The sequence below is a fragment of the Balaenoptera borealis genome (assembly GCF_965194805.1).
Source record: "Balaenoptera borealis genome assembly, chromosome: 20".
In the NCBI taxonomy this organism is placed as follows: domain Eukaryota; kingdom Metazoa; phylum Chordata; class Mammalia; order Artiodactyla; family Balaenopteridae; genus Balaenoptera; species Balaenoptera borealis.
Window position 1 is genome coordinate 21,352,249 of NC_138879.1, and position 70,700 is coordinate 21,422,948.

Consider the following 70,700-nt stretch of genomic DNA (forward strand, 5'->3'; position numbering starts at 1 on the left):
AGATCAGAGTCTTTCTGGGTCATGTAAAAGCAAATATATGCAGGAATTCCCTGGCTGTCCAGTGGTTAGGACTCTGCGCTTCCACTGCAAGGGGGCACGGGTTCGATCGCTGGTCTGGGAAACAAGATCCTGCAACCTGAGCAGCGCGGTCAAAAAAAAAAATAAAAGCAAATATATGACTAAGAAGAAAGAATATCTTTGCCCCACACAAACCTATGTGATAAAAGTTTATCCTCACTTCCCTCCTTCCTCTCCCTCAGCCACTTTGCAGCAAAAGAGGGTAAGATGTTGTTGTGTGGAACAAATGACTTTTTTTGAAAGGTGAAACCACAGGTTGGTGTTTATGGAGGACAGACCAGGGGCGCTGTTGAGAGGCAAAGGGGATGCTTATTAGGATTTGTGATCATTACTGAAGCAGGCAGGGAAGCTGGGGCCCTGAACTCTGTCTCTTTCTTCTGGGCCTTGAAAGCAAGAGCTGGCTTCCTAATTGCCCCATATGCTGGTTTTATTTGGTGGCTCAGCTGGGTGGAGTGAACCCTAGGAAGAGATGCATTCATTTTTAGTTACCTCACCAGATTGTTAATTTTCACTCCGGAGGCATCAATCACCGTGATGACTATAATCCCAGGACAGAGAGGCAGCTATTTCGGCACCGGGGCAGCAGCTATTGCTACCACCAAAGCTCCTTAGAGGCTCAGGGCCTGGAGAGCCCGGGGAGAAGTCCCTCATGGCTTGCTCCGCCGGACACTCTCAGATTTGGGATGGAGGGCATGCTGGGACGTCATCCTTCTTTTCTTGGGGGAAGAAATGGAGTTTCCGAAGAAGCAGTGTCTTTGGAGTTAGTGGCAAGTGTGCAGATTAACACAGACCTTTGGCCCGGAGCTAACTGGGCGGCTGTTTACATGCCTGACTTGCAAACAGAAGGCCAGCTCCTCTTTTCTCTGCTCTTTTCCTATCAACATACTTCTTGGTTTGCCTTGTTTTTTGCATCTCTCCTGAGGAAAGCCTCAAGTTACTAAAGAATGACCTCAAACAGAAACCAGAGGCTACAAAAATACCCTGCTCCCAGAGGTCGGGGCTAAGTATCACTAGAGAAAAAAAAAAGCTCAGTGTAACTTGTCACTTTGTCACCTAGACTTGTAATATTGACTTAAAATTTTTTCTTTTCTTTTTTTTTTTTAAAGTTTTAAATCCTGCCATATGCTGATCTCCTAAGTGGCTTCCTTGCCTTTTTTTTTCCTCTCTTCTCTCTTTTTAAAAAAAAATATTTATTTATTTATTTGGTTGCACCAGGTCTTAGTTGTAGCAGGCAGGTTCCTTAGTTGTGGCATGCATGTGGGATCTAGTTCCCTGACCAGGGATCGAACCCGGGCCCCCTGCATTGGTAGTGTGGAGTCTTAGCCACTGTGCCACCAGGGAAGTCCCCCCCAAAATTTCTTTTTAAAGAAAACCAACTTAAATGAAGTCTATGAAATATCCACTACATCCCGAAGCAGGGTCACTTAAAGATGATTAACTAATAAATAAATATGTGAAAATTTCTTACCTTTTCCACAGACGATGAGGAGGTAGAGGTGGGGGAATAAATTCTCTTAACAAGTTCACATCCTAAGGGTGTCTGGGTGTCTGATTTTTTTTTTTTCCCCTGACATTTTAAAGACAGCCCTTAAAGTGAGAGAGAAAAGATGAAACTTAACTGTGACAAAAAAGGAAAAGTCTGTTAAGAAGGAATTTTTTTGCCTAATAATATAAAACTTTGGAGAATTTAGAGCTCATAGCATCCATTATTAATGATGGCAGGTTGATGGCCTAAGAGGAGGGGAAATTTTAGGTCAGGGACATTTGGGGCGAAATTGAGGCTGTGCTTGAGCATCGTAAGATAAGGCAGACAAATAAAGGATTGCAACAGGAGGAATGGCCCTCTGAGATGGCCCTGGCCCCGTCTGCCCCCTTCCCTCCCCTGAGCTGACCTCAGAGGACCAGAAGCAACCGTGCTTTGTTTTTTGTCTTCCAATCACCTGCCCTTATGTTTAGGCAGCAGACAGACCAGACTAACAAACACAGCTCTGCCCCCAGTCACACATATGGTATTAAGAATATTCTAGTTCTTCCTTGATGGTTTTCTACTGCCTTTCTGACCCCTAATGATCCTTTCTAGAACCTACCACAGTACCTGTGCACAAAGTAGATGTTCAATACATGTTTGATGAATTGATTCAAAATTGGAGAAGAATTTGGGGAGAAAGAGTAAAAAATGAGGGGTGTTTCACTACTTCACTCTCTCTGGGGTCCCGTCCCTCTCAGCGAGAGCCTCGGATGAAAGGGCTCAAGCCGTTTCCACCAATGACTTTCGGTTGGTTCCCAGAGTCTCTGGTTGGGTCAGGGCCCCAGTGGAGCAGTGAAGTAGGTGCCATTTTTTTCTGAACTCTCCCTGCATTAATAACAATAACAGTTGAGTGGCAGTTACATGCTTAGAGGCAAATCATTCTGATTTCGCCTTCCAGAGCAGAGCTGTTTCCCCTGAGGTCCCAGCAGAAAAAGTCAGGGCTCTCTTGGTTGCAGCAACACCATTTTTAAAAATTAATTAAATTAAATTAATTAATTAATTAATTAATTTTTGGCTGCATTGGGTCTTTGTTGCTGCGCGCGGGCTTTCTCTAGTTGTGGCAAGCGGGGGCTACTCTTCGTTGCAGTGCACGGGCTTCTCATTGCAGTGGCTTCTCTCTCTCTCTCTTTTTTTAAAAAATAAATTTATTTATTAATTTTTCAATTTTTGGCTGTTTTGGGTCTTCGTTGCTGCGTGCGGGCTTTCTCTAGTTGCGGCGAGTGGGAGCTACTCTTCGTTGCGGTGCGCAGGCTTATTGCGGTGACTTCTCTTGTTGCAGAGCATGGGCTCTAGGCACACGGGCTTCAGTAGTTGTGGCACGCGGGCTCAGTAGTTGTCGCTCGCGGGCTCTAGAGCGCAGGCTCAGCCGTTGCGACGCACAAGCTTAGTAGCTCTGAGGCACGTGGGATCTTCCTGGATCAGGTATCAAACCCGTGTCCCCTGCATTGGCAGGCAGATTCTTAACCATTGTGCCACCAGGGAAGGCCTACCATTTTGTTTTGGTGACAGGAAGTCCTGTGGTTTTTCTCACCAACTTCCCTGAGGATGCCATCTTTCAGCTACACACATGTAGATTATTTCTGCTTTCCACCCATCCAATCTAGGGTTGCGAAGAGGTTCAAGACTTTCTTCTCTGCTACCTACTTTCCCCCAACCCCCAAGTTCTTACCCCAATGCCAGAATCTGGGACCAGTCTCTGGGACAAAACAGAAATAATGTGGGAAGTGGTTAGGGTTGAACACATGCATCAGTCTAGGAACAGGCATAAAAGCAAAGCCCTTGTTACTACAGGAGGGCGGTGGGAAATTATTTCTTGTCTATCATGGGTGGTGGTAGTGATTAAGCATAAGCTATTTGTTTCAGTCTTTTATTTTATTTATTTATTTATTTATTTTGGTCACACCACATGGCATGTGGGATCTTAGTTCCCCGACCAGGGATGGAACCTGTGCCCCCTGCAGTGGAAGCTTGGAGTCTTAACCACTGGACCACCAGGGAAGTCCCTCGATATTTTAAATATTGTTTTGTGAAAGTAGATTATTTAAGGGGAACTATCAACAGCTGTATTAAAGGGGCCACATGGAGGCTGTCCAAGGAAAGCAATATAATAATAACAGGCAATTAATTACATCTGGTATAATATTTAAAAATATATCCAAAGGACAATGAGAATGAATTCACTTTTTTTTTTTTTTTTTTTTTGGCTGTGCCGCTCCACTTGTGGGATCCTTGTTCTCTGACCAGGGATTGAACCCAGGCTCTCGGCAGTGAAAGTGCTGAGTCCTAACCGCTGCACCGCCAGGGAATTCCCAGAATGAATTCACTTTAAAAACTTATTTTAATTTTATTTTTTAAAAAAATTATTAGCACCTTTAATTATTTATTTATTTATTTATTTGTTTGGCTGTGTTGGGTCTTCGTTTCTGTACGAGGGCTTCCTCTAGTTGCGGCAAGCGGGGGCCACTCTTCATTGCGGTGCGCGGGCCTCTCACAATCGCGGTCTCTCGTTGCGGAGCACAGGCTCCAGACGCGCAGGCTCAGTAATTGTGGCTCACGGGCCTAGTTGCTCCGCGGCATGTGGGATCTTCCCAGACCAGGGCTCGAACCCGTGTTCCCTGCATTAGCAGGCAGATTCTCAACCACTGCGCCACCAGGGAAGCCCTAATTTTATTTTTTATTGAGGTATAGTTGATGTACATTATTATATGTTTCAGGTGTACAACATAGTGATTCACAATTTTTAGTGGTTATACTCCATTTATAGTTATTATAAAATATTGGCTATATTTCCTGTGCTCTAAATATATCCTTGTAAGAATGAACTCACTTTTTTTAAAAAAAATTTTTTATGGGAGTATAGTTGATTTACAATGTTGTGTTAGTTTCAGGTGTACAGCAAAGTGAATCAATTATACATATACATATATCTGCTCTTTTTTAGATTCTTTTCCCATATAGGCCATTAAAAAGTATTGAGTAGAGTTCCCTGTGCTATACAGTAGGTCCTTATTAGTTAACAATTTTATGGTAGTGTATATATGTCAATCCCAATCTCCCAATTTATCCCTCCCCGCCATGAACTCACTTTTTTAAATTTTATTTTATTTATTTATTTATTTATTTATTTATTTATTTATTTATTTTTGGCTGTGTTGGGTCTTCATTTCTGTGCGAGGGCTTTCTCTAGTTGCGGCAAGTGGGGGCCACTCTTCATCGCGGTGCGCGGGCCTCTCACTGTCGCGGCCTCTCTTGTTGTGGAGCACAGGCTCCAGATGCGTAGGCTCAGTAGTTGTGGCTCACGGGCCTAGTTGCTCCGCGGCATGTGGGATCTTCCCAGACCAGGGCTCGAACCCGTGTCCCCTGCATTTGCAGGCAGATTCTCAACCACTGTGCCACCAGGGAAGCCCCATGAACTCACTTTTGAACTGCATTTGGTCCAGTGTCTTTCATGGGGAGAGAGAGGAGCATTCCACGTGCATCTGTGTTTGGGTTGTCAATTTATCAGTATCTATGTATTTGTTGTTTTCCGATGGCTTCCAAAAAAAAAAAATCCCTTGGTATTACAGAATATATGTGTATTGCATAAAAAACTTTGACTTCTGAAAACGTGTACTTAATGGCATATGCAAATAAAATTTAGTCAGTTTTGCTGTTAATATTTACTATTGAGATGTGTGTTCAGTAATTCCCAAATAATTCAAAAAGTTCTTATAGTACTGCTACCACTACTACATGTTATGGTTCTATAGCCCTTTTTCCCACAGAGCTTTTTTTTGTTTGTTTGTTTTTGTTTTTTAAATTAATTAATTAATTATTTATTTTTATTTTTGGCTGCGTTGGGTCTTCGCCTCTGTGCGAGGGCTCTCCCCAGTTGCGGCAAGCCGGGGCCACTCCTCATCGCGGTGCGCGGGCCTCTCACTACCGTGGCCTCCTTTTGCTACGGAGCACAGGCTCCAGACGCGCAGGCCCAGCAGTCGCGGCCCACGGGCCCAGGTGCTCTGCGGCACGCGGGATCCTCCCAGACCAGGGCCCGAACCCGTGTCCCCCGCACCAGCAGGCAGACTCCCAACCACTGCGCCACCAGGGAAGCCCCCACAGAGCTTTTAAAACAAAACAAACTCCACATTTTTTTTCCCATCCAGTTAAATATTGGAGGAAAGCAGAACATTAATTTATATATATTTTGAAAGGCAAAGAAGCACAAAGAAAAGAATTCAATGGAATAAGCCCCAGGTATCGTAACTCCAAGCTGGCAAGTTGAGCTCACTGAATCAAGGGCAGGATTTTCCATCCCTTTCATGGGGGAAAGGAGGAAGAGAAAGGGGGAGTGGGAAGAATGCAGAGGGTACAGTACTAATTCCTTACGAACGTGGAAACATGGAGCTCTTGGAAGCCGTGAGAGCTACTGCTCTGGGGTTTTCTCCCTCTGCTATTCTTTAGTCCACGGTGAGATGTTGGAGGAACAGAGTTCAAAGGTGCAGCGGTGTAATGTAGCCTGAAGCCAGAAGCAAAAGGGTCTGATTTCATCCCTTTTGATGAGACAGCCACTCACTTGGGGGTGCCTCTGTTTCCTCATTCATCACGCAGAGCAGTGTGGTGTGGGAAAATCCTCACCTCTGTCACATAGGAAAAGGGGGCCTGAAGCAGAAGCTGGGAGACCTGAGCTTCTCAACTTTGGGTTCACAGCACAGCTGATATTTGGGGGAACAAGTTCTGAGAGGACTGAGGGTATTAGCATCCGGAAAATCGGGGGTTGAGAAGTGGTTTTCACAAGAGAGGAGCCAGGTGGCTCTCTGGGGTCTCAGACTGAGGAGATCTACACTTGACAGACTTTACGGTGACCATTGTCTCAGTTTTGGGATTATAGCAACTGCCATTTGTAGTGTGTTTACTACGAGTCAGGCTCCTTGTACAGTTATCTCATTTGATCATCACCTAAACCTAGTTAGAGCAACATTATCCCAGTTTACAGATGAGAAAACTAAGCCCCAAGAGATTAATTTGCCCAAGGTCACTCAGCTAGATAGTGGAAGTATCAGTTTCTTCGTCTGTAAAATGAGTTAATGACAGAACTAGACTCCATCGCCTGCTGTTTTGTTACAGAATCGCTTGAGATAGTCATGACCCAAGCGGAAGCAAAGCCCCAGGAATATAGGGATCTGCTGTAAAGAGAATCTTGCCTTTTCCATACTTGAATTCGGGTACCTTTTTCAAGGCTTCTAAGGCGCGGTTCGGCGGGGTGGAGGGGAGTTCTATGGGGGGAGGTCGCGACCCCCTTTCCCCAGATCCCCTTGCGCAGGCCCCGGTCGCCCTCTGCCGACATAGGGCGGAAGCTCGTGGAGAATGAACGTTTCCGAGCCTGAGAGCGGGCCAAGAAGCTCGTTGGCCTGTAGAGGGCGCCTCCCTGTGTGCAGAGTAACCCACTCAGCCGTCCCTTCCTTAAGCACTTCCTGTCTGATCTCTATGATCCATCCGATAACGCCAAGAGAAGCTCCTGGAGATATCAATTTACCGTAAACAAAAGAGAGGGGCGCGGACCCGGAAGAGGAAGCTGGAGCGGGGCGGGAGTAACTCGGAAGGCCGGCAGTGAGGGGGCCCGGCGGTACAGTAGCTCCGAAGGCGGGCAGTGAGGGGCCCGGGGCAAATCGTAGCCATGGCGGTGGCCGTGGCCACGGCGGGAGCCGTACACGGAACAGAGCTGGGCCCCGCGGAAGAACTAGCCAAACTCGAGTATCTGTCTTTAGTGTCGAAGGTTTGCACTGAGCTGGACAATCACTTGGGGATCAACGACAAGGATCTGGGTGAGTCCGCGGACGTCCCTGCGGCATCTGGGTTTGGGCTTGAGGGAAGCGGAGGAGAAAGGGGATTGATGGACCGAGTGTGTGGGTCCGTGTGAGTCTGTTTGTCAGAGACTTGGCCCAGGCAACCTGCGGCAGTGACCTCCTCTTGAGAGCCCTCCAGGCCGAGCTGTTAGAAACCATTTCCCAGAGCTGTCAGTGAAACCTGGAGCGGCCATCGCTTTGTTTTTTTTTTCAGCCACAGACAATTAAACAGCGTTAACAGCAACAACGTAGAGCCACATGATGATGATGATGATGATGATGATGATATTCATGGCAGACACTTATTGGGTTCTCACTACATGCCAGATATGATGCTCAGTGTTTTACTTACATTATCTTATCTGGTTTTCATACCACTCTGTGAGATAGTATATGTTTATAGATTAAGGAAACAAGGCTCCGAGTAATTAAGTAACACCCCTCAAGATCACATATCAAATGTGAGTGAGCCAGGTCTGGAATCCAGGTCTTTTGTAGTCTGTGGCTTTAACTGTGCTCTTGACCATTCATGCTTATACTATCTCTCAAGCACCAGTGTCTAGTGTCTGTCAAACATTAGACGTCTTGGGACAAACTGTATACAGGGAGAACCCAAACTGAGAAAATGGAAAAGACTGCGGTCTTACAGCTAAGGCCACAGGCAGGCGGAGTCCTTATGAAGGCAGAGGGATGGATGGGGTCGAGAGCATGAGTGGAGGGATTTTTTGACAGGTACAGGGATGCTTCATCCATTTTAACAGGAAGGAGGACAGAATATGGTTGTAGATGCAGATGGATTTAGGGATTGGTGTAGGGAGATGAGGGAGAGAGTTCCAATGTGACTGTTCTGTTTTCTAAATGAAGATGAAGTCATCAGTTGGAGGGATGGAAGGAAAGGGACACCTGCATGCCAAAGAGGGGTCAGGGAAGTTAGATGTGTGATCTTGGGTAAGATGTAGTTTCTGTGAAGCTGTGTTTCTCATCTGTGAAATAGGTATGGTACTGTGTTCTTCACAGGGTTAGTATATAGCACCTGTATATTTTAGTTCACTTTTCTCTTGCCTCCCATCAAGATGTGCCTATCCTGTGTCATTTTTCCTCAGTCTTCTCTTTTAGATAATAATGAGGTGATATTCTCGTCAGTTTGTTATCTCTCTGGGTAATATGTTCCTTCATTCAGCAAACCTTTGTTGAGTTAGGGGCTTAGGAATACAGTAGAGAACAAGGTAGATTCCCTTGGTCAGTGAGCTTACATTGTTTCTCTCTCTCTCTTTTGAACTACCTGTTCTAATGCCTTAGCCCCTTTTAGAGGAAACAAAAAGTTATTGAGACCAAAACTGCCTCGCCCCCACCTTCGAGGGCCACTTGCAAGTCCAAGTTGTCAGGTGCTATAGATCTGAGCTTCCAGCGACCCCCTCCTTGGGTTTGATTAATTTACTAGAGTGGCTCACAGAACTCAGAGAAACATTTTACTAACTGGTTTATTATATTCATTTATTTATTTATGGCTGAGTTGGGTCTTTTATTGCTGCGCGTGGACTTTCTCTAGTTGTGGCGAGCGGGGGCTACTCTTGGTTGTGGTGCGTGGGCTTCTCACTGCGGTGGCTTCTGTTGTTGTAGAACATGGGCTCTAGGCGCATGGGCTTCAGTAGTTGTAGCACATGGGCTCAGTAGTTGTGGCGCACGGGCTTAGTTGCTCCGCAGCATGTGGGATCTTCCCGGGCCAGGGATTGAACCCGTGTCCCCTGCATTGGCAGGCGGATTCTTATCCACTGCGCCACTAGGGAAGTCCCTAACTGGTTTGTTATAAAAAGATATAACTCAGGAACAGCTAAATAGAAGGTATGTGGCAAGGAGAGAGGAGCTTCCATGCTCTCTGAGTGCCCCACTCTCCCCGAATCTCCATGTGTTCACCAACCTGGAAGCTGTCCAAACCCTGTCCTTTTGGGTGTTTATAGAGGCCTCACCGTATAGGCACAGTTGATTAAATCATTGGCCATTGATGACTGAACTCAATCTCCAGCCCCTCTCCCCTCCCCAGAGATCAGGTTGGGGCTGAAAGTTCCAGCCCTCTAATCTCCTGATTGGTTTCCCTGGCAACTAGCCCTCATCCTAGTTACCTAGGGGCTTTCCTAAGCTTATCTCAGGAACATAAGAAAAAAAAGATAACTTACTCTCTGCACTTAGGAAATTCCAAGGGTTTTAGGAGCTCCATGCCAGGGATGGCGACCAAATATGTATTTCTTCTTATAAATCACAGTATCACACTGTTAAACACAGAATTACAAAACCAGTAACATTAAAAATACTAATATTGGACAAGTGTGATAGACAATATTGTTTTGATGAAACTAAATTGCCAGAGTTGGTTTTAATAACAAAAAGGTATATATTTACTTCTTTTGTGTTTTATTTGTTGACTTGATTCTTTTGATTTTGACCTTGATGTATTATCATTTAAATCAGTCTCATTGTTTTTCCTGTTTTCAACAATGAGCTTGTTTTTAATTACTGATCCAGTTTTTGATACTTCAGTTAATTTAATGATGTCCTCATATAATTCTGAAAATTAAAAAAAAAAATCCTCATTAATGACGGCTGCAGTATGAATATGCTGCTGACTGCTTTAGGATTGGCTCTTTTGAGCATTGTATGACTAGCACCATGTGACTTAGTTCTCCCTCCACATTTCTCTAAAGAATTTGGGCTCTGAAATCTGATTTCTGGATTCCAATCCTGTCTCCACCAATTATTATTGGGTAAGTCACTGTCTCGAACCCTCAGCCTCCTCATCTGTAAAACAGGGACAATAATGGTACCTACCTATGAGGGTTGTTGTGAGACCCATGGTGATAACCCATGTGAAACACTTAGCCTAGTGCCTGGCATGTAGAAGATGTTTGAAAAGTCTTAACCACTGACATTGTTGTTATTAACTTGTTACTTAAAAAAAGCTGATGGCATCTGGCTTTCACTTAATGTCATAAAAAAGGTAAAGGCAAATTTCAGCATGGAAATGGTATGGTGTTACCAGTTTATAAGTTAGCTATCCAGATCTTCCATGTTATTATTATTTTTTAAGGATTAAAATCCAAATGAAGGGAATTTGCTGGCGGTCCAGTGGTTAGGACTCCATGCTTTCACTGCGAAGGATGCGGGTTCAATCCCTGGTCGGGGAACTAAGATCTCATATAAGCGGAGCGGTGCGGCAAAAAAAAAAAAAAAAAAATCCAAATGAAATCATTAAAATTTTCTTGTAGAACTTACAGTGTGAGGCTTATTATCTCAGCCTATCATAATGCACTTTTCTCCTGAAAGTCTCGTAATTAATAGTTCTAATATTAGAAATGTTAAAACTAGGCCGGTTTGTAGAGAAAAATTTGGGGGAGAGGGGCAAGTGAGCCTTTTTTTTTTTTTTTAATTAATTAATTAATTAATTAATTAATTTTTGGCTGTGTTGGGTCTTCGTTTCTGTGCAAGGTCTTTCTCTAGTTGCGGCAAGCGGGGTCACTCTTCATCGCAGTGCGCGGGCCTCTCACTATCGCGGCCTCTCTTGTTGGGAGCACAGGCTCCAAATGCACAGGCTCAGTAGTTGTGGCTCACGGGCCTAGCTGCTCCGCGGCATGTGAGATCTTCCCGGACCAGGGCTCGAACCCGTGTCCCCTGCATTTGCAGGCAGATTCTCAACCACTGCGCCACCAGGGAAGCCCGGCAAGTGAGTCTTTCACCGACTCTGATGTTGTACCATCCAGCAGCTGCCTGGCCCTCATATATAGATCGGGTGTGTCCTTTCAGAAACTGTAGAAAGCATCCTATTTGTGCGTGTGTCCATGTGTGCGCGCATGTACACATGCACATGGGCTCATGCTCTTGGACGTGGTTGCCTCTAGAATCTATATGGTGGAGTACATACGTAGCAGTTTCATGAAGAGAGGACAGTGATCTGGGACAAGGGGGTCTTCCTGCCTTAAATACACTCAAGGGCCTGATGAGCCATTTCTTCTTTTTACTTATGAAAATTAACTAGAATATACATGGATAATCTTGGTAGCCTAAATTCTTTCTTTACCCTTACTGAATGGTGGTCGTCGGTTTTTATGACTGTTGGATAGTCCAACTGGTTTTATTTTTAACATACTTGAAACTGATTTCTTGCTCAAGTCTCCATTCTTGTTGTAATCCCTTTTCTCATTTGCAGCTGAATTTGTGATCAGTCTTGCTGAGAAAAATACCACCTTTGATACTTTTAAGGCTTCACTGGTCAAAAATGGTGCAGAATTCACGGTATGTGTATGTAGAGACCCCTGTTTTGTTTCAATGTCACTGTTGGATTTAAATTTTGGTAGTACATGCCAATCAAGTAAGCCATTAAGTGTGGTGTTTTCATGCCACTAAGCAGTGGTAATGTAACCAAATTACCTGTGACACCTTTCTAGGAAAATGGGGCAGGCTTTCCATTATTATTATTTTTTTTTAATTTTTTTTTTTTTTTGTTTATTTATTTATGGCTTGTGTTGGGTCTTCGTTTCTGTGCGAGGGCTTTCTCCAGTTGCGGCAAGCGGGGGCCACTCCTCATCGCGGTGCGCGGACCTCTCACCGCCGCGGCCTCCCTTGTTGCGGAGCACAGGCTCCAGACGCGCAGGCTCAGCAATTGTGGCTCACAGGCCCAGCCACTCCGCGGCATGCGGGATCTTCCCAGACCAGGGCTCGAACCCGTGTCCCCTGCATTGGCAGGCAGACTCTCAACCACTGCGCCACCAGGGAAGCCCACCATTATTAAGTCTTTATGGGTATTTACATTCTTGTCCTGTGAATCAGGAAGTGAAAAGCAAGAGTCTAGGTTTGAGAGGTAGTTCTAAACCATGGGAAATAAAATGGTTGACGGGAACTAAATTACTTCCCCCAAAGAGTCCTAAATATTAGCTTTCTCTAAGGCTATGTTACTAGGTTCGTGCCATATTAGGTTGACACTCTATGCTTCATTTGTCCCAGTTAGCTAAATTCAGGTGCATAACCACCCTTTTCTAAAGGACACCCCTTTTCTTAGTGTTTTTAAGCACTGATCCAGGAGCTGACAATTTTTGTTGTTTCTTTTCAAAGGATTCTCTTATTAGTAACTTGCTGCGTCTCATACAAACCATGCGGCCTCCAATGAAGCCTTCCACAAGCAAAGGTGAGCAGAGCTCCTAGCCAAGCTTCATCTCCAGAATAGTTTAGATTGTAAGCGTCCTATAAATTGCATTTATTTCCCTTGCAGCAGCTGCTGAGCAAGTAAATGTTCTAGTAAAATTTTCAAATGACTTAAGACAAAATTAAAATGATAAGACATAACCAATCAAATGAATACTGAATCATACTCCCCACCACCACGCCGGGATAGTTTGTTAAGGGTTTTGTAATCAGTGTTTTTTTTTTTTTTTTTGGAAAATTGAATTACGTTTATAGTAATGTATGTGAGTAATATGTAGGAAAATGTTCTGGTTTTAGTTTGGTGCAAATCTAATGTTGAAGTTCTTTTGTTAACCACTAAGAGTATTAAATATATCTTTTTTTTTTTTTTTTAACCCCTTCATGTGCTTTAATGAAACAAGATCCAGTTGTTAAACCCAAAACTGAAAAAGAAAAGCTGAAGGAACTCTTTCCAGTCCTATGCCAACCAGACAACCCTTCTGTTCGGGTACTGTTACCATGAGAGGATGAGGATGTCTACTATAACTGCATTTTCCCCCCTCTCACCCCTTTTCTTTGTCTCATTAGTTATTAATTTTAAGTTTGTCTACACTGTAACATATTTTTCAAAGTGAAAGTGTTTGGTCACTCCCTGAGCACATACTGCTGTATAGAGTAGTGTTAAAGGGTTCAGAGAACCATATTTTAGGGAAATGAGATTGGGAATTATGGAAAGCAGTGATTAGGGATATGGAATAAGTATGAAACAACTTAAGGTTCTGGAACAGATGCCTGATGTGCGAAATTAGATTTTTTTTTCCTCTATTACGTATTAGAAGATCCTATTTTTAAAGTGTTTTGATTTTTAAATTTCATTTTAGCAAGTATTTATTGAGTACCTACTGTGTGCCAGGCACTGTTATAACTACCAGGGTACAGCGGTGAACAAAATAGACTAAATAAAGTGTCTGCTCTCTTGGAGATTACATCCTAGTACTAGGGTGGGGACAGGAAATAAACACGTAAACTCCTCTAATGGGGAGGAGACAGGCAATACACAAGTAAGTAAGTATATGATATAGCTGATAGCTAATAGAACTATGGAAAAAAAAATAAAACAGGTGAAAGAGGGAAGAGAGTGTAGTGGGAGAGTTCCTTTTTAAAAATTTTGACATCTATTTTCTGTTTATAATCATCACTTTCATGCTTTCACGGGAAGGGTGATATCTAATTGCCTTCCATAGGCTTGTATTAAGGACAAGGGGGATTTGCCAAGTGTAGAAATGATTTCCAGGAGCCTTTGCTCATTCCTTCTTCCTCTATCTCAAATTGTGTTGGAAATCTCTGTCCTCTCTGCTTCTTCACATAAGTGGTCAGAAATGTAGGGGGTGTTAGATTTGTAGATGTACCTGAAGTACAGATTCTTGAGTGACTTTTCTTGTCCCCTCTTCTCCTAACTTGACTGCCTCTGCCCCTGTAGACCATGCTGGATGAGGATGATGTGAAAGTCGCTGTGGATGTCCTAAAAGAACTGGAGGCCTTGATGCCCAGCGCAGCAGGCCAGGAGAAGCACAGAGACGCTGAGCACCGGTTTGTCCCTAGCGTCCTGTCCTTTGGAGGTTTAGGATATGGTGATAGTTGAATTGTGGACCAGCCAAGCAAAATTTTGGGCAAGTTTACAGAATCTAGACTGGCCACGTACCATACTGTTGCATCTATTTTCATTGCTCCCTGTCGAGAATGTTTATGCAGCAAATGCTGAGATGTTCAGAAGATAGAAATCCAGGTTGAAAGAGGCTAAATATGTTTGTGGCCTCCTTTATTGGCTTGCAGGGATGTCATAGTTATTGCAACTCTGGTTCAGTTCAGCATTTAGTGGGTACCTGCCATGTACATGGCACTGTGCTGGGTGCTTGGGAAGGCAAAGATGGAATTGGGCTGGTTTCTTTTTCAAACAGGTGTGTGTTGATTTGTTAGGGACAAGACAAAGAAGAAGAAGCGGAGCCGAGAGCGAGACCGCGAGCGAGACCGAGACCGCAATAGAGACCACAAGCGGAGACACCGGTCCCGCTCTCGATCACGATCCCGGACCCGGGAGAGGAATAAGGGGAAGTCTAGATATCGGTCCAGGAGCAGAAGTCAGAGTCCCCCCAGAGACCGGAAAGACCGAGACAAGTATGGGGAGAGGAATCTGGACAGATGGCGGGATAAGTATGTGGACCGCCCTCCCCCAGAAGAGCCCGCCATCGGGGACGTTTACAACGGCAAAGTTACCAGCATCATGCAGTTTGGATGCTTTGTGCAGCTGGAGGGACTAAGGTAATGGCTGGTACTCTTCTTTCACACCACTGAAGGACAGAATTTCTTTTATCACTGGGGATTTTCACATTCTAAAAAATTACTGTATCAGGTTGTTAGAAGTTGACTTTTTATTTGAAATGTCATAGAGCCATTTATTCCTTCCTCTGCCTTCGGGAGATCTGCCCTTTTGCTGGTTGAGACAGATGAGAATTTGTTGCCCCCGGCCCCCAACTTTTTCTCTGGGAGGGTGGTAATCCTATTTTATTGTTTGGCCACCTTCTTGGAACTTTCCTCTTGAGTTTAAGACCATTTCCCTTTGTTCATTTCCAACAAGGGTGGAAATCGGTTGGGGAAAAAGTATTTTAGGCATGTTCTAGACGTGTGTGACTCTCCCTCAGGAAACGGTGGGAAGGCCTGGTGCACATCTCTGAGCTCCGCCGGGAAGGCCGTGTGGCCAATGTGGCTGATGTGGTGAGCAAAGGCCAGAGGGTCAAGGTCAAAGTGCTGTCCTTCACTGGGACCAAGACCAGCTTGAGCATGAAGGTAGGTGAGATATCCAGCCTGTTGCCACAACGGATGGCCAGGGAAACATAAGAGGACAGCAGGTAGGCTATGTCCCTTGTTTTTGTGCCTTAGGATGTGGATCAAGAGACTGGAGAAGATCTAAACCCAAATCGACGACGGAATCTTGTTGGGGAGACCAACGAGGAGACCTCTATGAGGAATCCGGATAGACCCACCCACCTCTCCCTCGTCAGTGCCCCTGAAGTAGAGGACGACTCACTGGAGCGCAAGCGCCTTACCCGCATTTCTGACCCGGAGAAGTGGGAGATCAAGCAGGTTGGGGCCGTTTGCTCTTATGGCCACGTAGTCATTCAGCAGGTAGCGTGGTGTGAGGAGTGCGGGCGCTGGCGCATGATGGCTTGGCTGACTTCAGGCCACTTACTAGCTTGTGATCCTGAGCCAGGTTACACTACCTCTTTGTGCCTCCACGCCCCCATCTGTAAAACAGGGCCAGTGGTGACATTGTGGGGATTAAACGAGTTGGTAGAAGTGAAGCTCTTAGGTTAGTGCCTGCCTGTGTTATGTGTTATGTAAATGTTCATTCTTGTTCTCATCATTAGTCAGTAAACATAAAAATGCTGTTGGCCAGGCCACTGTGCAGGTGCTAGGGTTATGAGGACCTATCATGGTTCCTACCCTTGAGGATCTCTTCTCCAGGGGAGGAGATAGATTGAAACAAATAACTGGGAAGGCTTACATATTACATAATAAGGAATGTGCAAAATGCTATGGAGTCAAGGGAAGGAGCAGATAACACATCCTGGGGATGAGACCCTTGAGCTGTGCTTTTGGGCACCACGTTGTCGTGCCCCCCTAGGGATGGGATATACGGTGTTCAAGGCCCTGCAATCCTGGGTCAGCAGAGGAAAAAACCTTGGTTTCCTACATGAAATCTCTGTATTAACTCTCTTACAAAAGAAGAGTTTTGATCTAGCAGGTGACAAATGCTTCCTTTTATCCTTTGGCTAGATGATTGCTGCCAATGTCCTTTCCAAAGAAGAGTTTCCAGACTTTGATGAAGAGACTGGCATTCTCCCTAAAGTGGATGATGAAGAAGGTAACCAGCCACTTAGATGGAGCAGGATAATGGATCGGGAGGACAGTTGGCAAGTTGAGCCGTGGATGGGGTTTATTTGTAGTTTAACCCAGTGGTTAAGCTCATTTGTTCCGTGGGTCTCACCACTCATCTCTCAAAGGAAAAGGGTCTCCTTATGATGGAAGCAAAAAACTTCATTTTTCTGATAAATGTGTATATATTGTTACACTTGTTGCTTATTCAGTTTTTAGGATATAAAAAGTCATAATTGTATTTTGGGGAGTGAATTTGATCTCACATTTTAGTAATTGTTCTGTAAACCCTGGATCCGCCTAGATTACCTCTGAGTTGCCCTGGAACAATTTTTGACTTAGCCCATTGGCAATTTTTTAAAATTGTGAAATAAATTCCTTAATAAAGTGTATATAGTTTATATAACAATAACAAATGAACATCTGTGTACCTACCACCCAGTTAAGTAGAACTTTACCTACCAGCACCTTTGAAACCCATACATGCCACTCTCTGATTAGATCTTCCTCCTTCCTCCTTTGGGTAACCACCATTCTAAATTTTGTGTTAATTATTTCCTATTTTCCTTTAGCGTTTTACTATCTACTGTATATCTATCCCTAAACATTGTATTGTTCAGTTTGTCTGTTTTTGAACTTTTTTTTTTTTTTTTGAGTCACCATCATTCTTTCCATATTTATCTATGTTGATTTTTTGTTTTAAATTTATTTATTTATTTTTGGCTGTGTTGGGTCTTTGTTGCTGCGCACGGGCTTTCTCTAGTTGTGGCGAGTGGGGGCTACTCTTCGTTGCGGTGAGTGGGCTTCTCATTGCAGTGGCTTCTCTTGTTGTGGAGCACGGGCTCTAGGCGCGTGGGCTTCAGTAGTTGTGGTGCACGGGCTCAGTAGTTGTGACTCGCGGGTTCTAGAGCGCAGGCTCAGTAGTTGTGGCGCACGGGCTTAGTTGCTCCGTGACATGTGGGATCTTCCTGGACCAGGGCTTGAACCTGTGTCCCCTGCATTGGCTGGCAGATTCTTAACCACTGTACCACCAGGGAAGTCCCTTTATGTTGATTTTTATAGTTATTTTTTGCTCGTTTTCATTGCTGTAGAGTTTTTCTGTATATAAATTTACCGTTATTTACTTATTTTACTTTTGATGGGCATATAGGCTGTCTTCTCGGTTTTTTTGTTTACCTTTATGAATAGTTCTATTATGAAATTCCTGTATTTGTCTCTTAATTCACATATGCAAGACCATCTCTTTTTCCTAAACATGTAGGAGGGGAATTTCTGGGTGGTAGGAAATGTGTGTATTCAACTTTACCAGGCAGTCCACATTGTTTTCTAAAGTTTTTGTACCAATTTACACTTCTACCATAAGTGTAAGTGAGTTTCTGTTGCTCCACATCCTTGTCAACTTTTGGTATTGTCCATTTGTCCAACTAAATTTTTTTGCCCTAATCTATTGTGGGTTAGGAGTTATTCCATATGAAGTTGGATGGCAAATGCCTTAGTGCCATTTAGAGTGTCAGACAGCATTTTTCCAGAGGCTTAACTTCTTTTGAAAAAAGCTCTGATCAAGTTCTTGGGCTGGGGCACAAATGCCCTAGAAATGGCTGGCGGAGGGGGAAACAGTCACCTGCATTAGAGTTTTGACCTTGGGAGCTATCTTTGATAAAGATTGCTGATGCCTGTGGAAATGTATTGTTTTGGTGAAAACGGTCAGTCATTTCTCTCTTTTTTTTTTTGGCTAATTCTTCTTTTGGGGGACTTTTAGATGAGGACCTTGAGATTGAACTGGTTGAGGAAGAGCCTCCATTCCTGAGAGGGCACACCAAGCAAAGCATGGACATGAGCCCTATCAAAATTGTTAAGGTGAGAAACACTGAGACTCTAACCTGGACGTGTCAAGTGAACTTCTTTTCCTAAAACATCAATTCAGTTTTTCAGAGCAGGTTACTAGATCTGAGTAAGCAGAACTCAGGCCACGGGAGGTAGTAGTGACTGTTGGTCGGGGTCCAGAATATTTTTGTTTTAGAGGAAGATTGACTTGGCTTTGTTGTTTTTGCCTTTTAAATTCTTACACTCTCATTTTAGTGTGTTTTGGGAGGAAGCAGAGATAAATATGAGTGCTGGATCTACCATCACTGCCTTTGCCTAGGCTTTAGGGCTTGAACCATTACCTTGCAGATTCAAGGGCAATTTTGAAGGGTTCACTTGAGCAATTGGGCCCCCCAGTAGAAAGCTATAGCACTGGGTGTTGTGGAGGGCAGTGTGAGGAGAAGAATTCACTGAATAATTATGATAAAATTTTAGGTTTGGAAAAGGGTATCTTAAAGATCTCCCAGCCCAGCTGATGCTTGTAATCCGCCCATATATCCTTCTGCAGTGTTCCTCCCACGTGGTCTTCTCATGTCTGCTTGACAGTGTTGGTGACAGGGAATTCACCAGCCCTTGAGGAGACCCATTCCATCCCCAGATGGATCTGATCAATAGTTCTTCTTTAGGTAGACCTGAATATGTTTTATTGAGGCATCTCATTGGTCTCAATTTTAGTTCTCAGGACCATTCAGAAGAATTCTTATCCGTTTCTTACATGTCCATTCTCTTGGGGTTCCCATCTTCAAGCCCAAAATCCCTAATTTCTTCAGTGATTTATCATTGTCCTTGTTCATTTTCTCTGAATATAGTACAGTTTATCCATTTCTTTCATGCAGTCTGGTATGTTAATATGAACTTTCTTCTGGGTGGGCCTCTTTTTAGATTTGAGTGGCTTAACATCTGTATTTTGTTTCCTGGATATTTAATGCATGCTGAGATCCCATTCTGATGTTGCTTTGTCCTCTGTTGCACTAGAACCCGGATGGTTCCCTCTCCCAAGCAGCAATGATGCAGAGTGCCCTCGCCAAAGAAAGGCGGGAACTCAAGCAGGCCCAGCGGGAAGCAGAGATGGATTCTATTCCCATGGGACTCAACAAACATTGGGTTGATCCTCTGCCTGATGGTAGGACTCTGGGAGGGGACTGTGGACTTTTCAAAAAAAAAAAATCTGAACTTTCACATACACAGGGAGAAGGCACTGCCAGTACATAACTAAAGATTTAGCCTTGGCTTTGGTGATTTGGTTTTTCCCTTCAGTTAGAGCATGTTTTTGGTTTGTTTTGTTTTTTAAATGTTTTCGTAACCGTGGTCAAATCATTAGACTGGCTGTTTTCTTCTGAATAACTTAAAAATTTTTATTCCAAAGATAATACAGCTTTGAAACTTCTCTTTTCATATAAATCTTTGTGGAGTAAATATTAACTGACTGCTGGATACAGTCATAACAAATACTTACTGTTTGTGTTAGGTACCTGGGTATACAACTGTGAAGAAAGCAGACATGATCCCTGCTCTATGAGGCTCACATTTTAGTGGGGAAAATGGATATTAACCAAATACTAACAAATTACTGACCAAATCACGATGAGTGCTACATAGATAAGAAGTACAGGTAGTATAGTTGGCTATGGTGGGTCACTTCCCTGGGAAGGTGGAGACCCGAAGGATAAATAGGACTTAGTCTGTCAAAGGGGCTGGCATGGGGATTGGGGAATATGTTCCAGGCTGAGGAATAGCCTGTGCTGAGGCTGTGATGTGGGAAAGAAGACCTGTGTAGCTGGAATAGAGAGAATGATGGGCAGAGAGGTGGGGGGTGAGTTGTGGCTGCCAGGAATTTGGAGATGGCATTAGGAGTTAGGGCTCAATCCTAAAGTTCACGGGGAAATGCTGCGAAGTTCTACGCAGGGAAGTGGCAAGATCAGAGTTGCATTTCCAAAGGATTATTGAGGGTGCCCTACAAAATGGATTGGATGGGGCAAGAGTAGACACATGCGGTGAATTAGGAGGCTTTTATAATAGTTCAGAGGAGAGAGATGGTGGCTTCAAGACAGAGATAGCAGAGAAGAGGGATGTACTGGAGAAATGTGATCTGTTGAGTGTGGGGGGAGGGGGCAGTGAGGTGGCATGAGGATGATACTAAGTCGCCTGTTTTCCTTTGCAGCGGAAGGCAGGCAGATTGCTGCCAACATGAGGGGTATTGGGATGATGCCCAATGACATTCCCGAGTGGAAGAAGCATGCCTTTGGGGGCAACAAAGCTTCTTATGGAAAAAAGACCCAGATGTCAATCATTGAACAGAGAGAGAGCCTGCCCATCTACAAACTGAAGGAGCAGCTGGTCCAGGTGAGAAGCCCTTTATGATGTGTTGGTGGGGAAGTCAGGGTGTTTTCTAAAAAGAGGATGACATGTTTTAATTGAAATTAGCACATTTGAAGTGGCTTTTCCGAAGGGGATAGGGAAAAAAACAACATTTCCAAGTACTTAAAAAATATGTATATATTAGTCTACACATTTTTTTTTTCCTATGAGGAAATAAAATCTGTTTGAACTAGGGATCCCTAGAGCAAGTGGACAGAGTATTGTGTTGCACAGACAGATAGCTCTGGACAATAGAATAATGGGGATGCTTGACATTGAGGCAAATCTTTGCTTCAGATACTTATTTCCATTTTCTGGAGATCTGATTTAAGACCACTAAACCTTCCTGAGGCAACTGAGTTTACTAGTTTCCAGGGAATCCTTTCAATGACATCTTATACATATACAACCAAGTACAAATATATATATAAACACAGATACTATATGTTTTATATGAGCTGTGTTTCTAAATGACAGCATATTATATGTGCTGCTCTGTATTTTGCTTTTTCCCCTTAGTGATATAGCTCAGCATTGTTCCCTTTTTTTTTTAGGTGCTTTGTTATGTGGATGTGCTCTGGCTTATTTAACTAGTGCTGTGTTAATAGACATATAGGTTGATGGGTGTCCTTTGCTGTTATAAACAGTGTAGAAATCATGTGACTTTAGGGGGTAAGGTGACCTTATAGATTTGGGAATGGCAGTAGAAAGGAACATTGTATTTAACTTATTTATTTGCTACTGAATTCTTTAGCCATGTTCATGTAATACTTAAAAAAATACATGTACATATATAAAATATTAGGTCTATCTAGATAGTTATGCCTTTAGCATCATCTTTGTGTTTTTATGAATTTAAGGAAACCAATAATTAAAAAAAATTTGAGTCAGTTAAAAAGAGAATACTCATAAAGTTTAAAGTTTTTAATTTGTTATACATGTGATTAAAATAAGAAAGAGCATTGCTCATAGAAAATCACCGTTAGCATTTGTTTCTATGCATAATTAAAAATAATTTAAACTCTGATTGTCATCTCACGTATGTATACTACTGTTTCCCCTTTTTCTCCTTTAGTGTTAGAGCATGATCAATTGTTTTACTCCAGAGTAATGTGTGGCAAATTTTAATGACCGTGTTTATATTTGGTTGTTTTCAGGCTGTCCATGACAATCAGATCCTGATTGTCATCGGAGAGACAGGATCTGGGAAGACAACGCAGATCACCCAGTACCTGGCAGAGGCGGGCTACACTTCCAGGGGCAAGATTGGATGTACCCAGCCCAGAAGAGTTGCGGCCATGTCAGTGGCCAAAAGAGTGTCAGAGGAGTTTGGTTGTTGCTTAGGCCAAGAGGTAAGTGGTTGGCGAAGCTATTCTGAAAATGCCTGAAGAAAGTGTAAAGGCGCAGATCTCTATCTGTAAAATGGGAGTAATACGACCTTTTTTCAGGTTTCTCCTGAGAGCGAGGGTTCTCATGGTCATCACTGATCTGTTCAGGATCAAATCCAAGGCAGATTTTACTTTGAGGAAATCATTGTACATCTTGGTCAAATTCTGTCTGTTAAGATTATGGGTAATAGCCTGGGCTAAAATCTTGCCTGGAGATTGCAAAAAGGAGAGGTTTGTGTCTTAAGGTTTTGAGCTTCTGTTCTGCTTTAGGTGGGCTACACCATTCGATTTGAGGACTGCACCAGCCCCGAAACAGTTATCAAGTACATGACGGACGGGATGTTGCTCCGAGAGTGCCTGATTGACCCCGACCTCACTCAGTATGCAATCATCATGCTGGACGAGGCGCATGAGAGAACAATTCACACTGATGTGCTCTTTGGATTGTTGAAAAAGGTAACTAGGTGCTCTTTGGTGACCCTTATTCTACCTGTTGGGAACTGAATTCTGGGAATTGGATTTGAGTACCTGTGCCGTTTTGGGCAGTCCTTTTTAGTAAACTACATTGCATTTCCCTTTAGACGGTTCAGAAACGGCAGGACATGAAGCTGATTGTCACCTCAGCCACCTTGGATGCGGTGAAGTTTTCTCAGTACTTCTATGAAGCTCCCATCTTCACCATCCCAGGTCGAACATACCCAGTAGAAATATTGTATACAAAGGAACCTGAAACTGATTATCTGGATGCCAGCTTGATCACTGTCATGCAGATCCATTTAACAGAACCACCAGGTAGGGGGAAAGAGCATTTTTTCCTCTTAGACCAAGTCCTAATGTGGGTATTTTTGCTCATCTTTTAAAAAATGCCTTTTAGGGACTTCCCTGGCAGTCCAGTGGTTAGGATTCCACGCTTCCACTGCTGGGGGCCCGGGTTCAATCCTTGGTCGGGGAACTCAGATCCTGGAAGCCTCGTGATACGGCCAAAACAAACAAACAAACAAACAAAAAAACCAAAAAAACCATCTGTAGTTTAGACCTTTAAAAAAATGCCTGTTAAATATTGGTCTGTCTGTAAGTCTCAGGCTTGCATGTTTGAAATGGTGGTGATGAAAATATAAATAATGGTGTGCAGGGTTTAAATGCATCTATTTAAATATAGACACAAATTTTAAAAAATTAAAAAAACCGAAAACAACAAACAAATGAATAAACATGGATAGATGAAAACCTCTTCATTTGTTAGAGGTCAGAATATGAGTGTGTTTTCCATCGTTTGGAGTTCGGTGAATGTCACTGTGGCCATTGTATAGGACACACACAGAGAAAGTCAATGCTTCTGTTCTCCTCTTAGGTGATATCCTGGTCTTCCTGACTGGTCAGGAAGAGATTGATACTGCTTGTGAGATCCTGTATGAAAGAATGAAATCCCTGGGACCCGATGTTCCAGAGTTGATTATCCTTCCAGTGTACTCTGCTCTTCCCAGTGAGATGCAGACCCGAATCTTTGACCCAGCTCCACCTGGCAGCAGAAAGGTAACACAGGCTCTTATGCTCTGCAACCATGTGCTGTATGCAGCTGGCCCTAACGGGGATTGCTTAAGGTGTATGTGAGTCTTGTTTATTATGTTTTAGAAAGTGGTCCAACCAGTTTGCTAAGGAATGAGGGTCTTGTATGTGATCCTGCACTTCTTCCTCTCTTTTCCTTCATTCGACAGATTTTTTTTTGAGCATCTACCAGGCTTTGGGGTAGACACCAGGGCTGCAGTCTGGGGACAGGCTTCTATCTGCTGTGGGACATCCACCGGTAGACAGGCCTTTAACATGTAGTGTGAACGTGCTGCTGGTATGCTGGATGCCCAGAGGGGGAGCACCCAACCCCGTGTTCTTACAGGAAGTGAGGATCTACGCTAGTCCTGAAGAACACGTGGATGTCCATCTAGACGAGAAGGGCAGGAGAACATGCATTCTGAGTAGACAGAACAGGCTGTGATTGCCGAGGGGTGAGAGAGTGTGGCCATTTCAGGGAGTTCCAGCAGCTGGAATTGACTGTGAGTGTGTGTATTGAGACAGTGGGAAAGGGGACAGATGGATTTTAAAATAATAGTTTTACTGAGATATAATTTACATACCATACAATTGTCCCTTTAAAGCATACAATTCAGTACACTTTAGTATAGTCACAGAATTATTTTAGTATATTCACAGAATTGTGCAGCCATTAATTACCATTATTAATCATTAATCACCATTTATCACTACTGTTAAGTTTTAGAACAATTTCATCACCCCTCAAAGAAACCCTGCACCCTTTAGCAATCGTCCCCCATTCACCCCTCTGCTCAGCCCCTGGGAACCACTAATCCACTTTCTGTCTCTGGATTCACCTATTCTGGACATTTCATATAAATGGAATCATATAATATGTGGTTCTTGCAGACTAGCTTCTTTTACTTAGCGTGTCTTCAAGGCTCATCCATGTTGTAGCACGTATAAACACTTCATTTCTTTTTATTGCTGAATAATATTCTGTTGTAGAACGGAGTGTACCACATTTTGCTTATTCATTCATCAGTTGATGGACATTTGGATTGTTTCCACATTTTAGCTATTATGAATAATGCTGGTATGAACATTTGTTTACAAGTTTTTGTGTGGACATGTGTTTTCACCTAGGAATGGAAGACAGATGGATTTTCTTTTTTAATTGAAATATAGTTGATGTACAACATTATGTTAGTTTCAGGGGCACTACAAAGTGATTTGACATTTGCATATATTATGAAATGACCACCACAATGAATCTAGTAACCATCTGGAAGACAGAAGGATTTAATAACATTAAAGAGGTAGAATGGTCAAGACATAGTGGATGCCTGGAGGTTTAGGGAAGGGCAGAGGGGAGAAGTCAGGAATGACTACCAGTTTCTGGCTTGGGCAGCTGGATGGAAGATGGTGCTGAGGAGGGAAACGGGGAGGAGCAGGTTTGGTGGGAAGACGGTGATTCCTCCTCTGTTCTGTTCCTGGTGATGGCACTTCCCTCCGGGAGGGCTTCTGCAGCTCTCTGGCAGGTAGAAGCGTTTCAGGGCCGGTAAGATGCTGGCATGGGGTGAGATGTTCTGGTGCCTCCTAACAATGACTTTTCTGAGCATTTGTGTTTTATTATCTGAACCTCTGGGTGGAAGAACAGTGGCAGTGCCAAGCTGAGACCAATAATCTTCTAGATCACGTATACTGCTGCATACACACAAACTGTGAAATTCCTCTGCCGCCTTATAGTTCATTTTATGATCAGAAAAAAAATCTCCCTCTTGTTCCACATACACAAACAGCCCATTTTGTAGTCCAGATGTCCCCGTGGGGGAAGAAAAATCTCATTTTGCACTGGCACATGTGATGCCAGGAAGTCTCTGCTTTCCCAGGGTGCTAGAAAATTAAAATTGTAATAATCAACATTGGATCTAGAAAATGAGATATGTAGCCATTTGCACCAAATGAAATTGGCTTTGGTTGGCCACTGCTTTTTCCTACTCCACTTCTCTCAGGTACCACTCCCTCCCCAACCTAACCCTTAAGATGAAGGCACCTCCCCTTCTGCCCATTTGAGGCCAAACTGAGATTAAGTGCTCTCTAATCATCTAGAGAGAGGGAGAGCTGCACAATCCCTTTGGGAAGGTGTCTGAGTTCAGAAGTCTCCTTTCACACCTCTGGGCTGAGCCTGGGCGGCTCAATCCAGCTGTGTCCTTCTTGCCTGCAGGTCGTGATTGCCACCAACATTGCGGAGACATCACTGACTATTGATGGCATTTACTATGTGGTGGACCCTGGATTCGTGAAGCAGAAAGTTTACAATTCTAAGACAGGGATCGACCAGCTCGTGGTAACTCCTATTTCTCAGGTATGGCAGCTTCTACCGGCAGCTTTTCTGAAAATCCTGGTTAGGGCTTTTCTGAAATTTTTTATGGTTTTGTATTTTGAATTTTATTGTTTTAAGATGCTGGCTGCTTTCTTGAGATAAGGGAGATTTTGTGTTGTTTGTTTTTAATCTCTGGAATTGTGTGTCAGCATTAAAAAGCACCATAAAACTGGAACTTAAAAAAAAAAGAAATTGAATCCTAGCACCCTAGATGATCTAATATAAGTGGTAAGAACATATTTTTTAAAGTATTGCACTTAGCCACAGATATCTGAGATAGTAATAATTCATGAGATGATAATGTGTTTCTTTGGTAATTATAGAATAATTTCCTACCTAAATTATATTTTAAAATGAATAGCCTGATCATCCCTTTTGAAGGCAGTTTGGCCACAATGTATCTGAAATGTAAAAGTTCATTTCTTTAACCTAACAGTTCTGCTTCTAGAAGTATATCTGAAAGTTACAAATGACTGAACACATATCCAAAGGTAATGGAAAAGGATGTTCACTGAAGCATTGTTTATATTGGAGGGAACCTGGAAAAATTCTAAATGAGCTTCAAAAGGGAAGTAGTTTAATAAAATATGGTAAATTCATGCCATAGAATGTTATGTGACATTAACATGGTGGTGTGTATCTATATTTAATGGCATAAGCATATAATTCTGATATATCGTTTGAAAAAAGTGAGCTACAAAATAGCATGAGTAGTGTAATCCAGTTTTTGTTTAAAAATAGATGGTGTGTGCTTGTGCACAGTGTATGTAAACGTGCCTGCGACTGAAAGCATGTAGGCGAAATGTTAGCCAGGGTTATTTCTTGGAGGTGCTGCTGGTCACTGTGCTGATGGGTAAAGCACATACATTTTCTTCCCTGTGCTCTTATATATTGTCTTTTTAAAAAATTTTATTTATTTATTTATTTATGGCTGTGTTGTGTCCTCGCCTCTGTGCGAGGGCTCTCCCCAGTTGCGGCAAGCGGGGGCCACTCTTCATCGCGGTACGCGGGCCTCTCACCGTCGCGGCCTCTCGTTGCGGAGCACAGGCTCCAGACGCGCAGGCTCAGTAGTTGTGGCTCACGGGCTTAGCTGCTCCGCGGCATGTGGGATCTTCCCAGACCAGGGCTCGAACCCGTGTCCCCTGCATTGGCAGGCAGACTCCCAACCACTGCGCCACCAGGGAAGCCCTTTTTTTTTTTTTAATAGGGGTATAGTTGTTTTACAATGTTGTGTTAGTTTCTACTGTACAGCAAAGTGAAGAAGAGTTCCCTGTGCTATACAGCAGGTTCTTATTAGTTATCTATTTTATATATATCATATATATTGTCTTAATATGCTATAAGAGGTATGTATTACTTTCATAATTTATAATACCGTAAGGCTGTTTTCATTTTGAAACTTTAGTAATAATAGCTAAGACTTGCAGGGTACTTCCTAAGTGCCAGGCACTGTCCCAGCTACTTTCACATACATGAACTCATTATATTCTCAGTTGATCCTTTGTTGTAGATGTTATTATTATCCTCATTTCACAAATGAGACTGACAACCAGGGGGGTTAAGTGACTTGCCTGTTACGCAGCTGGTGGAGCCAGGATTTAAACCTGGGCAGTCTGGCCCCAGCTTGTGTACTCTGTACAGTTCTCCTGGGGGTGATACGTGCCACTCGCAGTGATGGAGAAATTATTTATTATCTGCTCTCCCTGATTTGGAGAGACACCTGTAGGATGCTGTGGATTCTGCCACCGTGTGTGATTGCTGCCTGCCTTTGAGTGGGTAGTGACCTTTCATATTCCATCCTTTGGTTTGGAGCTGGCATAGGAATTTCTAAATCCTGAGACTATTTATATGACAGATGGTTTTGTCAGAAAACGGCCCTCTTCAGATTGCTATTCACTGTTTCCTAGCAACCTAGGGCTAACCTACGTTTTTTTTTTTAATTTCAAAAATTAGCGCCCTTCTCCCATAAGTTCAGAAATAATATTACATTATTTTGGAAATTACCCATAGTCCTACTATCACCAATCACTGTCATCATTTTGATGTTTTTCTTGCCCATCTTTTTTCATGTTTGTTTCAGCTTGCAATTCTAGTAGTGTAGTAAGCATGCGGTTTTTAAGTATTTAATTTTCCTGATTATTAAGGTGATATATGTTCATTGTTGGATATTTGATAAAGAAAATAGAACTCATCTACAAGCCTACCATCAGAATTAGCCACAGTTAACGTTTTAAGGTATTTTTTTTCTAGTTTTTTACTTCCGGTAGTTTGTATATTTGCATTAAGATTAAAAAATAAATAAAATTAGTATTACATTGTTTGGCAACTTGCTTTTTCACGTCTGTGAGTGAACATTTCCTTCTGTCATTGAGCATCTCAAACCTAATTTTTAAAACAGCTGCAGACTCATTCACTGGTATGATTAACATTGTGTTTATTCAGTTCACTTACATTTTTGGTCATCACTGTGGAGGGTGGGTTTTGTCATTTTGTTTTATGCTTTCTCATTTATGATGTGCCACACTATTTTGGTTTTTTAAAATATTTTTTATTTTATTTTATTTTTTATTTTATTTTTTGGCTGTGTTGGGTCTTCATTGCTGTGCGTGGGCTTTCTCTAGTTGCAGCGAGTGGGGGCTACTCTTCGTTGTGGTGCGTGGGCTTCTCATTGCGGTGGCTTCTCTTGTTGCAGAGCACAGGCTCTAGGCGCGTGGGCTCAGTAGTTGTGGCGCACGGGCTTAGTTGCTCCGCTGCATGTGGGATCTTCCCAGACCAGGGATCGAACCCGTGTTCCCTGCATTGGCAGGCGGATTCTTAACCATTGCACCACCAAGGAAGCCCCTGCCACACTATTTTGAAGGTGTATTTCTGTGATCTTTACCATATTTCTTCTATTCACGTGCTTGTATTTGGCCTCACTTGAACAAACTTTCCTGAAATGCTGAGTGTTGGAGAGGGGATGATAAGAGCGTTGGTAGGTAGTCTTGGAAATGACCCTAAAGGAAGTGAAATAAACCCCATTTTAGGTTTTGCCTGTTGCTGAGTGCCCCTCTTTTAACAGATTTCCTGGGTAAAGCTGTTAAGCAATGTTTAACAGATATGTTACTTTTATATGCCCCCTCCTCTAGGCTCAGGCAAAGCAACGCGCTGGCAGAGCTGGGAGAACAGGCCCAGGGAAGTGTTACAGGCTGTACACAGAACGTGCCTACCGGGATGAAATGCTAACCACCAACGTGCCGGAAATCCAGAGAACCAACTTAGCAAGCACAGTGCTCTCACTCAAGGTAGAAATCACTGTCTTGTTAGAATGCTTTGGTAGAACAGTCCAATCCTATGGCCTTAGTAAATGAATCTCAGTTTTATGAACCTTGTTAAATACTTCAGTAACCTCATGGAACCAGTCCCTTTGAATGGAATGCAAACGGCTGTGATAACAGCCTCTCTGCTGCGGGGCTGGGGCTAAATTGGCATGTGTGCTGTGACATTTTTTTCTTGCCATCGTAACCAGCAGGGTATTTGGTTATAAAAGGTTTTAGTTGGGAGCATTTTCAAACAGGATATTAGAAAAAATCGAATCGGTGCCAAACTGTGGACAAACTCACTTCCCTCAACCCTTTTAACTTTCAGATCCAATTCTGTTCTTTTAGAACAGAAGCAAAACCCCCAATCCAAAAAGGGGAACTGTTAGTACAGATTTCAGCCTGGCCCCCTGGGGACTTGGTTTTCATTTTGAATCATTGCTCTTCCTCTCTCAGTCCCCCGTGAGGACCTTCATTGTCTTTTGGCAGGGGGAGCCGCATGAGTAATTTCCCAGATGATGGCACCCCCGCCCCCCGCCCCCGACACTGATGCCGCGCTGGAGCCCTGGCACTTCACTGATGCAGAGTGCTCTGCTGTAATTTATTATTCATTCCCTGTAAGAGAGGCTAAAACAGAGCTTCAGGAAAAAAAAACCTGCTCCAGTCTCTGGAGTGAGAACAGAGAGGCATCTGTGGCTCAAACTTCTGCTCCGAGCTGTGTGTCCTTGGCAAATTTATCTGCTCGGCCCTCTGCCCTCTATTCTCCTCTCAAAAGCGGGGGCTGTTAATAGTTTTTCCTGTGAACATAAAGGAGATAATGCAGGTAAAGGCACTTGGCACAGTGCTTACTGATTGCTTACATAATTCCTTGTAGTTCTTATACAATAAGAATTTATTGAACACCTGCTGCGTTTATGGTCACCATCACTTTATGAGAAAGAAACAGAAAGCTTAGGTCCTGCCACATCTCCCTTTATACACACTTGGATAGTGCATCATTCAGTTGTTTCTTTTAGTCATCAAATTTGGTAACAAATGTATCGAATACCCACTCTGTGCCAGGCAGATTGCAGGTGGTTTTGTGTCCATGTGTCTCACCATTGTGAACTCTGAGAGCAGGGACCATATCTTAGTCACCTTTATATCCCTGCCACCTAACATGGTACAAGGCACTTCCTAGATGCACAGGAGAAATTATGTATGCAAGAGACAGGGCAAGCTGGTTGTTGTCTTTTTTTTTTTTTAATTATGATAAAATACACAATACGTTATCACTGTAATCTTTTTAAAATGTCTAGTTCAGTGGCATTAAGTACATTCACAGTGTTGTGCAGCCATCACCACTGTCCATTTCCAGAACTTTTTATCATCCCAAATTGAAACTCTGTACCCATTTAACTAAACTATCCCTTTTCCCCTCTCTTCTGCCCCTGGTAACCATTATTCTACTTTCTGTGTCCATGAATCTGCCTATTCTAGGTACCTCAGATAAATGGAATCATAAAATATTTCTCCTTTTGATCTGGCTTATTTTACTTAGTATGATGTTTTCAAGGTTCATCATGTTGTAGCATGTGTTAAAATTTCATTTTTAAGGGTGAATAATATTCCATTGTATGTATATACAGTGTTTTGTTTATCCATTCATCTATTGATGGACATTTGGCTGGTTTCTACCTTTTAGCTATTGTGAGTAATGCTGCTGTGACCTTAACGTACAAGTATTTGTCTGAGTCCCTGCTTTCAGTTCTTTTGGGTATATATCTAGAAGTGGAGTTCCTGGATCATTTCGTAATTCTGTGTTTAAGTTATTGGTGATTCACCAAATTGTTTTCCTCAGCAGCTGCACCATTTTCCATTCCCACCAGCAACATATGAGGATTCCTGTTTCTCCATATCTTGCCAACACTTGTTATTTTCTTTCTTTTTTTTTTTCTTTCTTAAATTATAGCTATAGCCATCCTAGTGGGTATGAAGTGGTATCTCATTGTGGTTTTGATTTGCATTTCCCTAATTACTAGTTATATTGAGCATCTCTTCATGTGCTTTTTGGCCATTTTTATATCTTCTTTGGAGAAATGTCTACCTTTGCCCATTTTTAAATTGTTATCTTTTTGTCGTTAAGCTGTACATGCTGTCATTCTGAGAGAGTGTTTTTTAAAGTTTCCCGAGAAAGTATATGCTTTCTATCAGTCTTGAGTTTTGTGTGGCGCATTCCTGGAGATTCCTGCTAATCCTGCTAGTGGCTTCCTAATTGCAGTCGAAGATGTAAGAGAGAAGGTGACAAGTAGTCTCCCTCCATGTTAACACTGGTGAGGCTGACCCTCCCATCACACACATTCTTCTCTTCTGTTCTAGGCCATGGGCATCAATGACCTGCTGTCCTTTGACTTTATGGATGCCCCGCCAATGGAAACCTTGATCACAGCCATGGAGCAGCTATACACGTTGGGGGCCCTGGACGACGAGGGCCTACTTACTCGCCTGGGCCGCAGGGTAAGGGACAGAACCTAACTTCTGGTGCTTTGGGGAAGGTTCCCTGGCTAACCTTCCATACTCTATTCTGTTTAAAAGATTAAACTCTGAGGCCCTGGATAAGCTTTGAGTAGAATTCTACATGCCTGTTTTTAACCTGGATTTTCCACTATCACTTAAAACTCTTTCTTCTTTACAGAAAAAGAAATTCTATTCAGTTAATCTTACCTCATGATATATTATTGAGTCTAGCCTTAATTTGAAAAGATGTCTGCAAAATTCCCACCTGCCCCAACGGTAGTTATATTCTTGGTCACATACATTTCGTTGGGTTTATTTGGGAAATTAAAAAAAAAAAAATTCTTCTCATAGAGCCAGGCATCCCACACTGTCGTGCTTAGGTAAACCTCCTGCGGTCTGTTACCCACTCTGACCAGTGTTTTTACACTGGCAACCCCAGATGGGTCTTCCCCAGGGATGCAATTGTAGTTTCTTCTTCTCCCTCTAGATGGCAGAGTTCCCTCTGGAGCCAATGCTGTGCAAAATGCTGATCATGTCTGTGCATCTAGGCTGCAGTGAGGAAATGCTGACCATTGTGTCCATGCTGTCTGTGCAGAATGTCTTCTACAGGCCCAAGGTAGGGAGTTCAGGCCCACATTCAGACAGGGGTCAGGTGAAGTTGGGGGACGTCAGCCTGTTGCCACCACAGTGCTTAATGTGGACACTTGATGGGGCCGCAGAGGGCTCCCCAGCACCGCTGGATGTTCAGTTAGTAGCTGTTGGGTGGAAAATGATCCTCTCCGCACTGCTTGCAGGATAAACAAGCCCTTGCAGATCAGAAGAAGGCCAAATTCCACCAGACCGAAGGGGACCACCTCACCCTGCTGGCCGTGTACAACTCCTGGAAGAACAATAAGTTCTCCAACCCGTGGTGCTATGAGAACTTTATCCAGGCTCGTTCTCTGCGCCGGGCCCAGGACATTCGCAAGCAGATGTTGGGCATAATGGACAGGTAACACCCGGTGGCTTCTCATGTTCAAGTTGAACCTCCTTGAATGCCGTGTCTGTTTGTCTCTGTACGAACCTGTGAAGCTGTAGGCACCTGTACTCCTGCTCCTCACATAACTCTTTTCCTCCAGCTTTTCTGTCTTTGTTGTACTCCTCCCCAGGTAAGGATGCGGCTGAGAATCACTTCAGAAAGTTCCTAAGAGGGAGATGATAACATTAGTTGTTGAAAATGCTCTTTGTTTACAAGCGTCTGCAACATTATTAGTTGGGTTGAATTACAACCTAAGCAACCTGTCTGGCTCTTATGGCATCCACCTTGCCCGCTGTGTAGAGCTGCCCCTGGAAGGGCTGGAAGCAGGGTCCTGGTGCCAACTCTGGGGACCCCAAGAAGGGTGTGTTGGGTACCATCATTCCGGAAGATAGAACCTCTGAAAGCAGAATAGTCTCACATCTTTGTCCTCTCTTGATTTATTTTCCTGCTAGACACAAGCTGGATGTGGTCTCCTGTGGTAAGTCCACAGTCCGAGTGCAGAAGGCCATCTGCAGTGGATTCTTCCGGAACGCTGCCAAGAAAGACCCACAGGAGGGTTACCGGACACTGATCGACCAGCAGGTGGTCTACATCCATCCTTCCAGTGCTCTCTTCAACAGACAGCCCGAATGGTAGGTGGGCAGAGAGAACTTGTGGATCTACTGACCCTTTGTGTTTGTATCCTCACCCACCCCCAGCACTTCCTGTTCTAATATTGCTCATATTTCTAGAGAAGCAGGAGCCTGAATTAGATACAATATCAGGCCCTTTTTATTTATTATTTATTTATTTATTTTTAGTTTTATTTTTTTGGCCGCGCTGTGCGGCATGCGGGATCTTAGTTCCCTGACCAGGGATCGAACCCGCACCCCCTGCAATGGAAGCACAGAGTCATAACCGCTGGACCACCAGGGAAATCCCGAGGCCCTTTTTAGAGAAATAAAATCATGGGGGTAAGAGCTAGGAAGGATCTTAGAGATTATCTAGTGAGGTGGTTAAAAAAAAATTGTTTTTTCAAGTAGTATTTTAAAAAAAATTGGAATCTTACCCACCCTAACATAAAACCAATTAAAAACCACTGTGCCACCATGGTGGTACAAGAGGGCTGGAGATGTAGAGCCTTGCCTGCTTGGCTTTCCCCATCCCCTTGTGGCAGCCTCTGAGGTCCTCTTCAGGGCCCTAGAGGTCTATGGATACAGCCCAGAAAACCACCCATTTCACAGAGCAGGAAACCGAGGTCCAGAGAAGAGATGTGTTTGGCTTCGTGTCACTTAAATCGTTGGAACTGGCAGTTTTCTGTGGTTAGAGGTGTGCGGGCTCCTCAGTATTGGGGTGTGGCTGTCATAAACAGAGACTGCAGTCTCCTCAGGGGTCAGGCAGGAGAGGTAAGAGGGTCAAATGCAAGCTCAGCTGAGGCCCACCAGGGACCAGGGTGCCGTGGAGCCGGGCCTGTATTGGAGGCTTGAGCCCTCTCTCTGTCCCCCACTCAGGGTGGTGTACCACGAGCTGGTGCTGACCACGAAGGAGTACATGCGTGAGGTCACCACCATTGACCCCCGGTGGCTTGTGGAGTTTGCTCCAGCCTTCTTCAAGGTCTCTGACCCGACCAAGCTAAGCAAGCAGAAGAAGCAGCAACGACTTGAACCCTTGTACAACCGCTATGAGGAACCCAACGCCTGGCGAATATCCCGAGCCTTCCGGCGGCGCTGAAAGGCAAGAGTCTGTTTGTCTCTTCTGCAGCAGTGGGCCAGGGCTTGGCCTCGCTCTTACTGATGAAAAGCTGATCCTGAGGATACAGCTGTCCAGTGACTGACTATCTTAACTGGGCATTTCCTAAACTTGTCTCTCATTTCTTCCCTGGTGGTAAAATAGAAACAGGGATTTACACCTGGTTTGATCAGAGCCTCCAAGCCCCACCAAGGCACTCAGCCAGGGCTCACAGCCAACATGGGAGTACACTGCATCATCTCCAAGAAAGGGGAAACTTCTGCAGCCCTCGGATGGGAAAGGGGAGTCATGAGCGTATGGTACCTGGACTCAGTGAGGGCCCTGATGCCCTAGCTGGTACTCTGGAGGAGGGAGCCACAAAGCTTACTGAAAGTGTTGCCCCCCCCCGCCCCCTTCCCGCCCCTGTCCTTTTGCTTAACCTCCTGCAAATATTTATTTTCTTAAGGAAACAAAATTGGTTTTCTGTGGCTGTTTCTTTTAGCTGAAAGGTTAGTGTTGGCCTGGGCTGAGGGTGGGGAGGGTTAGTATCTGTGGTTTCAGTGGAGAGTCTCCTGAAACCAGAGCCCGGGGTCTCTTTGGGCTGGGAGGTGACGCACAGCCAGACCTCCAGTCTTATCTCTCAGCACCGGCGCTAGTCCGGCTCTGCGTGGACCGCCCCGTGATTCACCACATCCACTGCACAGGCGCTCCACTTTGGGCGCCTGAGTGGTTACAGATGCCGCGTATTGAATACAGAAGGCTCTCCCTGGCTCCCTTTCCCGCCCGCCATGCTCACAACATGCAGCGTGTCCTATTTCCTTTTGAAACATGTAAGTAATGACACAACTTTCAGTTTATTTTGGTTTTATTTTTATCCTCCTGAGGTCTTTGACAAAGGGTTTTTTGGTCAAAGCCTCCGTTCCTCCACCCCCAAACTGAAAATCAACAGAACACCTCTCAGAGCCTGTTTGTGCTGCCCAGGATCTGTGCTCCTGGCCTCGTGCTTGGTGGTTTTCTTCTAGTATTTGGCTGGGGAATGGCCACCTCCAAGTGCCCCTCTCACATTTCCTGAGAAGCCTCTGGGCTTGGACTTGGAAGAACATCAGGCAGATGCTGCTGGGCCAGGCTGTGGAACTTCTGGAAAGTTGATCTTGTAGAGAAGCCCCCGGGGGGTTGGGGACATCCTATGTTATGGCCCGCACTGCTTCCTACCTCCTCACACCAGTAAGTAATGATGTAAATACTAGAACTACTATACAATGGTACGCTGGACACTAAAAGAGACCATATGACGTATTAGGATATAAAGGAATGTGGGCTGTCATTGAGCAACAAACCAACCACCCTAAAGACACAGTTCAGAAACAACCCAGCAGAATCTGCTGACTGTAGGTCCCTGCCCCTTTATTGAGCTGAGTGAGCTCCTACGATGATTGTGAGTGTGCCCCTCAGGAAGCCCAGGCCAGCAGTTAAGGGCAGGGGATCTTTACGTGCTAACCTTTAAGGTCTTATGGGGAGAGATAGTGCAGGGACGGACCGAGGAAAGTGAAGTGGAAGCAGGGGCTGGGTACCCAGCTCCCCAGTCTTAATTCCAGCCCAGGTCTCTCCAGTTTAGGAACAGAAACTCTGGGCTTGGCAGCCCGCCTGTCCCAGCTGGGTGACCAGTACTGATGGCGTTCGCACCTCTGAAGTCATCGCCCCCAAGGAAGGAGGTTTGGGTTTTAAGCTGAAGTTGAAAAGGGGATGTTTAACAGGCCAAGGGTGAGAGACAGCAGGCTAGTCATCTTTCTGGGTTAGGTGAGCAAAAAGGACCCCAGCTCCGTGGGTGTTCCTTGAACATCTCCCCGAAGAGCTGGGGTCATGTCTCTGCTGTGACAACATGGCTGGGGTCTGACCTTCTGACTGTCTATCAGGAAACAGCATGTAGGCAGTATTGCTGAGCCTGCCCAGAGGGAGAAGGGGGCTCCCGACCAGATTGGGAAGGAGGACTCGCCTGCTGCTCCTACACAGTGGGGCCCCTGTTTCTTTTCCTTGAACCAATATTTCCCGAGATTGAGTGACAGCCCAGGAGAGGATGTGGGTCTCACGCAGGGAGCTGGAACCTTCTCGGTTGTTAAAAGTATGCTGTTTACCCCACCCCTGTGGGAGCCTAGCTCAGGAGTTTCCTGCCCCTGCACATGTGCTGAGTCTTGTACTTGTCTGTGTGTCGGGGGACCATCCCCACGGGCCACATGTCAGCTCTCCTGCTGGGTCATGTGCCTTGGTCCAGGGTTCGCCTTCATCCATTCTGGAGCACGATTTGGTTTTGGCTGTCTCTCCTTCAGCCAGAGAATTCTCTCCAGTGGTCGTGGTTGCCGTCTGGTAGCTGTCTCCTCTCGGAGCAGTGCCCTCCAAGTGTAAGGATTTGAGCAAGAGTTGTGAGGAGTGTCTCGTTACCGCGCATTTCAGAGGGCAGAGGTCACGTGTCTCAGCCTGTGGAGACCTTTCCAGGACACTGCTTCTCACCTAAATCCCTGTCTCTCCTCATGTGCACCTACTGGGGACCTCAGGGTTTCCACTTGACTTTACATCTCTTCCCACCATGATAGCCTGGCTTTCATGTACAATTAAATCATATATTTTAAAAAACTTTTTTCTTAAAATTTTCTGTCTCTTGCTCTAAATTATGAAAGTCAGCACATTATGTTTTCTGTTTCTGGGGAAGAAAATAACATTGCTTTTTATTTGTGGGTAGGGTTTGAGTGGTATCCCTTTCTGCCATCTTGGCGTAAGTACTGGGCAGGGGCTGAGGGTGAAGCGTTAACGGGGTTGGGCCGGCCCTGCCTCAGCGCAGCTGCGGTTCCCCGCAGTTCTGATGTACCTGGATGGAGAGCACCCGTTTTCACCTGAGCCTGGCTCCTAGGACGCTGCTTACACAGCGGCTGGGTCTAGAACTGCCCATCCTGCTCTTCCCTTAGGCACAGCCACCCCGTTGTCATATCTACTGTTACACTTCCTCTCTAGGTGTCACTTTTTCAGCCTGGCCTTCCCCCGAACCCCGAAAACTCGGCCCAGTGTTCTGGTTTCCCCCAGGAGAATCCATGCTGTTTCCCCTTGCCTTTTCCTGTGAAGGTCTGGCCTGTTCTTCCTCCACTAGCCAGGACCCAGGGCTCGGGGCTGCTCCAGCCTCCCTCACCCTCCCGCACCCTGGGTGCCTTTCTTCTCTCCCTGCTCTCCAGATCCTTTCCATACAAACTCTTGTCCTCACCTTCAGCAAAAACAGCAACCTGGAGCCACGGCAGGAGGGGACACACAGTTGGGGTACACATGGGTAGCGTGGTCATGGGAGCAACTGTGATCACAGAAACCACAGGCCAAACTCTGCCTGAAGAAGCCCCAGGAGGCCCTTAAAGCTCTACTAGGCTCCCGCTTCCCTCAACCTGGACAGGGAGATGGCTGCAGGTGGCCAATGGGCACTAGGCCAGATTACAAAGTACCCTTTGTCCATTATTTCGGACAATCTTCACACGATAATCCTGGGAGGGGGAAAGAGCAGGTATCACTGAGCCCATTTTCCAGAGGAAAAGGAGGTCAATTGTTTTTTCCTAAACCCATAAGGGAAGTTAAGTGTCAGGGCCAGGCCCCAAACTCTGGTCGTGTGCCCCTAAGGCCAGAGCTCTTTCCAACCCCAGGTCCTTCTCCCATGGCAGCAAAGAGGACAAAGGAGAGCTCACAGGAGACGCAGGGGCCTTTATTAGGGTCTGGCAGATGTAGTGGAGATGGAGGTGAAATCCCAGGCCTGGGCCTAGGAAAAGGCAGCGGAGAGGCAGAGAGCCCTGGGAGCAGAGCCCAGCCGTCCCTCCTCCACCTGGCAAGCCCTCCCCCATCCCAGGTTCCTCACTCCAGCCTCCCCCTGACTCTAGGAACAAAGAGCACCAAGAAGTGCCAAGTAGGACCCTCGAAGGCCACAGCTTGGAGCGGAGTGCAGGATCCAGGCTGCTGTCTCCCCGGCACGGGAGATCAGGGGAGCTCAATGTCTCCCTCTCCACCAGGATGAAGTGGGGAAGCTCCTTCTCTGTCCCCAGAACAGAACAAACTCTTGTCCTCTGTGATGGGGGAGAGGGAGTGGGGCTTGGCCTCTAAGCAGGACCTAGGAAGAGGCCAGAGGTGGAGCCCCCGGAGGAGTTTCCGAGACGCCACCTTCACACTCGCAGTGTCTCCACTCTCCCTTCCCATCAACTCTGGGGAGCAGCTCAGAGTTGGGCTGGAGTGACTGACGGGCAGAGGGGATCTGCTCCAAAGACATCTGTGGGTTTCAGAGTGGGAGTTTCCCTGACACCAAACTCATCTCTATGTACACAGGGCAGCACCCCCGCAGCAGGGGAGCGGCTGCTAGGGGCTAGTAAGAGTAGCCACCCTTGGGGCCAAAGGGCTGGGCGGGGCCAGCCAGCTCTGGGAGGTAGGCGGGGCTCTCGTCCAAGTGGGACAAAGGGACTGTGTCCTCCTCACTGACGGGCCGGTCAAACTCAGCCTTGAGAGTTGGACGCTGATTGTCCGGGAAGGCCAGAGAGAAGAGGGCCTCGGGCTCACACACAAACTTATACACGTAACGCTCGCCAGCCACCTGTGGGAAGAGAGGGCTGGGTCAGTGTGGGGGTGGGGAGAGCAGCCCTCCTCCAGGCCCAGGCAGATGCCCAGGGCACATTTCTCCTCCAGCTGGTTCTTCTAAGAAGCTCTTGTTCTCTAATCTCAACCTCTCCATGCTTTAGTCTTTTCCGTTACTATTTATATGTATCACTGTTTGGGAGAGGGAAATCTTGGGATTGTCCACAGTTCGACTTCTCTGACTGGTTCGTTGTCTGCTCCTTCAAACTTGCGGAGAATGCTCTCCTGCCCCCATCACCTTCCCACATCCACTGCCCCCCACCCCCTTGTCCTTGGACCCTTAACCCCTGACCTTCTGCATGATGCCTTTCTCGTAGTAGTATCGGAGTGAGCGGCTCAGTTTGTCGTAATTCATGGCTGGCCGGTTCTTCTGGATGCCCCAGAGCCTGGCGACCTGGGGACAGGAGACAGAGTTTAGGGATGGCAAAGGCAGCTCAGCGGAGGAAATATGGGGCGCAGGTCAGAAAGGGTACTTGAGATTCTTGGTGCAAATGCTCAGCTGGCCCTGCAGCTAAGCACCAGCCCACAGACCCTGGTTTGGCAGGAATTCAGGTTAAATAAAGCAACGGTGCTGGTGAAGGCACGTGCCACCAGTTCCCAGGTCCTCTCATCTCCAGGCCCCAAAGTCTTTGGGAGGAGAGGTGGGGACATCGGAGAGGCCCACCTCCTCAGGCTCAATTAGTTTGAACTCCATCCCCCGGCCGGTCCAGGCAATGAAGTGGGCATTTGTTGGGTCATCCAGCAGGGCCACCAGAAACTGCCACAGCTGCAAGGCACCCCGGCGCTGGTAGGGCGGTCCCTCTCTGAAGGCTCCCACCCCTTCCTGCTTGATGTCTCCTGGGGAACACGGGAAACAGGAGGTGGAGGGCTTGTGCCTTCTGGTCCCCCAAGCAACCTGGTCCCCTCTCCCCAGGGGTCTCTCCAGGCCCTTTCTCATGAACTGCGATGTGATGCCTGGGGGACACAGTCAGAGGGCATGAATAGTCACTTCTCTGACCTTCAAATTTCTCAGGGACGACGCAGACATCATCTGGGAATGGTCGCAGAGGTTTCTCATAGCCATAGCCTTGAGGAGGAAGTTGCAGGGATCACTCAGATCTGGGGGTTCACTGATACGAGACCCCAGAGAGTCCAGAGGGACTCCTGGCCAGGAGCCCCTCCCCCAAGGCACGACTCCCTCCTCCAAACTTGGAGGGCTTGGCAGGGGAGGGAGGAGGCTGCCTTACCCATGGTCCCGTCACCTGGAGAGGGCCCGGAGAAACCCTCTGCGTGAAGGTACATTGAAGCATACCCAGGGACATCTGGGGGGGAAGAAAGAAAAAAGGGCGACGTTATAGGCGGCTGGGGTAGGGGCGGCAGTCCTGCACACAGTCAAGAACTTCTTCTGCCAGCCTGCTTTCCGGTTCTTTTCCCAGAGGCCTGCCTACCACCAAATCCTAGGGGAAGTTCCCCCAGAGGGAGTGAGAAGCCGGAAGCCCTCAACTTGAGGGCGGGGCCAGAGGGCCTGGATGGCAGCAGCTGGGGCTGGGCAAAGCTGCTCCACAAGGCCCAGGATTCCAGGGAGCAGCTGTTTCCTGTGAGTTTAGGGGGAGGAGGAGGGTAGAGATGAACCTCCGGGGAAAGGGTTCAGTGTCCCAGCCTAAGATTCCCTTGGAATGGGCTGACGTCCGGTCAGCAGGGCAGGTTCCAGCCCAGTGCGGGTGTGAGGGAGGGAGGGAGGGAGGGAGGGAGGAAAGGAGTGGGGGTGGGGCGGGGGGAGAGAGAGAACACGCATGCATCTATTTGTGGAAGAGGCAGTGGGCACACGGGGCTGTGTGTTTTCAGGTCTGACAGCACAGTCCACTCTATTTCATTCCATTCCACGGAATTGACACCTCCCCACCCCACCTGGAGGAGGCCCTGGTGCAAAGCCAGCCCTTCAAGTGCCAGCCCCTTCCTGCCCTACCCCCACCACTCCCACCTATGAATGAGATGGTGAAACCCGACACCTCCGGGAGGAGGCGGGAGGGTGGGCTCATTCATGCCTCCATTTTGTGAATGGAATTCCTGACTCCATTCAGAGGAAGCTGAAGGGGGGAGGGGCAGGAGTTCAAGGGCATGTAACACGATCTCCTCCGGTCTACATCCTTTGAAGGTCAGCGGCAAGAGCTTCTCCCTCCTCCTTCCTCCATCTCACTGCCTGGCACGGCTCAGCCTTAGGGCCCGGGCTTGAGGAGAGGTGTTCCCTTCTGGTTCTTGCTGGGGCAGCCTGAAGGATTTGGGGCTCATCCCCCTGCCCCTAAAAGACGGGGCACCAGGAAAAGGGAAATTCAAAAGCTCTGGCCAGCTCTGAGCCTACCCTAATGTCTGAATTTATTTTTTCTAATGCAAGTTTGCAGATAAACTCAAATTTGGAGCTGGTAGCAATGTAACAGGAGACAAGGTTTTCTGGGCCTTTCCTGGGCGCTTGGGGTTTTGAGCTGAAGCTGTTTATGAACACAGCAGCTGAGTGCGTCTCACTCCTGTCAACAGCCAGGTGGAACTAGAATTTAAAGCAGTCCCTACTTCCGGTCTGGCCAGGATGGCGGGTCCTTCCAACCTGGAGGCTCGGAACAGGATGTGGAAACCACATGCGAACCCTGCCTTCCAGCTGGGAACTGTGAACCTGGCTAGTTTCAAGTTCATGTTTCTCCTCATTCAAATCTCTTTGTATTTTTAAGCTTCTGTGGGGACAGGGACCAATGACACGTCCTATTCATCTTTGTGTCCTCCAACTGCACACACTCACGCTCCTGGCACAGTACTTAAATCTCAGTAGGTAATTAAACCCCCAAGCACCTGCTAAATAGAAATAGGAAGAAATGCCTTAACTTTCCTATCAAGTCACAAGCTACCTGAGGGCAAGGACCTGCACATCTCACTTATCTCTTATCTGAATATAAGTTTGCTGATTGAAAAGTGACAGTTCTTTTGAATCTATGAAAAGAAGTGGTAGGTGGGTGGGTTGAATGTATGAACTGGTAAATGGACGGGAAGGTAAAAAAAACTTGTGGGGAGACATTCTGGGTTTAACGGAACTGATCACATGCCACCCGACCCAGCAATCCCACCAAAACCCCTCCATCCCCTTCCCGGGAGCATCTCTTACCTGAGTCGTAGGAGAAGTCCATCTGCTCCTGTTTGATCACTACCCCCGCCCCTGGGTACCTGTGCCCATTGACTCCACCCTGGCCCACTGCCGGCTGGCCGGGCTGGCCGGCCTGTTCATACAGGGGATCAAGGTATTCCTGCTTGAAGCTCTGCTGGGGGTAGGGTGGGCAGGGTTCCGACAGCTGGTGTTGGTAGGGGGCTGGGAGAGGTTCCCGGCCCCCTCCCTGAGAGGGTGTGAAGGAGTGGCAGATATCCAGGGGCTGCTGGAAGACAGAGCTGGATGTGGTTGGATGGAGAAGGAAGAGAAGAGAATATTAAACGAAGCCCTCCTTGTGCCTGCCGCTCCCAGAGCTTACAGAGTGGGCTCCAGTGGGGGGGGCGGGGGGGATGGGAGGGGGGGATGTCAATATCCCTTCCTCCCTACCTCCCCCCATGCCAGGTCTCTTAAGGGCAGCGAAGAACACTCAGGGATTGAGAAAAAAACTGGTGAGACCTGGTTCTCCTTGTCACCTTACCTATGCTCCCCGAGGTACCCATGGCCAGGGTGGGGCTGGGAGGTGCCAGAGGATCTCAGGAAACTCCGTTGTTCTGCCCGGGGAAAGGGTTGCAGGGGCGACTGTCCGGGGGCACCAGGGGCGGGGGACTTGATGACGATTTGTCTAGGGGGGTCATAGGCACTGGAGGTGAGGGGGAGACAGGGGTGAGGGGGCAGAGAAGCTGGGCGAGCATCTTTGAACGCTTCACTCCCTGGGAAGTCAGGTCACAGGGATTATGGGAGAAGAGTAGAGGGTGCCGGGAAAGGAACAGCATGAGCCAGACTCAGCCCCAAATGAACTTTTCTTTCTCCTTTCTTAATCCTGAAGCTGGGTGTAATCTTTAGAACACCTCTCCCCAGCCCAGAGCAGCTGGGCTGGGTCAGACAGCAGCTTCTCCAGTGGAAACACTCTGCCCCAATCTTAACACACATCCCTTGAACCCCCTGCTGCATTTTTCATCCTAACTACTCAGGAAATCCTGAGCTATATTACTCCATTACAGGAGCTAGGAAATCCTGAGCTATATTACTCCATTACAGGAGCTAGGAAATCCTGAGCTATATTACTCCATTACCGGAGCTCGGAAATCCTTTCTGTCGTCTAACCTGCGTCTCAACTGCTGCCATTGATCACAGGTGCCCACCCCCACCCTCCATCCAACCCTTCCCCAGGGCGGGGCTGGGGCTCACCTGGAATAAAGGCACTGCTCGCCATGGTGGTAGGAGAGGGACGGCTTCCTGCTGCAGGGCAGGGCCCGCTCTGTGCGGGGACTCTGGGGTTCCTTCTTGATCCTGGTCGTGGGGCTGTGGAAAGCTACTGTGGGGGTCGGGAGAGGCAGAGCAAGGCCAAAGAGTGTCACAGGAGAGGCAGGAAGAGCTGCGGACACTTTCTGCTCTTTAAGGATCAGCTGGGTACCAGGACAGCCTCACCCCCCTTCTCTGGATCTCCGTCGTCAGACACTTCTAAGAACAGTTTGGCTATTTACATTATGTGTAGTTTTATACCTCAGGCTAATGTCCAATATGAACCAAAGAAACTGTCTGAAGTTCAACATTTAATGCAATCCCCCCACCCCCCAAACACCTTTCTAGGAGTGAGCCCCTCCAACCAAAGGCCTGTGGTTTTCCTGACTGCCCGGGAAAATTCCAAGGGAGAAAAATGTTTTCTTATTTGGGGCTATGAAGAATCTTTCTTTTTCTGGTTAAGGTTGGATATTAGCCCACTTGCCTGTCAGCTGACTAGCATCATACACATGCTCCTAATTATCTGAGAAGAACATTGGCCTTTCCTGTGGCCCCTGCTGGGTTCGCCAACTCCAGCCACCAGGCTGAGCGGCAGAGTTGGTTCCAAGGCAGTGAATGTGAGAGTCAAAACCTGCAATTGACTGTTCTGTTGTCGATCATTTGTGCCCTGTTTCATTTCATTGAAGATAGTTGAGAGCAAAGTATCTGACATTAAAGCAGGGTTTCTCAACAGTAGCACTAGTGACATTTGGGCCAGATAATTCCTTGTCATGGGGGCTATCCTGAGCATTGTAGGATGTTAGCGGCATCCCTGGCCTCTACCCACTAGATGCCAATAGCACCCCACCCTCAGTTGTGACAACCCCAAATGTCAACTGACATTGCCACGTGTCTCCTGGGGGGCAAAATCGCCCCCAGTTGCATGAAAGTAACTTAGAATGGTAGAACTGGACCCTGCTGCACTGGTCCAAGCCCCTCGTTTCAGAAATAAGGAAATGGAGGATCACAGAGATGAAGTGTCTGCTCCAAGGTCACACAGCTAGGATGGGCAAGCCCCGATTTGAAGGAAGGTCTTCATCTCCCAGTTATTGCTTGGTCTTTGAGTCCAAACCCAAGAATGGGGAGCCCTGCCCTTCACCCTCTTCTAGAGGACAGAACAAGTTGATCTTTTGTGATTCTCTCTCCCTATGACTCATTTCCTGCCCTCCCCTACTCCCCATTCCCTCTACCCAGGGCCCCCTACTCACAGTTTTCTGAATGGAAATCAGGAACAAACTGCTCATCACTGTCTGGTACCTGAGCTGCAGAGAGAGGCCAGAGGTGAGGCTGGGGTGGGGGCCCTGGATGGCAGCCCCTGGCAGACACCATTATTGCAGCCCTGCAGATTAGCACCAGCCCGAAGCGGGGAAACAGCTTTCCTAGGACTGAAGGCAACTCCACCCCAGGTCCTAGCGACCTCCATCTCTGGGCTCCATTAACACCCTGGAGGGAAGGCTGCAAGTTCTCAGAACCCGTCTGAGCAGATTCCAGAGTTTTGTCCTAGGTGCTTTGTCTTTTTTCCCTCCACTTTTATGAGTGAAGACAGCCCTGCCCCTCTGAGTTTACAAAGCTCCCTCAAAGCTCCCAGCAGAGTCACATCTGGGGTGGGCAGGTACTATAAAGAGTGAGATTCTGTGGACTTAGAATCACATGGGAAGATTCTGAATCTGGGCTGGACCCAGGAATCTGCCTTTTATAGAACCTCCCGGGTGAAAGGTAGAAATCTAGAGCCTGGGAAAGGAGATGGAATGGAAGAAAGAGAATGGTTCAAGAGAGGTGATAAGAGGATGACAATGGGAGAGGAGGCTGGGGACACTGGCAGGTCATGGTGCCTTATCCCTTTGATGTGCAAGTAGGAGAGAGAGAAGGGCTTGCCAACCTTGGAGCTCTGAGGAGCAATCCCAGGGTGCCAGCGTGGGTCGAGTTGGGTTTGGGGATTAGGCAGGAAAACTAAAATAGAACAAGAGCTCATCCATGGCCTCCAGACTGGATATCCGGGCTTTGATTTCTACTTCTTATCCTGGCCTCACTAACCCCTTCAGGTGCGATACAGCTGAGCACCTCTCCTGACCCCAGAGTCTTTGCCCACTTTTTGCCCCTCTCTCAAGAATAAATAGATCACAGCAGGAAGGGGAAGGGTAGACACCGAGAGGGACTTCCTATCAGTCTGGGAAGAGAGTGGCTTGAAGATGAAGCAATGGAACCCATGGAGAGGGGTCTTTTGTTCCCTGGAGACTGCTCTCAGATTGGACAATAGGAAAACTCATGGATAAAATGACTGGAGAGTTGAGAATGGCTGGTAAGGGTGAGGGATATGAGGAGATGGCTGGAGATCACCGCCACTCGTTCTAGTCTATACAGGACACGCTCCAGTCTCTATGGCTACCCTCCTGGGCCAAGGCTCCATCATTTCTTCCTTGGATTTCAGCCACGACATGTTATCAGAACTCCCAACATCTACTCTCCCCAAAACTGTCAGAGGGATCTTTTTACAACAGAAATCCGATCACTTCTCTCCCTTGCTTAAAGTATGAACCCCAAACTCTTGCCCTTGGCCTCTGTGGCGCCCAAGTTTCTGGCCCTTGCTTACCTCTCTCACCTGCCTCTCCTTGCCTGCTACTCTCCAGAGCTCTGGTCTCCTTTTGGGTCCTCAGACTTGACCAGCTTGAACCCTCTTCCCCACATCTTGGCCTGTTTTTTTCTGGCCTTTGAAGTGTTAGCTCACTTTGCTATCTCAGAGGCCTTCTCTGACCACCCAAACCAAAGTGGTCCCTCCTGGCTCTCGATTGCGTCCCTGTTTTATTTTTTCCCTAGCACATATGGCTACCTGAACTTATTAATTTACGCACGTGTAATTTATGTGTAATTTATTGTCCATTTCCTCTACCAGAAAGTTAACCTTGCTGAGGGCAGGGGCTTTGTCTGTCTTATTTGTCTGAGTCCCCAGCACCCCTCAAACAAGGTCTCGTTCAGAAGAGACACTCAATGCATTATTTGTCAACTATACGAATAAACTACAATGACTCCTTGTCCTCAGGCCGGTGAGAGCCAGCAACATGGGCCTGGGAGCAAGAACTAAAGAGATCCTAACCAATCAGCCCTTCCCTCCCCTTTAGGGCTCCCCCTCTCCACCACCAGGTAACATTAGAGGCAGGTCCCCTGAAAAGCACATCTCACAAGGGATGCTTTAGGCTGTGATCAATTGCTTGGCAAGTGGATTCTTCACCAACTTACTTTAAACATCAGAGGTATCAAGTGCTTTAAAGTACACATTTATGTGGGGGGGGGGGAGGGATAAATTGAGAGCATGGGATTAACAGATGTACACTACCATATATAAAATAAACAAGGATTTACGGTATAGCACAGGGAACTATATTCAATATCTTGTAATAAACTATAATGGAAAGGAATAAAAAAAGAATATAGGTATACACATACATACATGTATAACCAAATCACTTTGCTGCACACCTGAAACTAACACAATATTGTAAATCAACTATACTTCAATAAAAAAATATATAAAATAAAATAAAATATACGTTTGTAGGTAGGTGACTTCCTGACAGAGGGAACCCAATGGCTGAGGGGTTTAAGAATCAGGAACCACTAGCAGCTAAAGAACTTATGAAAGAAAAGTAAGCATAGAACAATCCTAAAGTGATCAAATAGATCACTAGGGCATGAATTCCCGTGGCAAAAACAAATAAACCAAAAAACCACACAACACATCTTTTCAGGAGCGCAACTAGGGCACAAAGGCAACCATTCCCAAACTGGGCCCAATCGAGAATCCCGGGGCATTGTTAACAACAGATTCCCCTTCCCCTCCTCCGGGGATCCACATTCCATAGGCCCGGGGTGGGGGCCAGGCATCTGTATTTTAACACACGCCCCTGGTAGCTCTTAAGAATAGGCAGGTTTGGAAAACTGGATAAAGGGAAGGGTGCAAAACCTGCTCAGCTACCCAGGGGTGCAAGGCCCAAGCCCATCCCTGCTGTGCCCTCTGGCCCACCCACAGACAAGACCCCCAGGGTGGCAGGATGAGGGTGATAAGGGCAAGATGGACAATATTTCCCTTCCTGCTACCTGGGCAAGGAGGGTTCCAAGGGTGGGGGAGGTGCAGAACACGGGGGAGGCTGACACACACAGGTCTGCCTCTGGGGCTACATTAACTGCCAGTTTCCACTGAGGTAATGGGCTGGGGGCGTCTCCTGCTGGCGGCACAGACCAGGTCACGTGACGCTAGAGAGCCCTGGGGTCATCTTGTCTTTCCTCTTGCCTCAGGCCTGAAGGTTTGACCAGAACCCCCAGCAGTCCCAGAGGAGGCTCCCCCCCACCCCCCGCCTGCAGCACACTGACCACATCTCAAAAGAGGTGGCGCCATCTTCATCCCAGGGCCATGAGAAATCAGCCAAGGCAAGAAGGGGCTGTGGTGGGAACCCCAGTCCCTGCCTGGCCCCTCCCCAGAACACCGGCTTCTCCCAAAGGGGCGGGACAGGGCTTCAGTCGCACAGAGACTGTCAAGGATGGGAATAGGAACAGTAACATGGAGCCTCTCATTCCTGGAGAGCAGGAGAATTTCTAATTACCGTGTTTGGTCTTGAGTGTCAGCCACTCTGTATTTGTTGACCTGGCTGAGCTTTGGCTGCCAAGCCAGTGTGCCAGGGTCTGCCCCCAACTCCATCCTGGCACTAAGGTGGAGTTTATCTGCCTGGGGACATGGCACATGATTAAGGAGGGGACGGAAAACGTGCCAAGCCAGCATGATGCCCAGAAAGAGAGAATTTTAGGGAACATCCCTCCAATGGGGGGGGTCAGTAGAAGAGAAGGGGCTTAGGGGCCTCCCAAGCTGGGCTCCAGGAGAACTGGGAGGTGAAAATCACCAAGTAGCTAAGCCCACCCCAGGCAAACCACCTGCCTATACGATATATGCCCCATCACCTTCTCTCCCTCCTAGGGTGCAATCACAGGGTGAAGGGGGTCTCTCAAGGAGCCCCAGGGGGAAGGGGGGCCATTCCCCGGAGCTTCTGCTCCATTGTGTCACCACTGGCCTCATCTCTCACCCTTACCCCGCCCCCACCCTGGCAGTGTGCTGGAAGGAACCAGTTCTCTATCTACGGAGGGGACATTTGTCCCCAAGAGCCTTCTGGAAGGGGAGGAGACAGAAAGATGTAGAAGGAGGCATTGTAGCTAGGAAAGACTGGGGGAGGGGATTAACCCCATATCGCCCCACAGACAGGCTGAAGCACCAGCGTGCACACACGCAGATTCACACACACCCTGATGCCTTTTACTTCACGGCAGCACACGGATGAAACACATCCTCCATGCATACCCTTCCCACACAGGTTCTCTTTTTGGACTTAAAAATACGATGAGGGAAAACCAAGGGGCAAGGGGGCTGAAGACCTTGGAGGAAGATTTGGGAGCAATGATTCTTATGACAAGGCGAGCACAGACCCACCCCTTTGAGAATCTCATAAAAGCTATGGATCATTCTCTTCCTAGAAAAATTCACATTCCTTTGTGTATGGTGTACCCCCAATAATTTTATACACATATCAGAGGGCACAAGGACCCCTGCAACCTATCCACCGAGCTTTTGGGAATCCACCGACCCCGTTATGGACCCCCGCCTCATACAAAGGACATACATGACCCAGAGTCAATGTTCCTTACCACCAAAGAGACCAACGTCATTGTCTCTGAGGGTTCCTGAGGGCTCCCGACAAGCCCGGAAAGGAACGCTCGTCCAGAAGCGGCACATCTTTAACCATAGCCAGACACAGCTTGGGCTCAGCCTGTCTGAGCCTGGGTTTCCCTGCAGTAGCCTGATTCTTTCTCCAGCAGCTCAGCAGATCCCAGGCACCCCGAAAACAGACACACCTTCTTAGCCTCACTTCACCCCCACCCTCTCCATCTAGAAAACCTCCAACCCAAAGATGTCTGAGCTGCCTCTACAGAGCCCCACTCACCCTCCCCCTCAATGTTGCATGGACACCAGACGCCGCACCCAGAACCGCCTCCGCCAGAATCCAGCCTGGTGTTCCCCCGAATTCTTCACAGCTTCTTCCACACTTCAAGGACCCACTGCGTCTCTCCACATTGGGGCTTTAGGGGGAAATCAAGCTGAGGGAAGTTGGGCTCTGGCCTCCAGTCCCACGCGCCCCACCATTGGCAAGTTTCCAAAGGAGCTAGTCCCTCCCTGCCACCCCAAAACTCCCTCTGGGCTGCAGGGGTCACTGACCTGGTGGGAAGAGGCAGGAGAGGAGGCTGGGGTGGTGCTGGGATGGTGCAGGGGGACAGGGCCCTGGCAGCTGCATCTGTCTCCGCAGAGAGAGTGAGAAGGAGCGATCGGCCTCAGCATCCCCCCCTCACGCCTGGCCATCCATCGCCAGCTGGGAACCTGAGCTGCTCCCTCAGAAGGAAGGAGAGGGAACCAAGGAGATCCCAGCGGCCCCCCCCACCTCCGTCTTGCGATCCCCACCCCCACCTCCCCACCCACTGGATTTAAATGTACAGGGACTTCCAGGGCAGCAGCAGGAAGCACACACACTGGCTGTCACACTGACACATGCAGATAGACACAAGTACAATTTCTAGACCCCCACCGCCAAGGGGTGGGGCTTCCAAGGTTGAGAGCAGATGAGAACGTTTTCCTCCCCTTCCCATTCCAAACCCAGCTGCTTCCAAAATGCCACCCTCTGAGCCTACCCCTAGGTCACAGCCCTGGGAGCTGCCCACCTGGGGAGCCTAGGGACCCTCAGCTGACAGACGAGGAGCCTGGCAAGCCAGACAGAAATCAGGCTTTGGGAAAGGAAGTCTTTGAGAGACGGTGGAAACCGACACCGCTGCGTTCTTCAGCTCCAGCCCAGCTCCGGAACCTCGAGCGGAGGATGGGAGGACTGGGCATAGCTCTGCATGTAACTCGCAGCTGGGCACACAGGGCTTGCAGAATCGGGGAAGACAAGATGCGCACAATCTCCCCCAGAACCCACAGATCCCTCCAGCACCCACGAGGCCGTTCAGCCTCGAATTCCACAAAATGTCTTGAGTGCCTGCTCTATGCTAAACAGTCAGTCTGTTAGCGTACATATTTTGGGGACACCACAGTCGTCAAGACAGATCTAGTCTCACCTAGTCAGGGGTCTTTCTCTTCTACCCCAAGGTTTTAAAGATGGCTCTAGAGGAGCTGGGTTTGAGTTTAAAAAAATCGTCAAAGATACCCAGTTGGAGGGAAGAGGAGATCCCAAAGAAGAGAAAAGCCCTCAAGAAGGGGTTCCTAGTGCTGTAGTTTCTTGGTTTTCAGTGTTACACTGAAGGGACCCTCAGATGGGGGTGTTAACCCCTCCCTCTCAGAGACTGTCTAAACACCATAAGCCTCCTACCTGCAGCCCCACCGGCGACACCCTCAGGCCCCACCCAAACACACCAAGGAATCCAACCAGGAGACCCCCCCCAGAACACACCTCGCCACCCAGAGGAGGCCTCGCTATTGACCCCACCCCAGCCAGCCCAGAGCGCACCCCACCCCCACCCCCAGCAAACTGGAGGGGCAATTTGCCTGGGGAGGGAGGTAGTCAGGAGGGAAGGAGGCGGGAGGATCAGTTGCCATTAGAATTACAATCAAGGCTGTTTGAGGGAGAAGCCCTGGGCTGCTTTGCCAAAGTGCGGCAAAAAAGAATTATTTAAACTTTTGCTGTTCTTTTGGCTCAAACAGTAAATTATTTGGCGCTGCGGGCTGGGAAGAAGAGAAACCAAGGGTGTAACAATTAATGTTTTGGCAATTCCAGAAGGCAACTAACAAATGAATCTCTCCTTCTCCTCCTCCAGTTTCTTAAACTCCCCACTCCTGCAACACCCCAACCTACACCTCGGCCTGGCGGCTGGTGCCAAACAAACTTTGCAAATGAAAATTTCAACCAGGAAAACGGGCCTGGGGCCAAGTTCCATTCAAATAGGCAAATACCCCACACAATGGTCTGATTCATCCGCAGGCCTAGTTACACAAGCCTGGCTCAGGGCAGAGAAAATAAATATCAATATAAGTATCCACGCTGGGAGCTGGAAAGAGTGGAGAGGCAGGGGACTTGGGGAAGGGGCCTTGGAGAGGCCCTTGAGGCCGAGGAGAGAGGAAGCGGGCTAGGCTGGAATAGTAGGGGTAGAGAGCATTCCCCACCCCAATAATAGTAAAGGTCACAAAACCACTCACCTTCAGCAAGCCACGTCTCCTGGAAGTGACTTAGATCCTGGAATAGATCTGAGGGGTGAATAATGGAATTGGAGAAGGTGAGCTGGAGGTGCTGGTGAGAGAGCAGGAGCCCTAGCGAGCCGGATGACCTCCCCCTTGGGGGTACTGGCAGATAATGACCAGAGTCCCTTGGAGGGCGAGTCTTTTTGGGAAAAGGGCGGGGGCTCCAGAGTCAGCCCTCGGGGTGTGTGAAGTGGGGAAGGTAGCGGTTTGTCTCTCTGTCTCTTTACCTTCGGAGTCGGGGGGCGGCAGGGAGCCCGGGTCCATGAGCTTCCCCTGCGGGACCATCAGCGCTTCGCGCAAGCTCCCATTTCCGGGAGATTTCTGCGGAGAAGGGGAAGAATGCCCCCGAGTCACCCTGAGGCCGCCTGGTCTGGGGGGCGGGGCTGGGGTCTCGGGGTGACTCAGGGGCGGGCAGCCCTGAACCCCGTTGGGGCCGCTGGGTGGGTAGGGGCGGGGTGCAGGGAGGGGGCGGGCGTGGAGGCCGGCGCGGCGCTCACGCTGCAGAAGGTGTAGGGCACTTGCTGGTCCAAGTATCCGCCTTTCATCCTCCGCTCCATCCGGCCGCTCCCTCCGGCCGCACGGCCCGGGCCCCGCGCGGGGGCAGAGACCTGGGGGCGGGGGGGCTGCGTTCGCACACCGTCTGGGGGAAGGCAGCGAGGTGGGGGTGGGGAAGGGTGACCGGGAGGGGCAGTCGCGAGGCTCTGGGTCCGACGGCAAAACTTCTCCGACTCACTTAGGCGATGGGGAGGTTTCCGCCTGCCGAGCTTAGCGCCGCCACCACTCCCCTCCCGCCAAAGGAGGTCCCACCTGCTCCTGGAAGCCGGGCTCGCCGTTTCGGCTGCTTTCTGCAGCCCTGCTTTGCCCAGGCTCAGTTACATAAGACGTGTGTATGTGTATGTGTGTGTGTGTGTGTGTGTGTGTCTGTGTGTTCGCTCGCGCGCGCGTGTGCGCTGGCGCGCGGAGGAGCAGGCGAGGAGCGCACCATTCGCACACCCACAACTCTGGCGCCCCCTCCAACCCTGAATTCCAGCCTCTCCCACCCCCTGCCCTGGAATCTGCGGAGGCGGCGGTGAGAGTGTGGTGCGTGTTGGAGGCGAGGCTGGGAATCGCAGACATTCTCCCTCCCTCTCCCTCCCGCAGCCTCACCTGAGGCCCGGGCGTCTGTGCTGGAGCAGCGGGGGGTCCCGAGCATACCCCGGGACCCCACTGAGGGCCGCGGGGCTAGGCCGGAGCGAGGCGGCCCCGGCCCCGGGTCCCCCGCGCACCGGCTTGTTTTCCGGGCGCCGCCGACAGTTGTGAGCCCGGGGGAGCCGCTGATTGGTGCATTTCCTTCGCCTCGGCCTCGGCTCTCTCTCCCCCCACCCCTTTCCCTTTGTTTCATTGACTTTTGTGAATGAAACCCCAGGGCCGGGCTCGCCCGCCAATCCCGAGACTCGCCCGGCCGAGCCGGAGGGGCGGAGTTTCCCAGCCGCGGGGGCCAATCAGAACGCATGGGCTGGCTCCCGGCTTCATTCACCTCTTGGGCTCCCATTCATAAAAAAATAAACTCCTCGCGGCCGGAGTTCATTCATAAATAGCTGAGAGAAAACGGGGGAAGTCGAGGACCCGACGGCTTCTCTGCGGGACTCGGCTGTGGCCCTGAGGCTCGGCTAGCACCTCCGGCTGGCGTCTGCACACATCTCTGTGAATCTGCGTGTACGTGGGAGTGTGAATCTGTGTGTGCGTCCTGGGGGGAGGCGAGCGGACTTGCATGCCCAGAGGAAAAATAATAAAGAGCATTTATGAAGCGCTCTGCTTCCACGTGCTCATTTCATTCCCATAAGCTGGCGAAGGGGTTCTATTTTTTCCATTTTACAGAGACTGAAAATGAAAACTCAGAGAGGGGCAGTGGCTTTGCGGAGGTCACTCCGTCAGCGCGGCTGGGGTTTGCAGCCCGCAATCCCCTATGTTCTCCTGTACAGCCCTTTGAGGCCACAATTAAATGAATTAAAGCTATGTGACAACAACTGATACACAGTAGGCGCTCAATAAATGTAAGCTGGCACGGAATCCAGGCTTTTTCTCAAGGATCTGTTCTCTACATAGCTGTTCTGTGACCCACTTTCTATTGATTGCAGCAGAAACTAGAGGCCCGGCATGGACCTCTGAAAATGCAGTTCTCTCTCCGCCATCTTTCCTCTTATCCTGAGAGCAAACACAGGGTATGAGGGAGCAAAAGCCCCAAGGGATCTGATGATCTGGGGGCAGGACTGCTTTCAGTTCTAGCCAAAAGCTACTCATAGTCTGTCACCTCATTCATTTACCAATTCATTCAATAAATATTTATTGTGCCAGATACAGTGCTGGGTGCCAGGTAGGCAGCTGTGATCAAGATATACACTTGGTGTGCTGTGCTGCTTAGGCTGGAGCCATGGAGGCACACAGGACACGACGTCCTCCAGGTCTTTTTTTTTTTTCCCTGAGATAATCTGGGTCTACAGTCTATGCCGTCCTTTGAGGAGAGCCTGATTTTGTTTCCTGCCTGTTTGTGATAAACACAAGAGAGTGACCAAACCTCAGGCCTGTTTTCAAAATTCATCTAATCTAACACCTCCACTTTACAGATGAGGCTGTCGAGCTTCAGAGAAGGAAATGATACATGCGAGCTCTTTCAGTTGTCAGGATCAGAACTAGAACACCAAACCTCTAGCACCTGTTTAGGGCTCCTTTCAGGAGATCATCCTGGGCAAATGCAAATAAACTTCCCTCTCTTCTCTGCCGAAATATTTAAGACTCATGCTTATTGCCTCTCTTCTCCAGGAAGCCTTCCAGAGATCCTGAATCAGTTCCATAAAGACCCTACAACATTCTTGCCTATATCTCTGTTGTCATGTCTTTTTCTGCCTCATGGTCATTCGATTGTATGGAGAGCTTTCCAGGGCCTGGAAAAGATCTCATTTGCCTCTTTAAGTCTTCCCCAGCTTACTTCATGCTTATGAGGGTCCCAGGAAATAGTTGTTTAGTGAGTAGGTACAATAAAGACCAAACTAATCGAGCTTAGCAAGGAACCCTCCCCAAGCAAGGAGAGACAAGTCCAAGCAAATCTCAGCTTTAAGCTGGATGGGACCAGTTTAGGGAGGAGCTTGTGTCTCTGAGCCAAGAGAAGTGGGGGAGGAGGAAAGACAGCTTCCAGGAAGGCAGCTCTGATGTAGTTTCCATGACAATGAAGAAGATTCTGGCGGGTCCTGGAGAGGGCACTCCAGTCTGGGGCTCTCTTCGGGGTGCCCCTCTGGTTCTGAGTTCTTCCATTTCTCTGGAGGCCCCCTGGCTCCCTGGAGAGTAAGTGCTTCTTTTTCATTCCTCATCCAGGGTCGTGGCTGAGGGGCCCTCCTCCTCCGGCTGTGGCTCAGCAGGCTGGCTGAGTCGCCACGGCTGTCACCTGGCCTCTGATTCAACATCCAGGCTCAGAGTGAAACAGGAGGGGAGGGGGCAGGGCACAGCCTTTAAAAAAACAACATAGCCATAGGCTATGATGAAAGCTGGTTAGAACCAACTAGGTCCAAGATGGCAGAATATTTGACTTCCAGTGGACTTGAGCCTCAGTATATGCTCATTGTAACACATCAGCAAGCTAAATGACACACCCACAGGCGCCATGACAGTTCCAAGGCTGACCATAAAGACCAAAAAGTGGGCGGTGGCCCAATTCCTGGAAATCTCCACCCCTTCCCCAAAATAGTTGGAATGATCCTCCCACTCATTAGCCTATGAAATTACTCAGCCCATAAAAACTAACCACGCCATATTTTGAGGCCGCTCTTGCCTTTTGAGATGGCCCACACTCTGTCTGTGGAGTGTACTTCTCTCTAAATTAATCCACTTCTTACCTATCACTTTGTCTCTCACCAAAATCTTTCTGTGATGAGACATCAAGAACCTGAGCTTCATTAAGTCCTGAGACCAGGTGTGTGATCTCTATTAAAATACCGTGGGTTCATAATTCAAAAAGAGTCAGGGGGCTTCCCTGGTGGCGCAGTGGTTGAGAATCCGCCTGCCAATGCAGGGAACACGGTTTCGAGCCCTGGTCTGGGAAGATCCCACATGCCGCGGAGCAACTAGGCCCGTGAGCCACAACTACCGAGCCTGCGCGTCTGGAGCCTGTGCCCCGCAACAAGAGAGGACGCGACAGTGAGAGGCCCGTGCACCGCGATGAAGAGTGGCCCCCGCTTGCCGCAACTAGAGAAAGCCCTCGCACAGAAGCGAAGACCCAACACAGCCATAAATAAATAACTAAATAAATAAAGGCGTTCTTTAAAAAAAAAAAAAAAAAAAAAAGGAGTCAGGTACTACAATGTTCACTGCAGCACTATTTACAATAGCCAGGACATGGAAGCAACCTAAGTGTCCATTGACAGATGAATGGATAAAGAAGATGTGACACATATATACAATGGAATATTACTCAGCCATGAAAAGAAACAAAATTGAGTTATTTGTAGTGAGGTGGATGGACCTAGAGTCTGTCATACAGAGTGAAGTAAGTCAGAAAGAGAAAAACAAATACCATATGCTAACACATACATATGGAATCTAAAAAAAAAAAAAGGTTCTGATGAACCTAGGGGCAGGGACGCAGAGGCAGAGAATAGACTTGAGGACACAGAGGGGGTAAGAGTAAGCTGGGACGAAGTGAGAGAGTAGCATTGACATATATACACTACCAAATCTAAAATAGATAGCTAGTGGGAAGCAGATGCATCACATAGGGAGATCAGCTTGGTGCTTTGTGACCACCTAGAGGGGTGGGACAGGGAGGATGGGAGGGAGACGCAAGAGGGAGGGGATATGGGGATATATGTATATGTATAGCTGATTCACTTGGTTATACAGCAGAAACTAACACATCATTGTAAAGCAATTAGACTCCAATAAAGGTGTTAAAAAAAAAAAAAAAAAAGACCGTGGGTTCGGGACATCGCTGGTGGCGCAGTGGTTAAGAATCCGCCTGTTAATGCAGGGGACATGGGTTCGAGCCCTGGCCCGGGAAGATCCCACATGCCGTGGAGCAACTAAGCCTGTGCGCCACAACTACTGAGCCTGTGCTCTAGAGCCCGTGAGCCACAACTACTGAGCCCACGTGCCACAACTACTGAAGCCCGTGCGCCTAGAGCCTCTGCAACAAGAGAAGCCCCCGCTCGCCACAACTAGAGAAAGCCAGTGCAGCAGTGAAGACCCAATGCAGCCATAAATGAATGAATGAATGAATGAATGAAGAAATAAATTTATTAAAAGAAAAAAAAAAAAGATCATGGGTTCAAGTCCCAATCTGGGTTTCACGGTTTTAAGAGCAGTGACATCTCCAGGGGGAACATTTGAGCTTCTTCCAGGGCTTGAGGTTGTTGGGGAGAGGAAGGAATAGAGGGGCTGGAAATCACGTTTTGCTGAGGAGAGGGTCCAGAGTTTTTTTCTGTTGGCAGTCACATCTCAATAACCAATATTTACTGAGAACTTCCATGTGACATGCCCTGCTGCAACGGCTCGACCTGTATTTACTCATGCAGCCTTCACAGCAGTCCTGTGGGGAGTCATCTTCATTTTACAAACGAAGAAACTGAGGCCTTGGAAACACACATCTACCCCCGAGGATCTGCTCAACAGACTGAGGACTCCCCAGACCGACTCATGGGCCCAAAGACTACATTTGAGTGAATACACAGCAGGAGGGATGGAGAACACGCCTGAGCCAGAGAGTATACACGGACACATCCAGGTTAAGGAAGCTCGCAGTCCCCTCCTGGACACACAGCTTCACGGAGAACACACACAACATACTCCCTGACACTCCCCAACACCCCTTTGGTGGGGGGCTGTGCAGGTTAATGCTTCCTTCTCCCTGGAATATTGGGGCTGGACTCTGACTTTGTTTCCTAGGAGTCTAAGTTATAAAATGTAAATGTGGATTTTAGATATGCAAATGTCCAACAAAGGTAGTTTGGGACTTGCCTGAGAGCTGGAAGTTCCGAGCGCTGGGGTGAGGAGGGAGAGACACCTGGATTAGACCTGAAGGGCCCAGGAGCCATCAGAGAAGCAGGCTCTCCTCGGTGGCCTTTCAGAATGTAGCGGTGGGTGCTGGGTGACCTGCCCAGCGCGACTATGAGGGGAAGACAGAAATGCCTTCAGAGGCCTGGCTTCCTCAGTGTCTGGAAGAGCTGAGTCTCAGAGGCTTAAAGGGCAGTACTTAGAAGGTAACCCAGCTTAATAGTAAGGCCTGATGGATGAGATAAACAGGGTCAAGAGGTAACCTGTGACTCTTTAGTGTCTCCCAAACTGGAGCTGTCACCAGGGGGAATGAACCAGAGAATAAGGTCAGGGCCTATTTTCTGGTGGGGGTGGGAGAACATGGGGTCTTCGCCATGGGCCGGTGGGTCACCAAAAAAAGAGTGCCACTCTTGGATTTCCTTTCGTCCTTGTCTCAGTCCCATTCTTTCACACTGCTTCCTCTGAACTGCAGGGCTTCTGAGCCCAGGGTCCATGGATAACTCTACATTTTGAAACCAACTGTCTTCATTGGTGCGTGCAGACGTGTATGCATTTGGCTGAGGAGAGGGTCCAGAGCTTTTATCGGAACCATCGCAGATGGGTCTATGATCCCCCATCTCGCCAGGTTAAGAACCACCGCCCTAATGTCTTTTATCCTAGATGTCTTCACAAACATCTTGTCAATATATATGATCTTCAAAGTGGTTGGAAAGAGCACTTTTGGAGACTCTGCTTGGGAGGGGGTGGAGCAATTGCTCCCCTTGTTCTCTCCACCTTCTACTTAGTGGGAGACCTCTCTTGAGAGCCCCACAGAAAAAGGGGGTGGGCCCTCCCTCCAGCCATTTGGCTGGGAGCACGTCGCTGGGCTGGAGGAAATGTAGGGGTAAAGCAGATGTCTTACGCAACTCCGGAGGGCACCCTGGTAGAGGAGAGCTGTCTCAGGAGAAAAGACCTAAAAATGAGGCCATGGGTGGAAAGCAGGACTCTCTTTCCCTTGGTTGTTGTAGGGGTGGGATGTACTCAGGAAACCTGGGAGAAACAAGAGGAGGTGATCACCACAGCCTGACTCTTGCTGAATCTCGTACAGCAGAGAGAGGCCACAGTGAGGAATCTGAGATGGGAGGTTCTGCTTTTCCCGAGAGACCCTCATCCGGGTGTGAGATTCTCAGGAGTAGAGGGACAGACACAATGACCTCCTTGGGCCAGGCCGATCCCTGGAAGGGGCTGATTTTAGGATTCCTCCTTCGGGAGTCACCTTTTGGGGAACCGTACAAGAACTGGTCAGACGCCCACTGAGGAACATTTCAATATTTTTAAACAAGGCTAAATAAATGTGTCCTCCTTTCATCTGGGATATTGTCATGGGAGGAAAGTTTGCACCTAACGCTGGGAAGAGTCTGGGAGGTCAAAGCGTGCCCCTGAGGAAAGTCACTTTTATTTTTAGAAGGTGCTGGTGACTTCAGCTTTTCCTCTTTGCTGCTGCAGCCGCTCAGGACTCTCCCAAATGCCAAGTTTTCCTTGTCTTGCTCTGTCTCTTCCCCTATTAGTTTAGATTTCAACCCTCGGCCTTTAGACGAAGCAGCCCAGCTCAAGAACAGGCCCTCCCTGAAAGCTGTAGGATGGAACAGGATCTTTTTTTCCCTTTTGAATTTTTTCCCTTTCTGTCAAAGAGAGACAAATGGACAAATGTCAGCAGCCTGAAGGATGAGAGTGGAATCGGTGCCAGTTGGGCAGAATCCAGGATGATCCCCTTTTTAATTAAGTGCGGATTTGAATTATGAGGGGCCGTAGCTCCTGATGGGCAGGGCACTGCCAAGGGGAGGCAATTTCTCTCGTTAAAGATTAAATGCCATTCATTCCACTTAGTCTCTCCCCAGTTCTCTGAGAGCGTCTATATTTGCTCTTGTCATCACGAGTAATGCGCTGCCGAGTGAACGCCCCAGCTGGCTAAGGCAGAGGCAGGGAACCCGGAGCTGGCAGAAGCCTGGGGGCTTGACTTCTCCTGGACTCTTTTTGTAGGAAATAGTGGTGGTGGTGGGGATTCCTGGTTTTATTTCTAAGTGGTTTTTTTTTTTTCAAATCAGAAACTCTTCTGACTCCCCCTGAGGCATCTGAAGGGCTTCCCTGCAACTCGGGAAGCGCTGTTGTAGATTTACTTCTCCTGTTGATTCTCAGCTATCCCTGCTGGCGACCCCAGCCCAGATTTATCTGGTAATTTACAGCCACAGTTGTTAATTTACAATCTGGGGCCATGGAACCCAGAGCCCAGGAAATGAGGCTCGTCCTGGGTGAAGGCGCTGCTTTCTTTTCACTCCGTGGGGACCAAGCACCTGGGTGGAGAGAGGATGGCAGAAAGGAAAGATGTTAGGGGGAGGCATGCGGAGAGGACACAGAACCTCACCAGATGGGGCCCAGGCATTCTGGATTCCAATTTGAGTTTCCAAAATATGGTGTTTTCATGTGTGCTTGTGTGCTTTACATTTTATTGTATTCCTAAGCCTTTTCAGATATGTTATCTAATTACCTTTTCCCGGCATTCTTCAAAGCAGGTATTTTTAGTTCCATTTTGTAGTTGAGTACTCTAAAGTTTAGAGAGCAATTGGCCTTCTGTCACTGAAGGGTGGGGAGTGGGGGGGATGGGAGAGTGGACCAAACTCCCACCTCCTGATTCCCTGTTCAAGCTCCACCCAGCTCCAGGGGCAGCCGCTTCTGAGAGACCCGTAGAGACAAAAGCATATTGTTCTTACCAGCCTGATCCACGGTCCTCTGATATCCTGACCCATCTGACCCTTCCCTCCCTGACATTTCCTTTTTATGCTCTTTTTTTCCCCCTACAAGACCCACTTTCCTGTTAATACCTGTTAGGGTCTTGTTAATTGTGTATCTTCTTAGGGGGTAGTTCGGCATTTTCTTAAATTGCACATCAGACACGAATGTCTCCCACAAAGGGAAAACTAAGGCAGGGGGAAGCATTTTGCTCCCTAGAAATTGAGAATGTAAAGTATATTTAATTAAAATGATAAATCTGATTTTCAGTTTTGTTTTTACTACCGCTAAAACTAATCTATTTTATGCATGTTTGCAGGAGGCTGCAGCCATCAAATCAGAGAATATTAGAGCTGCGAGGCACCTGGAGATCTTTCTGGGCTAAACCTTTCATTTTATAGACAAAGAAACTGAATCTTGATTGGGGAAGGGACCCCTGAAGTTCCAGTGATGTGTGAGGGGCTGGTTCTTCATGGCCCCACCTTCTTTCTTAACTTACTGGTGTATCTCAAGGGCAGGAATCTTCTGGCTGTGCTCCTCTCTCTTTAAATGTCTCCCCCCATCCGCCGGACAAACTCCTGCCGGGAGGGGCTTGGCCTCTGGAGCCCCTCCCCCCACCTCCCCAGTTGGTACCGACCACTTCTCTACCCAGTTCTGTCCCTCTGGCTTTCCTGGCTTCCCAGGCTGGATTCTTATTCTCAGGATCATTTGGTGTGATTTTAAATTGTGTTTGATTCTCTGTAATTTTCTCTCTGCCTCCTCAAGGTAGTAACAAGACCTTTGTTTTTCTTGTCCCTGTTGTGTCTGCAGAGTTGAAAACAGAAGCTGTTGAATTCACATTTTATGTTGTTTTTGTTTAAAACAAGGTTGTAAATGTTGCAAACCATTATTTATTTGAATAGGTAAGACATGAACTTGGTACAAAATTCAAAAGTCGTATAATGCTCTCTGGTGAAATTTTATAGTCTCTCCCCTGGCAACCCATTTTGCCTTACTAGAGGCAGCGGAGATGAGATTTCAATTTCTTGTGCATTCTTGGTGAGACAAACAATACACATGTACACAACAATTGCAGACCTCACACGCATACCTGAATCTCCTCTCCTTTGTTTATACAAATGGTGTAGACTTGTGAACACAGGGGCATGAAAGTACCAAGAGCCAAAGAAACTTCATCCTGACACAGCCTGGCCTAACCAGAGAACAAATAGTTCAATAAACTGAACTAGAACTTCTGGAGGTTGTTATATGTACTGTTAAGATGGTTTTGCCCATCTCCCCCACCTCCCATACAATTAAAAACAACATAAACCATAGAATAAATTAGAGGAAATCCAGACAAGATTGGATTTACATCATGATTACCAATACCAAAGTACTGCAAAGGAAAAAAAAAAATTGGTGCCTCTGTTTTGCCCTAAGCACAATCTGAGTCTGATAACTTGGCAAGGGTTTTGAGACAAATATCCCGGTTGTGCCTCTGACTGGCTCTGTGATCTGGGTGAGTCAATTAATCTCTCTGAGCCTCAGTTTCCTTATATGTACAATGGGGACAATAAGATCTGCCTTGGCTCAGGTCTAGGGATAATGGGTAGAAAATGCCGAGTTAACAAGAACAAGCCCCTTTTCAATCTCTCTCTGTAAATGTATGTGCAAGGTCTCTCTGGCTGCCCCCTTCCCCCGGTGCACCCTCACTTCATGGCCTCCTCCATTTAGGCCTCTCTGGCTCCCAGAGTATGGGCTGATATTCCCCCACTTCCCCTCCATCTCCTCCACGCTGCTGTCCTGGGGAAGCCTCCACAGCTGCTTGGCCATGGATCTGGGTGTGCCAGTTTACAGGCAGTGACCTTTCTCATCTACTGGGTATTGGTGGCCAGTTTCATTTGGATTCTAGGGGAAGAGGCTTTGAGGTCCCCAGGGTCTAGTCTGCAGTGGCTGTTGGGATGCTATGCTTCCAGGGACAACGGGTTCCGCCTTCTTTGGCAGAGAAATGGGGATCCAGTTAAGAGGCAGGAGGTCAGAGGAAGGAGGATTGTGGGTCCTTGTGTGTGTGTGTGTGTGTGTGTGTACATACACAAATTATAATAGTCACTGCTTCACTTCTTATTTCCAAGAAGTCAGAAGGCTGCAGTAATTTCTTCAGAATGAGTCCTCCCCACCCCACCCTGCCCTGTGACTCCCCATTGTCTGTAGGATGCAATCCCAGCTCCTAAACCTGGTCTCCACAATGTTCACACTTCCCAGTCTCTCGCTTAATACCCAAGTTCATTAACCCGGGGACACATATTTTCTTTTTTTTTTTTTAACAGGTTTTTTTTTTTGGAATTTAATTTTATTTATTTTTTTATACAGCAGGTTCTTATTAGTTATCCATTTTATACATATTAGTGTGTACATGTCAATCCCAATCTCCCAGTTCATCCCACCACCCCCGCCGCTTTCCCCCCTTGGTGTCCATACGTTTGTGCTCTACATCTGTGCCTCTATTTCTGCCCTGCAAACCGGTTCATCCGTACCATTTTCTAGGTTCCACATATATGCGTTAACATAAGATATTTGTTTTTCTCTTTCTGACTTACTTCACTCTGTATGACAGTCTCTAGATCCATCCACGTCTCCGCGAATTGGGACACATATTTTCTTTTGGGCTTCTGCGCCTTTGCAAATGCTACTTCTTCAACCTGAAACCCTTTTTTCCTCCCCTACGGATGAAACCTCACAAGGCCCAGATGAAATGCTTCCTCTCCACTTTCCCAGGCAGAGAACCTTCTGTCAAATCCTTCAGGACACTCAGAGCACACTTCTCCTGGAGGGAGACCTGGTCTCCTGCATTGTTGGCATGAGCTTACTCAGCTCTCTGCTCTTGTGGTAGAAGCGTGGAGTCCTAACCACTGGACCACCAGGGAATTCTGCCCCCGTGCACCCGCCCCCCCCGCCATTGCTACTTTCTAGCTCTGTGACTTTGGAAAAGTTACTTAACTTCTCTGAGCCCCACATGTGTGTGATATGGAATAAGTGAGTAACACATGTAAAACGGTTGGCTTGGCACATGGTGCGGGCTAAAAGAAAGATTTGCTGTTATTTTTTGGCTGTCACTTACTATGTATTCCCATCTCCCAGCACAGTGCCTGGCATGTAGCAGTTGCTCAATAAATGAATAAAATGGATTCATTCATTAATCAGCTACGTTCTCCTACCTCCCCCCACCTCAGCTCCAGAGATGCTGCTGTTTCTCCAAGTTTGGGACCCCAGTTGTAGCATTAGTCTGGTGCTTTCTCTGGAAGGCAGGGCTCCCAGCGTTCCACATAAACTGACACCTGTCCCCACCCCCACTCCACCCCAGAGAGCGGGCAGCAGAGGGCATCCTGAAGCAGCAGTCACCAAACGAAAGTGTGAACATTTGTCCAGGATGTCCTGCCTCCAGATGTGGAGAAATCGGAGCTTCGCCACCAGCATTCCTCACCTTTTCACTTTCCCTTCTTTGGCTCCAGCTACAATCTCGATTATCTGGAACCAGGAATCCTCAATTGGGACTCTCTGCCTCCTTGCCGTGCCCCTCAGAATAGGGGTGCCTGGACTAAGCCTCGTATCTCCTTTTCTCAGTCTCTTGAGACCACTGACGCAATAAAGTAGCACTAGACAGAGAATCAGAGGGGTTCAGGCTCCAACTGCCATTCCTGGCTGTGTGACCTTGGGCAAGTCATTTAACCTCTCTGAATCCCCAGGTTGTGGTATGAAAATGTAGAGATGGGTGAGACTCAGTCATGTAAAGCTGCACAGAGATTATTCTGGTGGTCCCCCTTCCCTGCCACGGCTGCCTGCCCTCGGAGACTGACAAGGCAGGGTCAGAGCCTGGGGTCTCTAGAGTTTGAGATCCTGAGAGGACCAGGGAAGAGGGGTGGACCAGAGCCACCACCATTACCCTTGCCACGGAAAAGTGGGTGACTTGGAGGGCATGGGCAGATACCCTCCTACAAGGGGGCCCCATGGGACAAGGCACCACGACTGTGGCTTGGGGCTGCCATGTTTCTCCCTTCACATGCAGTTGCTGCAACTGGGTTTGGGCAAAAAGCACAATGCCTTCGCCACTGTTTGAGCAGAGAAAGTAAGCTTCACAGCTCCTGGGGGGCGGGGTGCCAAGTCACCCAGGCCCCCTCCTTCCACCCCAGGGAAGACACACTCATATCAGTGTGGTTCTGGAATCTCCATACTCGGCAGAGAGCAGCAGAGACCACATGAGGGCCTGACATGCCAAACTGGGTGAGAGGGGCCCGGCTCAGAAGGTCCTCAAGGAAAAGTCACCGCTGAGCTGAGCGGGAGCTCAGAGCCTCTTCAGACTGTAATTGGGGTTGGGAAGCCCCGCTCTGGGAAAGGCTTCCCCACCCTCGTGTTGACATATACCTCCCCCATATTGCCTTTGGTGCCTCAAACTTGAGTTATGAAAAATGTTATCATTATAACATTTCATTGCCACTCCCACCCACCTCCCTGACTAGACAGGAAGCTTCTGGCAGGTGGAGGCCTGTTCTACACCTCCCTGGACAAACCCCTTCCCTCATTACCCACTTACCTTCTTCCTTTCTTCACAGATATTTATTGAGCACTGATGTAGGTGCTAGGGACACAGCTTGGATACCTGAGGCTCATTCTTTTGGGGTGTCAGCTGCTAAATCTCCCAGTTTGGTCTCCCAGGCTCCCCAAGGTAAAAGTTCCCCTACTCTATCCCAGAAGGGGACAGTGGGTCCAGCCTGGTAAGGAGAAGCCACAAGCTGCATGCTTGCAAAGGAAACCAATTCCCTCTTTCTTCCTCCCCACAGTACCGGGGTGATGGTCCCATGGAAAATTCACAGGTAGGATCTGGAATCTCAGTGGGGGAGCAAGCCCAGGCTCCCTTCGGGGGAATGCCTGCAGGCCAGACCAAGCCTGAGCTCTGGGAAACAAGTTCAAGGCCACTGGTGTGTGCAGGCCTGGGCAAGGTCAGGGCCAAGTGGAGCCTCTCTTTCTCTCACACTGGCTTAGAATTTCTCACTCAGCTCTGTGGACGGCCAGCTGTGGACATCAGGCCTGGGACCGCAGAGCCAAGATTCCAAAGAGAAAATTCCAAGGCAAATATCTCAGGAGTTTTTAGTTTTCCCACTTTTCACAATCCCTTTCACACCCCGCTAGAATCTTCTAATTTAGCCTCATGCTTACCAGCTTCTTGCTGCTGGTCCTGATATCCCCGAAGCCTGGAATACTGTCTCCCCAGCCCCACACCTGAATCCTACCCCCTTCAATGCTAGCTCCAATGCCACCTCCTCCGAGAAGTCACCCCTGATCCTCCCAGTGAGCGTGTGTCTCTCTCTCCTTGGAACACCCAAATTCAAGCTGTGGTTAGGACTTTGGCTTCTGAAATCAGACAACACTGGATTCATAGGCTGGCTCTGCCCCTTCCCAGCTGGGTGACCTCAGGCAAGTTCCCCCTCCTCACTGAGCTTGTGTATTCCCATCTATAATAAGGGGATAATGACAGTACCTCTCTTCCCCACAGTGTTTTTGAGAGCATTAAGTGATTTTATACAGGCTTAGAATAGTGCCTGGTACCAAGTAAGTTCTCAATAAATGTTAGCTATTTCTATTTTACTTATAACATTCTCCCCGTAGCAGAGAATCTTCTCTACCAGAGGGTGAGCTCAACCCACAGAAGGACTCCATGAATATGTGTTGAATGAATGAATGAACAAATGGGGAGGGGCTGGGCCAGCACTGCAGGTGTGAGCTTTCAAAAGAGTTGCTGTCAGTTCTGTTCAAGATGGTCTCCTGGAGTTGACCCCGACAGTGACCCTTCCCCCCTTGGTCCCGAGGAAATGCCACCCAGGCACAAGGTCTTCTGCTCATCTCTCTGATTCTTGGTTGTTCTTCAAGACAAGTTTCCCAAGTGTCTCAGGTTGCCTGGCCTCCTCCATGTGGATGCAGAAGGAAGGTGGGAGCACAAAGCACGCTGGCTGAACCCCTTCTTCATAGGTGGGGGAGGGCGGGTCAGGACCGACCCCAGTGGTGCCGTGGCTGAGCCCTGCCATGGGAGAAGCTGTCACTTCTCACCCCGTGGGCTCAAGCCCAGAGTCCACGGTGATGGGCAGGGCTCTCCCCTGAGGATTCTCAAGTCTGCTTCTCCAACTCGTTCTGAATAAGTCAGCCTTCAGGAAGGTGAGAGCATGATGTATTGGGAGCCCCTCTTCTCCTTGTGCGGGTGTCCCCTTCCCACACCCTGGAGGGGTCTGGGAGGCAGCAGGGAACTGGAGCCAGCTGGCCATGCCACATGGAAGCAAACCCCAAAGCCCCTGCCTCTTTGTCACCTCTCAGTTCCACTTCCCGGCTCTCCTGACTCGGGGAAGATACACCTCCAAAGGTCCTTCTCAGCCCCCTGGGCGGGGTTCCGGCTGGGAAGATGGGTTGTGGGCTGCCTCTGCCCCTGACTTTCCCAGAGATACTTGGTCCCCTCCCTTGGCTGCCCAACCTTCCACGTGGATTCCTACTATCGGTGAATTAGGTCTTCCGTCTACACTTTAGAGCAAGGCTTGGTGGACTTTTTCTGTAAAGGACCAGAGAGTAAATATTGTAGGCTTTGTCAGTCATACCATCTCGCTTGCAACTACTCAGTTCTTCCATTGCAGCACAAAAGCAACCAAAGACAACACCTAAACAAATGAGCATGACTATGTCCCAATAAGGTTATTCATCGAACTTACACTAAAATTTAAATTTCTTATATTTTCCATATATCATAAAATATTATTTTTCTTTTGATTTTTTTCCAATCATTGAAAAAGGTAAGAACCCTTTGGAGCTTACAGGCCTTACAAAAACAAGCAGTGGGTCCAACTTGGCCCATGGGCCATAGTTTTCAAAGCTTTGCTTTAGAGGTTCTGGTCTTTCCATGTCTCTCGGGAGAGCATCCTCTGGCTGTAAACTCAGTTCCAGGGGCTGTGCAAAGCAGCTGTCTTTCATTCAGCATCAGCAGACTGTTCCAGGGCCTGGGCTGAGAATCAAAGGGGCACAGAAAAGGAGTGAGGCACCCAGCCTGCCCTCAAGGAACTTCTCATGCAGTAGCAGGGGGGTGTCCAAGACAAGTCCAAGGAAGATTCTGATACACGGTCAAGGACGACTGGCATCATGAAAGAGACCTTACCTTGTCTGTGAATAAGTTCTCTGCAGAATGTAAATTGGTGCAGCCACTATGGAGAACAGTATGGAGGTTCCTTAAAAACTAAAAATAGAGTTACCATATAATCCAGCAATCCCACTCCTGGGCATATATTCAGAGAAAACTATAATTTGAAAAGATACATGTACCCCAATGTTCATTGAAGCACTGTTTACAATAGCCAAGGCATGAAATCAACCTTAATGTCCATTGACAGATGAATGGATAAAGAAGATGTGGTGTATATATATATATATATATATATATGTATATATATAATGGAATATTACTCAGCCATAAAAAAGAATGAAATAATGCCATTTGCAGCAACATGGATGGACCTAGAGATTATCATACTAATCAGACAAAGTCATATCATATATCATTTATATGTGGAATCTGAAAAAATTATACAAATGAACTTATTTACAAAACAGAAACAGGCTCATAGACTCAGAAAACAAATTTATGATTCCCAAAAGGGAAAGGTTGGGGGGGAGGGATAAATTGGGAGGTTGGGATTAACATATACACACTATTTTATTTTATTTTTATTTTTTTTTACATCTTTATTGGAGTATAATTGCTTTACAATGTTGTGTTGGTTTCTGCTTTATAACAAAGTGAATCAGCTATACATATACATATATCCTCATATCCCCTCCCTCTTGCGTCTCCCTCCCATCCTCCCTACCCCACCCCTCTAGGGGGTCACAAAGCACCAAGCTGATCCCCCTGTGCTATGCAGCTGCTTCCCACTAGCTATCTATTTTACATTTGGTAGTGTATATATGTCAATGCTACTCTCTCACTTTGTCCCAGCTTCCCCTTCCCCGCCATGTCCTCAAGTCCATTCTCTACGTCTGAGTCTTTATTCCTGCCCTGCCACTAGGCTCATCAGTACCATTTTTTTTTAGATTCCATATATATGCGTTAGCATATGGTATTTGTTTTTCTTTTTCTGACTTACTTCACTCTGCATGACAGACTCTAGGTCCATCCACCTTACTACAAATAACTTAATTTCGTTCCTTTTTATGGCTGAGTAATATTCCATTGTATATATGTGCCACATCATCTTTATCCATTCATCTGTCGATGGACATTTAGGTTGCTTCCATGTCCTGGCTATTGTAAATAGTGCTGCAATGAACATTGTACACACTACTTTATATAAAATAATCAATAAGGACCTACTGTATAGCACAGGGGACTCTACTCAATAGTCTGTATATGCGAAAAGAATCTGAAAAAGAACAGATATATGTATATGTATAACTGAATCACTTTGCTGTACACCTGAAACTAACACAACGTTGTAAATCAACTCTACTCCAGTAATAAAAAAAGAGTTCTCTGCAACTTGAGTTGAGAAAGTTGAAGGAGAGTAATGGGTTCCCTGGGAGAACAAATGTGGCAGGAAAGATTTCATGGAGGAAATGGCATTAGAGACAGACTTGAAGAAATCAGAACTCCCGGACTGACCTTCACCCCTAGTCTCCCTCTGGTGAAAGGGAGCCTTCTGACTTTTGCATAAAAACATTGAGGACACATAGCTCCTCCCCATGCCCCGCCCCATAATGCCATTACTAGATGGTGGGCTCCTCAGGGCAGGGGCAGGGGCCTGACTCATTTCTGAGCCTCTGGACCCCCAAGAACATGTTTTTTTTTGGCGCAAAGTTTATTTCGGTAAATGCTTGCTAAGATTGAACTGAAGTTGGGGTTAGGGGAGAGGATGAAAAAGATTTCTGATGGAAATTGAACCCAATAAATTGGATTGTTTTCTCTATTTTATCCAGCTCCCCAGACCCCAGAAAGACATTTCCCAAGGAATGTGCCAGCTGTCTTGGGCAAAACTTTAGAGTTTCTTAGAGGGGGCTTGTGGAGGGGGAGGGGTGTTGAAGCAGTTCTGACTGATCAGACCTTGGACAGAGGGAGGGAGGGACCCTCAAGAGTAGCTCACCTGTGATCCTGTCCCAAGGCCTATACCCTCCACTTCTTGCCACGTAAGATGCAATGCCATCCAACTCAGACAGATGGCAGAGGCATTACTGCAGGGCAGATGAAAGCAGTAAGAAAGGCCAGGGAGCCTTACTCATTTTCTCTGCTACCAATTAGTTATAGGACTTGAGCAAGTGAATCTCTCTTTCCCTTGGTTTCCTCGTCAGTAAATCAGCCGCAATAAGAGTACCTACTCCAGGGAGCTGGTGTGATGATAAAATGCGTCGATATAGGGGAGCACAGTGTCAGACTGTCCTTAAGGATTCAATAAATGCTAGTTCTTGTTATCAGATGTCACCTCGGAACCCTGCCCTGGGTCCAGCCAGCATCTCAAGAGTCCTGATTGTCAGGACCATCCCTGAGTCTGATCTAGATCCCTCCTGCTGTAGATGGATCCCAGGTTCCTTGACAGCCTTCCGGCACTGGGACGCACTCTGCGTTCCGGGCTCCCTTACCTCACGCTGCCCCTCTAATCTCAGCTCCTTCCCCTTCTCCCCTCCCTTGGGATTATCATAAACTCCCCGGAGCTAGCTAGCCAGCAGGCTTGGCTGGGCCCCGTGCCCCTTTGAAGTCTGCAGCCAGGTTCCCAGCCCCACACACTGACTTCTGAGAAAGCTGCTTCTCATCAAATCCTACCACCAAAAAGACTCCCCTCTTAGGTATTCCTGCCAACTCCGTTTTATAATCTCCGTGCCGGGGAGGGAGGACAGTATAGGCACTTTGTGCGCAGGAAGGAAGCAATTAAATTATTAGCACTTTGAGAAATTAAATGACATAACTTATGGCAGAATAAGTTTAGCAAAAAAAAA

The 70,700-nt window shown here is 47.5% G+C and overlaps 2 protein-coding genes across 11 annotated transcripts; one reads left to right on the forward strand and one right to left on the reverse strand.

Moving 5' to 3' along the window:
• Positions 1–7,048: 7,048 nt before the first annotated feature.
• On the forward strand, positions 7,049–35,418 carry DHX8 (DEAH-box helicase 8). Its single transcript, XM_082371477.1, has 23 exons — positions 7,049–7,407; positions 11,627–11,712; positions 12,529–12,601; positions 13,020–13,105; positions 14,078–14,187; positions 14,575–14,916; positions 15,297–15,441; positions 15,535–15,738; positions 16,432–16,519; positions 18,290–18,387; positions 19,369–19,516; positions 20,555–20,736; positions 21,909–22,103; positions 22,410–22,595; positions 22,721–22,931; positions 23,491–23,672; positions 25,894–26,034; positions 29,181–29,336; positions 31,710–31,847; positions 32,335–32,463; positions 32,642–32,838; positions 33,318–33,497; positions 34,356–35,418. The coding sequence occupies exons 1-23, from the start codon at positions 7,260–7,262 to the stop codon at positions 34,573–34,575; spliced, it is 3,645 nt and encodes a 1,214-aa protein (XP_082227603.1). The 5' UTR covers positions 7,049–7,259; the 3' UTR covers positions 34,576–35,418.
• Positions 35,419–38,281: 2,863 nt separating this feature from the next.
• On the reverse strand, positions 38,282–53,304 carry ETV4 (ETS variant transcription factor 4; the record flags this gene model as incomplete). Of its 10 annotated transcripts, none has more annotated exons than XM_082371491.1 (13): positions 38,282–39,175; positions 39,509–39,610; positions 39,881–40,053; positions 40,214–40,282; positions 40,443–40,517; positions 42,344–42,621; positions 42,861–43,022; positions 43,571–43,697; positions 44,872–44,925; positions 51,882–51,929; positions 52,151–52,244; positions 52,421–52,531; positions 53,070–53,302. In XM_082371491.1, the coding sequence occupies 12 exons, from the start codon at positions 52,478–52,480 to the stop codon at positions 38,951–38,953; spliced, it is 1,467 nt and encodes a 488-aa protein (XP_082227617.1). In that variant the 3' UTR covers positions 38,282–38,950. The 10 variants fall into 10 exon arrangements, with proteins under 10 accessions (XP_082227617.1, XP_082227615.1, XP_082227613.1 ...); XM_082371489.1 differs by having other exon boundaries at positions 42,861–43,004; positions 52,421–52,563; XM_082371487.1 differs by having other exon boundaries at positions 52,421–52,563.
• Between the last annotated feature and the right edge of the window lie 17,396 nt (positions 53,305–70,700).

Coding starts and splice junctions, on each gene's coding strand:
- DHX8 (XM_082371477.1), top strand. CDS start 7,260: ATGGCGGTGGCCGTGGCCACGGCGGGAGCCGTACACGGAACAGAGCTG. Junction 11,713..12,528: donor AAAATGGTGCAGAATTCACG/GTATGTGTATGT, acceptor TTCTTTTCAAAG/GATTCTCTTATTAGTAACTT. Junction 29,337..31,709: donor GCACAGTGCTCTCACTCAAG/GTAGAAATCACT, acceptor CTTCTGTTCTAG/GCCATGGGCATCAATGACCT.